Source organism: Benincasa hispida, chromosome 11 (assembly GCF_027475165.1).
Source record: "Benincasa hispida cultivar pf3 chromosome 11, pf3_genome.v1.1, whole genome shotgun sequence".
Classification (NCBI taxonomy): Eukaryota; Viridiplantae; Streptophyta; class Magnoliopsida; order Cucurbitales; family Cucurbitaceae; genus Benincasa; species Benincasa hispida.
In genome coordinates this window covers 44,223,672-44,295,760 of record NC_143488.1, presented here as the reverse complement: position 1 = coordinate 44,295,760, position 72,089 = coordinate 44,223,672, and the positions used below count along the sequence as shown (strand labels likewise).

The 72,089-nt window shown below is 32.7% G+C and overlaps 2 protein-coding genes and 1 non-coding gene across 4 annotated transcripts; 1 reads left to right on the top strand and 2 right to left on the bottom strand.

The window, feature by feature from the left end:
- Positions 1-27,069: 27,069 nt before the first annotated feature.
- LOC120092267 (U2 spliceosomal RNA) lies at positions 27,070-27,265 on the bottom strand. The gene has a single exon (XR_005485976.1). It is a non-coding gene; the product is annotated as a U2 spliceosomal RNA (small nuclear RNA).
- Positions 27,266-29,482: 2,217 nt separating this feature from the next.
- LOC120090972 (P-loop containing nucleoside triphosphate hydrolases superfamily protein) lies at positions 29,483-34,008 on the bottom strand. Its single transcript, XM_039048713.2, has 5 exons — positions 33,123-34,008; positions 31,329-32,557; positions 30,363-30,405; positions 29,834-30,233; positions 29,483-29,739 (listed from the first exon to the last, which is right to left on the bottom strand). The coding sequence occupies exons 1-5, from the start codon at positions 33,730-33,732 to the stop codon at positions 29,688-29,690; spliced, it is 2,334 nt and encodes a 777-aa protein (XP_038904641.1). The 5' UTR covers positions 33,733-34,008; the 3' UTR covers positions 29,483-29,687.
- Positions 34,009-51,500: 17,492 nt separating this feature from the next.
- On the top strand, positions 51,501-57,097 carry LOC120091051 (Protein kinase superfamily protein). Of its 2 annotated transcripts, none has more exons than XM_039048855.2 (8): positions 51,501-52,005; positions 52,940-53,350; positions 53,509-53,883; positions 54,513-54,725; positions 55,171-55,542; positions 55,664-55,907; positions 55,989-56,136; positions 56,297-57,097. In XM_039048855.2, exons 1-8 carry the CDS (start codon positions 51,975-51,977, stop codon positions 56,672-56,674), a joined length of 2,172 nt encoding a protein of 723 aa, XP_038904783.1. In that variant the 5' UTR covers positions 51,501-51,974; the 3' UTR covers positions 56,675-57,097. The 2 variants fall into 2 exon arrangements, with proteins under 2 accessions (XP_038904783.1, XP_038904782.1); XM_039048854.2 differs by having other exon boundaries at positions 51,516-52,005; positions 53,506-53,883.
- The last annotated feature ends 14,992 nt before the right edge of the window (positions 57,098-72,089 follow it).

The following is a 72,089-nucleotide window of genomic DNA, read 5'->3' as shown; positions in this document are numbered from 1 at the left end:
AACTCATAAAAATAAAAAAAATGTAAATTAAATATCTCATTTATATAAAAATAATTACAAAAATCAATGTGTCCCACAAGGCGGACGTCGTCGATTTCGAGCTGGTTGTCGTCATCGACTTCGAACTTGAGGTTGCTTGGGTTCTTCTTGATGTTGCTCTAGTACCTCTGCAGGCGCTTCATAATATAAATATTCTTTATGCTCTCCACGACCCCAACCATGTCCATGCACGTATGAAGACGAAGAACCAGCCTCTGAGTCATAATGTCCTGAACCAAATGCTTGCATCATCATCATCGGACTAACATAATCAGTTTGACTCTGCGTCTGCGTCATAGGGGGCAACTCTTCCACATTATGTGCAACCTCATCAAACTCATCCTCTTTCCGAACAGGTCCTCTACGTCTAGGAGCTGGTGGAGGAACAATAGGTATATCGTACATATAATGAATTTCTTCCATATAGCTTTGGTTGTCACTACATATAGCAAGAACCTGGTTCGGATCATTCGCAACCTCACGGAGTCTACTGTTGTTCGATCTCTGAGAATTATAAAACAATTAGACAATATTTAAAATAAATTTAAATTAAAAAAAATAGATAATATTCATTCATTTACCAGATGACCCACAGTTGCTCCCGGACGAGTGATGTAGCGCCTTGTGATATTATTATACCAATGAATATATTCTGGAGTGACATCTATGTCAAACTGTTCAAGAGAAATCCCCACTGCAATAAACCTTGCACGATAGTGCCATCGCACTACCAAATGCGCAACTTTTTCGGACCAATCTCCAGTCCTTAGGTCAATATCATGCAGTACGGGTTCAGTATTACAAGGCGATGGGATATCCTGCTGAAAACCAAATTGTCTCATCACCCTGTCAGGAAGATGCCACTCACCAATGTGAAAACATATGAGATGACTCATCTTCCGCCATATGTTTTGACCATTCGTACAAAAATTAGGCAAAGTATGCACAATAATTTTGTACGGCCCCCAAATAACCTGAAACAAAAAATATTATATTAGAGAATATTAAAGACAAATAAAATAAAAATGTGAATAAAATAATCAATTAGGTTTAGTGTAATGTACCTGTTCAGGTTGAAGCAGATCAAACATGTATCTATACTAGTTGACTACATGTGTGGTTGTCCTAGTCACACAAATTTTGTCTCTCCACCTAAATTTTTAAATTGATAATTTAGAATTTAAATTAACTAGATCAGTGATATAAAAATTAAATTGAATTAAAACAACATACCGAGAACCGTAGGCTCGTCCAACTAACTGAGCGTCATTAACATGGTGTAGCTATGGAGCCATTGTTGGAAATCGCTCCCAAGCCCATAGTTGCAAAAGTATGAGAGGCCCAGCTATCTCTCGAACCTCAGGTCTTGTTGCTTTGCATAGTTGTCTATACAACCATGCCAAGCATGCTCCACCTCACGAATACCGCCCCACATCATGGAGGTTAGCTAACAATGGCAGGAACATCGAGTGAACAAAATGACTTGATTTATCTGAAAACAGACTTCCACCCATCATTTGTAGTATATATGCTCGTGCATATCTTATGACGGTTTCCTCGTCTGCATCATTTGTGAGCTCACGAAATTGTGTTCCTAACCCTATTAAACTTAACCTCGATCCTTTAATCTTGTCGGCAGGTGGGGTCGCACCGAGGTACAGTTGACAAACTTCTAACTAGTCATCGTACATCACTCCGGTGACCGGCTCACCGTCAACAGGTAACTCCAACAACACTTCTATGTCTTGTAGAGTGATAATGCACTCTCCAACAGACATATGGAATGTATGCGTCTCGGGCCTCCATCTCTCGACCAAGGCTGTGATCAGATGCCAGTCCAACTGAATAAATCCTGCCTCTCGACGTCTGCAAGATATTTCTCCAATAGTACGATCTCGCCATACAACATATGATCGATGAATGGATTGGTCGTACAAAACATCAGGATCAACAGGTCCTAGGTTTATCTTGATGCTCCAATGCATCCCTTATTTCTGCTCTTCTTTTCTCGAAATAGTTCACGCATTTGAAGAATGTTATCGGAGCAAGAGCATTTATAGGCAACATTCGAGCTCCTTTGAGGATTCCATTTATGTACTCTGATAGATTTGTCGTTATCCACCCATATCTGAATCCTCCATCATGTGTAAGTCTATTGCTCTAAACTAATGTTGTCAAAAAAAACTTAGACAACTCCGATTTATTCCTTTGAAATCTTCAATTGCTTTGTTGAACTTTTGAATTTGAAACTGACACCCGAAACGATAAACAAAAACTGACACCCGAAAAGTTCACGTTATCACAACGAGATGAATTGGACAGAACCAGCTACTCGACAACGATGTGGGTTTTGTAACCAGTTAGGACATAATCGAAGGAAGTGTCCTTCGTTATTAAGACGGGCTCCAGATAGTTAGGGATTGAATAATAAATGATTTTTTTATTATATATTCATTTTATTGTATATTCAATTTTTTTATTATAATTTATTGTATATTCAATTTTTTTATAATAATCTACTGTATATTCATTTTTTTTTTTGTAATCGATAAAGTTTTACATTATAATAATCTAATATATTCAATTTATTCAATTTATGATCTAATGATTATTCAATTATAGTATAATAATCTACTATATTCAATTTATTGTCTAATGATTATTCAATTACATAAATCAAAAGAAAATTTAACCTTTAATCATGCTAAAATCAATAACAAAACTTAAGAACTTAATTCATATAAATTATATTCAAACTGAACAAGTCACAAAGCCCCAAATCTTACCAAAATCTTGCCAAAATCATCTTAACTCTGTTTGACAGCACGCTAACGACCTTTTAAACTCCTTCAAACTTTCAAATTCAATCTCCAAAATCACGATTGAAATGATAATTAAACACGTTATTTATTGGGTATTCAAGATCCTCAACAAAACCATGAAAATCATTTAGATCTTATCTCAAAACCACGAACCTCACGACGACGTTCTACAGAGGACAACAACTGGAAGAGAGGAGGACCAACGGCGAGCATATCCGGCGACATAAAGGTCGGAGCGGTGTGGTTGCAACTTGACAGAGGAAAGGATGTGGACGTCGGTGGTGCGACAGCCGAAGTTCCCCTAAACCAGAGAGAAAGTGAGAAAATGGGGGTTTGAAAATTCCAAATTTCTTTTCTTTTTAATTCTCCACCACACACACACATAAATTATATATATAATATTATTTTCTTTCCTTTTCTTAAATTCCAAAACCCATATATATTCTTTTCTTCTTTTCTTAAATTCCAAAACCCTTTCCTTAATAAATATGTCATATCAAACTCAAATCTTTCACCTCTTCTCCAATCCCACAACGATATTCACAACCGTCAAGAGTTGGTTTCTGCAGAGACACAATTGTGGAAAGGAAACTCCTGACGACCGATCATCCATCGGGAGATAGTTCACTGTCCTATTTTATTTTGATTTTATTTGTATTGTACTTTTTTTTAATAGATTTCAATAACTTAAAATTTAGAAAATTATTAATCAAATCAAACATTTTCATATAAAGAACGAAAAAAACAAACAATTGTTATAGAAAAGAGAGAAAAGTTTGCAAGTAGGTCTACAAAACATATATGCCTTAAGAAATACATAGAAGAAAATGTGATCGCATCTCCAACAACTCCAAACGCCATCTCTAAAACACCAATTTACCCTACAATCACATTAGTTAGAGCACATTATTATAACATTCAAACTTTATAAACTTCAATCAAAGACAACATTCTCTATACTCCATCGATAACTTATTTCTAAGTTTGACCAATTCTTTATTCATCTTTAAAAATAAACATTTCCTAACCAATTTGTAATCCAAAACAAATTATAACCTGCATTATTTAGACAATAAATTGTTATTAGTTGTTTAAAATAGTCATTGACACTTGAAGAATTGACCAATTCTTTTTATGATTTGTTTGAGTCTTTTATAAATCATTGCCACTAGGCTTAAGAGTATAAACTTTACTGTTTTACCCCTTTTTATAAATCTGCTTTACCTAAGTAATTAGTCAAATTTTAAATCTTAAAAAAAATATTATCAAATCAAACAAACAAAACTTTCAAGTTAAAACAAGAAACATGCACAAATCCATCATAAATCAAACAAAAACAAGCTCTACATCACATAGATACACACCATAATCGAAATGCTCTAGATGTTTTATAAGTAAAATTTAGTTGTTGTAGTGTCGAGAGTTTTGGTAAACTCACAACGTATCAGCGATCGTTGAGAGTTTACCAGATCTCCCGACGATATTCACAACCGTCAAGAGTTGTTTTTAGAGACTAAATTGTAGAAAGAAAATTCCCAACGACCAACCATCCGTCGGGAGATAGTTCACTGTCCTATTTTATTTTGGTTTTATTTGTATTGTATTTTTTAAAATTTAGATTTCAATAACTTAAAATTCATAATATTATTAATCAAATCAAACGTTTTCATATAAAGAACGAAACAAATAAACAATTGTTACATAAAAAAGAGAAAAGTTTGCAAAATGGTCTAGAAAACAAAAATGCCTTGACAAATACATAGGAGAAAATGTGATGGCATCTCCAACTCCAAACGCTATCTCCAAAACACCAGTTTACCTACAATCACATTAATTAGAACACATTATTATAACATTCAAACTTCATAAACTTCAATCAAACACAACATTCTCTATACTCCACCAATAACTTATTTCTAAGTTTGATCGATTCTTTATTCATCCTTAAAAATACACATTTCTTGAGCAACTTGTAATCTAAAACAAATTATAGCCTGTATTATTTAGACAATGAATTGTGGTTAGTTGTTTAAAAAAGTCATTGACACTTGAAGAACGGACCAATTCTTTTTATGATTTGTTTGAGTCTTTTATAAATCGTTGCCACTAGGCTTAAAAGTATAAACTTTACTGTTTTACACCTTTTTATAAATCTGTTTTACCTAAGTAGTTAGTCAAAATTTAAATCTTATATCAAATCAAACAAACAAAACTTTAAAGTTAAAACAAGAAACACGCACAGAACCCTAATAAATTAAAAAAAAAAAAAAAAAAAAAACAAGCTCTAATAACACAGATACACACCATAATTGAAATACACTAAAACAAAAGGATTAAACAATTAAATAAAAAAATACCCATCAATTTCACATGAAATTGATAAAAGGAAAACGCAAGAGTAAATGAGAAAATAAAGAACAATGTGGGAGAAAAAAATGAAACTTGCCTCGTTGTCAATGGAGAAGCAAGCCGAGAGGGTGGCGACGGACGAACGAGCGAACGGACGACGGACTACAGACGAATGGACAATTCAAACTCTTAGTGACAGTGACTCTGATATCCGCTAGGGTTTGAGAAAAAGAAGAAGAAAGTAGAACTGTAAACTGAATTGTAGATCTGGGTTTTTAAAACACATCTCCTAACGAGTTATTGTGAGTCGTCGGGTGTTTGGTCCAAACTCCCGAAGTGTTCATTAATGCATCGGGAGATTGGACCTGTAAACCCCGAACTCTAGGTTTCCTAGATAAGCAAGTTTAGCCAAAGGATGTCATATTATATATTTATTAAGTAGCAATTCATGTTTGTTTGTAGGAGTTATGATGGAAGGGTAGGAAAAACATACTAAATGAGAGGCGACATGGCAGTTAATCCTTGAACTCTGAAGGCGGTGCGAAGTTTTTGGAAGAGGAACTTCAAAAGCATGGTTTCGGCAATTGACATGAGCAAATTTTAGTAAAATCAGTGCCATTCAAAAATTGAGAGAAGCTAATTTGCGAGGTTGTCTTGCCAGAGGAAGTTTGCACAAGGAGAAGAACAAGAAATGAAGAAAGAACAGAGAAGGCAGAATCTTGGGTTAATCAGGGCTCGAGGTAAAGATTCGAAGTTCCAGGTCAAACTTAAAGGAATTCTTTTAAGGTAACGCAATTTTAAACAAGTTTGTAGAAGGAAATTTCTTGAAAAGAGCTCTGGATTTCGAGTTATGAATTTTTAAAGTTGTAACAAAAAATCAGTGCATAAGTAGATAGCTGCTTGGGTTGAACAAACAACCAGTTCATCGTGGGAGTTATAGCAAGATGTGGGGATGAGGATCTCACTGATTTCCTCTAGAGAATCTCGTCAATCTCGCTATAGAAGGAAATCTCGCTAGGAATTGGGCTGAGTATCGCAGGTAAGGTGAGTATCACTAGGATGAAAATTTTCCAGGAAAAGGTTGATCTCGCTCTAGAGGATCTCGCTGGTATCGCTTTAGAGGATCTCGCTGACCTCGCTCAAGGGGATCTCGCTAGTAAAATTGTTTGTGTTGATGAAAGTTCCTTTAATAAATGAATTAATTGAGGTATTTTACTAAGAATTCTAAGTAGTTTAACCGGGAATTATGTCCTTTCAGGCCAAGAAGAGCTAAGAGAGGCGTATAAACCATTAAGAGCTTGACGAGCGATGAGTGACTAAGTGAATTAATGTCTTCAGTACCTACGCATATAAGATCAAGTAAGTTACAATGACATTAGTGATGAATTTATACTTCCTCAAACAACAAATAGATGGAGAATAACTTAATGCGTGTTCCACGGCTTGTATATGTGTAGCACAGGCCAAGGTATGTCATGTAGTCATTTCAACAGTTAAGTTCTAGTGTTAAATATGCTTTCTAGAGGAAGGCTATGAGAGAATGAGTTCTTGTGTACATGGTAGGCAACAGAACTTAACTTAATGATACAAAATACCCCGGTACCGAAGGACATTTGAGAAGGTACCTACCAACTTGATACCGAAGGACATTTGAGAAGGTATCTTAATAGCTCGATACTGAAGGACAGATTTGAGAAGGTATCTGAGCGGAAGTACCTAAGGTATGACGGTACTTAGTATGGCCACATGCACGTAGGCAGTTCTGAATGAGAGACAGTTGTATGCTAAATTCAGTAAATGTCATTTTTGGTTAGATTGGGTGGTATTTCTTGGGCATGTTGTTTCAGCAGAGGGCATTAGTGTAGATGCCCAGAAGACAGAAACAATAGTTAATTGGGATCGACCCACGACTATTTCAGAGATACACAGTTTCCTGGGTTTGATAGGTTATTATCGGAGATTTGTGGAGGGTTTCTCTAAGATAGCCCTTCCATTAACGAACCTGACCAAGAAATATATGAGGTTTGAATGGTCGTTGAAGTGTGAGCATAGTTTTCAGAAGCTGAAACAGAGATTAGTATCAGCACCGGTGCTTACTTTGCCTGTTCCAGGTAAAGAATTTGAGATTTATTGTGACGCATCCCGACAAGGATTGGGATGTGTACTAATGCAGGATAGGAAGATGGTTGCATTTGCCTCTCGTCAACTTAAGAAATACGAGAGCATCTATCCTACACATAATCTGGAGTTGGCAGCAGTTGTTTTGGCTCTGAAGTTGTGGAGACAATACCTGTTCAGAGAGCGTTGCAGAATATTTACAGATCACAAAAGCTTAAAATATATCTTTGATAAAAAAGAGTTGAATTTAAGACAATGAAGATGGATTGAATTGATTAAAGATTACGACTGTTCCATCGAGTACCACCCTGGTAAAGTTAATGTTGTGGCAGATGCACTAAGTAGGAAATCCTCGAGACCCAAGGCCATTATTGGGCCAATAAGAGGAATGTTATTGCAGGAGTTCAGGAATTCAAGAACCGCCTTATCAGTGGAATCGTCAGGAGGAATGATAGCTACTTTTCAGATAAGGTCGACCTTAGTAGAAAACCTTAAGCATGATCAGTTAGAAGACCCTGATTTTCAGAAGATTGCTGATGATGTAAGTAAGGGCATCAGGGTTGACTTCAACTGGGAACAGACAGTGTACTAGAAAAGGAGGGGAGAATGTGTGTGCCTAACAACCTACAGCTTAAATAAGCCATTCTAGAGGAAGCACATAGTTCCGCTTATGCCATGCATCCAGGTAGCACCAAGATGTATAAAACTTTGAAGAAATCTTACTGGTGGCCTGGGATGAAGAGAGACATAGCAGAATATGTGGACCGATGTATAGTCTGTCAACAAGTAAAACCTGAGAGACAAAGACCAGCAGGATTACTCAATCTACTTCCAGTGCCTGAGTGGAAATGGGAGCATGAGTCAATGGACTTTCTATTTGGATTGCCTAAAACACCCTCTGGATTTGATGGCATTTGGGTAATAGTCAATAGACTAACCAAGACGGCCAAGTTCATACCAGTAAAAGTTACTTTTACACTAGACCGTCTAGCTAAGATTTATGTGGATAGGATAATCAGTCAATATGAAGCCCCAGTGTCGATAGTGTCGGATCGGGACTCGAGGTTTACTTCAAAATTTTGGCCTAGTTTACAAAAGGCTATGGGCACTAAATTGCATTTTAGTAGGGCTTTTCATCAGCAAACAGATGGACAGCCGGAAAGAACTATACAGACACTCGAAGATATGTTAAGAGCTTATGTACTACAATTCAAAAGAAGTTGGGATACACACTTATCGTTGATTGAATTTGCCTACAACAATAGCTACCATTCTAGTATCGAAATGGCTCCCTATGAAGCATTATACGGCCGACCTTGCAGGACCTCAGTATGTGGGAACAAAGTTGGAGAACGACAATTATTGGGTCCAGAATTAGTTCAACAAACAACAGAGAATGTGAAACTTATCAGGGATAATATTAAGGCAGCTCACGATAGACAGAAGAGCTACGCTGATAAGCGAAGAAGAGAACTAGAATTTGAAGTCGAAGAACGGGTATTTCTCCGGCTATCCCCATGGAAAGGAATTCTCCGGTTTGGGAGAAAAGGGAAGTTAAGTCCACGATACACCGGACCATATGAAATTGTGGAACGGGTTGGTCCAGCAGCTTATAGGTTGCAGTTGTCGATGGAGCTAGTTCGAATTCACGACGTATTTCATGTGTCAATGCTAAGGAAATACGTGGCTTATCCTATGCACATACTAGCAACACAACCAGTACAGCTCAAAGAAGATTTATCTTACGAGGAAGAGGCCATCGAGATTTTGGAAAAGAAAGACCAGGTACTTAGAAATAAGACAATTCCTTTGGTGAAGGTGCTTTGGCGTAATCATGGAATCGAGGAAGCTACCTAGGAACCTGAAAAGCAAATAAGGAAGAGATATCCTCAACTTTTCAAATGACATATTAGGTAAATTTCAAGGACAAAATTTCTTTTAAGGGGGGGAATGATTGTAAACCCTGAACTCTAGGTTTCCTAGATAAGCATGTTTAGCCAACAGAATGTCATATTATATATTTATTAAGTAGCAATTCATATTTGTCTGTAGGAGTTATGATGGAAGGAAAGGAAAAACATAGTAAATGAGGGGTGACGTGGCAGTTAATCCTTGAACTCTGGAGGCGGTGGGAAGTTTTTGGAAGAGGAACTTCAAAAGCATGGTTTCAGCAATTGATATGAGCAAATTTTAGTAAAATCAGTGCCATTCGAAAACTGAGAGAAGCTAGTTTGCGAGGTTGTCTTACCGGAGGAAGTTTGCACAAGAGAAGAATAAGAAGTGAAGAAAAAACAGAGGAGGCAGAATCTTGGGCTAAGCAGGGCTCGAGGTAAAGACTGGAAGTTCCAGGCCAAACTAGAAGGAATTCTTGGTTGAAATTTTAAGGTAAGTTAACTCAATTCTAAACAAGTTTGTAGAAGGAAGTTTCTTGAAAAGAGCTTTGGATTTCGAGTTATGAATTTTTAAAGTTGTAACAAGGAATCGGTGCATAAGCAGATAGCTGCTTGGGTTGAACAAACAACCAGTTCACCGTGGGAGTTATAGCGAGATATGGGAATGAGGATCTCGCTTATAGAGAAATCTCGTTGATTTCGCTTTAGAGAATCTCGTCAATCTCGCTCTAGAAAGAAATCTCGCTAGAAATTAGGCTGAGTATCGCTAGAATGAAAATTTTCCAGGAAAAGGTTGATCTCGCTCTAGAGGATCTCGCTGGTATCGCTCTAGAGGATCTCGCCGACCTCGTTCAGGGGGATCTCGCCAGTAAAACTATCTGTGTTGATGAAAGTTCCTTTAATAAATGAATTAATTGAGGTATTTTACTAAGAATTCTAAGTAGTTTAACCGGGAATTATGTCCTTTCAGGCCAAGAAGAGCTAAGAGAGGTGTATAAACCATTAAGAGCTTGACGAGCGGTGAGTGACTAAGTGAATTAATGTCTTCAGTACCTACGCATATAAGATCAAGTAAGTTACAATGACATTAGTGATGAATTTATACTTCCTCAAACAACAAATAGATGAAGAATAACTTAATGCGTGTTCCACGGCTTGTATATGTGTAGCACAGGCCAAGGTATGTCATGTAGTCATTTCAACAGTTAAGTTCTAGTGTTAAATATGCTTTCTAGAGGAAGGCTATGAGAGAATGAGTTCTTGTGTAGATGGTAGGCAACAGAACTTAACTTAATGATACAAAATACCCCGGTACCGAAGGACATTTGAGAAGGTACCTACCAACTTGATACTGAAGGACATTTGAGAAGGTATCTTAGTAGCTCGATACTGAAGGACAGATTTAACACGTGCACGTTCTCAACTAGGGAGTTCAAAATATAGGTCTCGTGCACGTAGGGAGCTTAGTATGGCTACGTGCACGTAGGCAGTTCTGAATGAGAGGCCAAAATATAGGTCGCTTGGTCGGTAATAAACGTTGGGAGCTAGGTCATTTAGGCTCGTTCTCAACTAGGGAATAATGATGTTTGATGATATCTAAGAATGGTGTAAAGCTACATTTAGAGACAATTGCTTGAAACACTCACTAATATATTTACATGTTTATAGTAATGTAATGCATAATGTTATACGATGTTATAGTCACTCACTGGACTTTAAGCTCACGGAAACTCAGCTTATTAGGTAGCGATCAGTTTCCTCAAGGTTGATTCCTGTTACTGCTTTCCACTGAAAGACTCGGCTTATTAAGAAGACTTAGGTTGATGATCTGTTTGTGTACACATGTTTTGAGAGGGACTAGGACTTCTTTAGGAATGTTTGGGCCATCTGTGAATATTTTTCTGTAAATGTAATATCGTGGCTGTATGCATGTATTTATGTAAACTTTGTAGAACCTTAAGGGAGGTTTGTTGTATGCGTATATTACTAATGTTTTAAGCAGGTTGGTATTTAGATTAGAAGGCTTAGGTGGTGGGTGATTGTAGTAAGGCTAGTAACTACCACAGTCTTATCCTCTTCCAGAATAAAAGGGTAATCTGGGAATGGGTTTGACAAGTTGGTATTATAGCATAAGATTTTGGGAATGAGAGGGGAAGTTCATGCATTAGTCTAAGTCTCTAAGTGTGAGTCCCTAACATATGTACATTGATTTAGGTGAAATGCCAAGGCAACGTGGCAGACCAAGTAAGCAGACAGGTGGCAGGAATACTTACCCTACCAATAGGGGCCTGGAAATTGGAGAGAATCCACCGAGTGGCAAAAAGAAGGTGAATAATCCAGTAGGTCAGGAAATGATGTCTGAGGGAGAGTCTAGTACCCCCAGGCAAGGCAGATTCTCATCTGTTTTTGACAGGATAGTGCAGAGATTAGCAGCTAGTGTGGGCTCTATAGTGCAGAGAATAAACTATTTAATGTTTTATATCTACTAAATTATGTTCAAATTATCTTAACCTAACATTGTATAATGCATTTTGGTTTCTATTTACTCTACAAGTCTATACAATGTGTTAATAACTTCTCCTAGGAACCTATTTATAATTTGAAAAATATTTTAAGAGAGTAAATAGACTAAATGACATAATCAACATTTAACAAAGATAAGAGGCAATTGGATAGAAAAGGGACAACAATCAGATCAAAAAGAGCACCCCAGGACAAAAAATAAGCCTAGGGGAGATCAAAAGCATAAATCATGCTCAACCTTGGCCAAGGCCCTGTTAAGACTAGCTTATTATAGAATTTAGTCCTAATATTCAGTTGAATTCCATGACTTTGTAAGATATATTTTGCATCCCTTTTGTAATTTCTTGTGGAATATTGGCCAAAACTTTTAGAACTCATGTATCATAGTTGTATACAACTACTTTTTCTTTAATTTATCTCTTCAATTATTATAAGATTGTGAATTTGAAACATCAAGTGAGCTTTCCAACGAAACTAGTGAAACATCAATAAGAGTTGTTGATGTCGGTTCATTTAGTCAAGCACATCCACCTCAACTGTTGAGGGAGTCTTGACGTAGTGAGAGGGTTCCAAACCCACCTATCCATTATATGGGTTTAATAGAAGCTCTGACCATCATAACGATGGTGATGTTGAGGAACCATTATCTGATAAATAGGAAATGGATGATGTAGACAAAGATGAATGGGTCAAAGCTATGGATCTCGAAATGGATTTTATGTACTTCAATTCAGTCTGGATCTTGTAGAGCAACCTAATAGGGTAAAATCTATAAGTTACAAGTGGATCTACAAGAGAAAAATGAGTGTTGATGGTAAGGTACAAATCTTTAAGGCTAGATTGGTGGCAAAGGATTATATTTAGGTTAAGGGAATGGACTATGAAGAAACTTTCTCACTTGTTTCCATGTTAGAATCTATCTACATTATCCTATCCATTATCTCATATTATGACTATAAGATTTGGCAAATGGACGTCAAGACTACTTTTCTAAATGGTAATCTTGAGGAGACCATTTAGATGCAACAACTAGAAGGATTGATTTTCCAAGGTCAAGAGCAAATGGTTTGCAAGCTTAATTGGTCCATTTATGGATTGAAACATACTTCTTGGTCTTGAAATATAAGGTTTGATACTATGATCAAATCTTATGGCTTTGACCAGAATGTTAATGAGCCTTGTGTCTATAAGAAAATCATCAACAATTTAGTAACTTTCTTAGTGTTGTGTGTAGACGGCATTCTACTCATTGGGAATGATGTAGGCTTACTAATAGATGTTAACAGTGGTTAGTGGCCAAATTTCAAATGAAAGTTTTGGGAGAGGCGCAATTTGTTCTATGGATCTAGATCTTCAGGGATCGTAAGAACAAAATGCTAGCTTTTTCTCAGGCATCGTACATTGATGAGATGTTTGTCAAATACTCAATGCAGAATTCCAAGAGAGGTATATCACCTTTCAGGCATGGAATTGTCTTGTCTAAAAAACAATGTCCTAAGACACCTCAAGAGGTTGAGAAAAGAGTTTATATAAGACCGTACTACCAAATGATTAGTTTCTCAGTCTAACACTGTTACTTGAAGAAACTAATTTTTCACTAGGATGACCATAGGTAACTTGACCTTAATCATGAGTGAGTTGTGAACTCCAGTCTGTGAGGGCAAACCTTTGATTTGTATGGTGAGAGTGACCTGCTTCGCCGACTAAATATGCCTACCATTTTTCTCCAAGTATGGAGCTGAGAACACAATTGCACAAGATGAAATTTACTCATTCTCATAGAAAGGTAAAGTAGATAAACTGCTCCTATAATAGCTGATTTTAGGTTTTGAACAATAAGGTCTCACACTATCATTGGCTTGAAAGAGGTTAGTTTATAGTTGGACTATAAATTGTTTGTTCATTAATAGAATTAATAGCATTTAAGGAGTTTGATGTAACTATAGGAGTAAAACAAGAATTTTCACCCAGCTAAAGTTACGAGTAATTTGTGAAAGGTCAACTTACTGTTTATCGGTTATATCAAATGAACATAGAAATATATCTACTCTACGAATAGTGCAGCTTTCAGACTTTAGTGAAGTGATTGACAATTAATTGAATGTTGATTAATCCAATTACAATAAGAGTTTAATTGGTTAATCTCATATCATTAGAGCTTCTAATCTGTAGGTCCAATAGGTCCCCTTGTTAGCCCACTAAGGATAAAAACAAGGAATAATCATTTTTGGAATAATTTGAATTATTCACGTTATTTATAGAAATTTAAGTAATTAATTATATTAATATGATTAATATAATGTATAATATATATTGATACATTATAATATATAGTTAATTATAATTATGAGTTATAACTAAAACTATGTAAGCAAAGAATACTTGAATAATATTCAAATATTTTAAATAGGTTTTAGACTACATACTAAAATTTAATATGAATTTAACTTAAATTAAAACTATAGATTAAAAGAGGAGATTGCATTATAATATGATTATAAATGCATGTAATATGGTTATCATGGTTAGTTAACCATATTATAAACATTATATTAATATTATTTAATATTATTTTTTATATATAATATAAATAAATAAATAACTCCCCATTAGATGAGTTATTTCAACAAACACTGGGGAGGGGGAGTTAATGTAACTCCCTCCTCTTCCTCCTCTGCATAAAACACAAAATGACAGAGATCTCTCTAGAAAAAAAAAAAATTGCTCTTACTTTCTCACAAGAATACTAGAGAAAATTACCTCTGCCAAAATTTTCTTGAATCACACACTTCTTTTCCTTGTATCCTGAGAATAACGAGGACTCCGATTGATGGTGTTCACACAAGTGGAACAATTCTTGGATTTTTACAGTAGCATTGATTGTGACCTTGGAGAGAATTGCATCAAGATTTATTGGTTCTTCAAAGGTAACATTCTTCATCTTTTATTTTTCTGGACTGAAAAATCAATATGCTTGGCCTATTTTTGTTTCTATAAAATTTATTTTGATTTTTCCAATCCCAATTCAAAGACAATTCATTTAATCGTTTCTGCTTTTTTATTCAATCCCTTCATGATCTGCATGGATGAGAGTGACCAGATTCGCCGACTCAATATGTCTATCATTTTGGGGATTCGTCTAATTGGGGATCTGGGAACACAGCTACATAAGAAGAAATTTACTCCTTACCATTATTAGGTTAAGTAGATAAATTTTTCTCTTAAGGGCTAATTTTGGGTCTTGAATAATGTGGCGTTACACCCTCTCTTGACCCGAGAGAGATTCGGTTATAGTTAGACTATGATTAATTGTTCATTAGATGGATCAGTGGTACTTAAGGAGTTAAATGTAAGTACAGAAGTAAAACGATAATTTTGATCTAACTATACTTATGAGCAATTTGTGAAGGGTCAATGCACTATTGATTGGTTTTATTCAGTGGAAACAGAAATATATCTACGGTGTGAAAAGTGTAATTATCGGTCTTTAGTAAAGTGACCGGCACTTAATGAAGGTTGATTAATTTAATTAAAGAGTTTAATTAATTAATCTCATATCATTGGAGCTTTAATCTGTAGGTTCTTAAGGTTCCCTTGTTAGCTCAATAAAGATTAATGAGAATTAAATTAATTTTGGATTAATTTGAATTATTCAAATTAATTAAAGGAAATTAATTGTATGAGATACAATTAATATAATGTATGTGATTATAAGTTTAATGAGAGAAATAAATGTTTGAATATGATTCATATATTAGTTATATGAATGTGGTTCATATATAATCTATATGTTAAAATTAATATGAATATGATTCATATTAATACTATAGGTTATATGAGAGGATATAAACTACAGGTAACATATAATATATGGTTTAATTTTAATATACATCAAATTAGTTAATATATATTAATCCATGTCTTTCCAATATTTCCTAAGGAAGTTAATTTCAAGTAAGTTTTAATTGGATAGAGAGTTTTAATTTAATTAGAACGTAAAAAATTTCACAGAGAATCTCATCTTCATCTAATTCCTTTGCAATAATTCTCTCAAGTTCTCTACTCTTCTTTTTCACCAAAATTAAACCAGAAGCTCACAACTCTCTATGATTCTATCTTGAGAATAACACGATTTCCATTGTGGTGGTGTCCAAGAGGAGGTTGTTGTGTTTGTGATTATTCCGTTCATGAGGAGATCTTGGGTTACTGTGAACGGGAGAGGTTCGTGATTTTGTTGTAGGTTGGAAACATGAAGAATTGGTTCTTCGAGGATTTAGTTTTCATTTCCTTATCTTCTCTGTAAATTCAGTAGAAAAGCATGCTCTATAATCATTAGCTTTTGTTTCCATCTTTCTCTGTTTTATTGAGTTTGTAAAATGAAATTCGAGACACCGCTTCCACTGTGGGAATTCTAACGCCTTCGCATTGAACTTCTATTCATGTTATACAATAAGGTCATAGCAATAATATGATACACTTATTTGTAAAAAAAGCAAGAGACTGCCCAAAAATAGGTGTAAAAGGAGAATTCTTGCTTAAACTATTAGTCTTATAGATTCTTATTAATTATTTTATATTCGGAAGAAAGTGATAATAATACTTGAAACCAATTCTGACTTTCACATAAAGTAAATAATGTAGCCCAAAAAAATTGGAGAAGAGAGTAAGTTAAAAGGAGAGGAAAAACTTTTAAATCTATCCTACCTAAACTGTCTAAAAGGCAATTGAATTATCGATGTCTTCAAATTAGATGTAAAAAGATAGATTTATAGACAAAAATCATTACAACGTTGAGATGTTAAGGACACACAATGTTTGATGCTACTCTATATTTTTCTAAAATTCACATATTTAGACACACACAAAAATTTTGCTTTTACTTAAGAGGTCGAAATATTGTCGCTTTGGTTCTTCTGGTTCTTTGGCACCCTGCAATGATATTGAGATCCCTAATGTAATGTTGAGACATTGCCTTTTCAAGTCTTATATATGGTTGGAACTTTCAATTTTCTTGACTTGGTTACTCGATTTAGGTTCAATTAACTTCATTTTGATCTGAATTTTTCTAAAGTTCTCCAAATTATGGTATCAACTCACTTGTTCTCTCTACATAACAAACAATATTATGCATAAAAATAAAAGTGCTAGCTTGAATAAAGGACATAAAAAACACATATAGAATGTTATTAGATTTGGTGTATCCAAGCACAACATCTAGATTGTATAAGAGAGAGTTCTCACACAACGTCGAGAAGGATAATCACTATGCAATATATATAATTTTATCGTAAAATTTTGACAAAGTATGCATTATAATCAATAGTTAATACTGAATCATCAATATGGTTGTGGCTTCAATTCGAGTTGAAATATGAAATGAAAAAGTTTAAAAAAGACTCCAGGATAGTACTAAGTTAGGTTGGTCACTATTAGAAAGTTGATCCTCATTCTTGCACCATGTTGTAGTATAGTGGTAAGTATTTAAGTCTTCATGCGATTGACCCAGGTTCAATCCCTGGTAATGGCACTCTTTTAAACATGGATCTTTTTCTGGCTAGCATATTGAATAAAACAAACATACCTAATAAAAAAAATTAATCACAAATGTCTAATTAACTTCTGTTTTTAATTTGCGGGAAAAACGAGGCACAACAGGAACACGAATATTAATAAATATATAAATAAATAAAATAAAATAATGATAAATAAATAAAATAATAGGAAATAGGAAATTTCTTCAAAAATCTCCACTTTCTCCAAAATTGGTGGAGTTTCAACCAATGATATATCTCTACAAAATCCACAAATATCCACTTGTTTATAAGGAATTTTGGCAAATAGAAAGTGGCACACTTGGACACCATGCATAGGTGATTAAATGACACATAGCCAACATATGTGATAATGAGAAAATGACACTTGGCATTGGACACTAAGCATGGCACTAATGGGCATCTATTATTATTATATAATATTTATAATACTCCCCCTCATATGCCCATTATATATATGAAATATGCCTCATTAAAACCTTATTGGGAATAAACCACATGGGAAAAAAATCCTAGTGAAATAAAAAGAGTACATATTTATATAATTTATACTTTTAAAAGCATATATTTGTTCTCCCTCATGAAAACATCACTTAAGATCTTTGAGTCGTCGCATTCCAACGTTGTGTACCAATTTTTCAAAGGTTATGGTAGATAATGCTTTTGTAAATAAGTTTGTCCGTTTATCTTTCAAACAAATTTATTGTACAATGATGTCGTCATTTTCTTCAAGATCATGAGTGTAGAAAAGCTTCGGTGAAATATGTTTTGTTCTATCTCCTTTAATATATCTTCCTTTGATTTGTGATATGCATGTTGTGTTATCTTCGTATAATATCGTCGGAAGAGTTTTACTAAAAGATAAACCACATGTTTCACGAATGTGTTGAGTCATTGATCTTAGCCATTCACATTCTTTACTAGCTTCGTCAATTGCAAGAATCTCGGCATGATTTAAGGAAGTGGTTATTATGGTCTATTTCACTGGCCGCCACGATACAACAGTTCCTCCATATGTGAATAGATAACCTATTTGAAATCTAACTTTGTGTGGATCAGATAAATATCCAGAATATGCAAAACCAACTAGATCAAAATTTGACTTATTTAAATAAAACAAACTCATATTGATCGTTCCTCAAAGATAACAGAGTATATGTTTAACTCCGCTCCAATAACTTTTTGTTGGAGAAGAACTATATCTTGCTAATAAATTTACTGAAAATGCAAAATCTGGTCTTGTATTATTAGCAAGATACATAAGTGCATAAATTGCACTAAGATATGCTACTTCAGGACAAAGAAGTTCTTCATTATTATCTCGAGGTCAAAATATATCTTTCTTCACATCTAGTTAACGAACTTCCATTGGAATATTCAATGGATGTGTTTTGTTCATATAAAATCTTTTCAAAATTGTTCCTATATAAGATGACTGATCAACAAATATCTCATCTGCTAAATGCTCAATTTGCAAACCAGACAAAATTTTGTCTTTCCGAGATCTTTCATCTCTAATTTTTTTCTTAAGATATTCTATTGTCTTTGCAAGCTCTTCAAGAGTTCCAATTATATGTAAAGCATCAATATATACAGTTATAATAGCAAATCCTTACTGTGATTTATTTATAAAAACACAAGGACATATTGGATTGTTTTGATATCCTTCTTTCAATAAATATCCACTCAGGCGATTGTACCACATTCGTCCTGATTGTTTCAATCCATATAGCGATTTTTGTAACTTTATATAATACAATTCCGAAGAATTTGATTTATCTGTTTCAGGTACCTTAAATCCTTCTAGGATTCTCATATAAATATTATTATCAAGAGATCCATATAAATATATTGTGACTACATCCATAAGATGCATATTCAGACTTTTATACAAAGTCAGGCCAATTAAATATCTTAATGTAATTGCATCCACCACTGGAGAATACATCTCCTCAAAATTAATACCAGGTCTTTGTGAAAAACCATGTGCACTTAATCTTGATTTATATCTTATGACCTCATTATTTTTATCTTTTCCTCACAAATACCCATTTGTATCCCATAGGTTTAACACCTTCTGGTGTTTGGACCATAGGTCCAAAAACCCGACATTTTGAAAGTGAGTTTAATTCTGCCTCAATTGCTTCTTTCCACTAAAGTCAATCTTTTCTATATCGACATTCTTCAACAGATTTTGGTTTAGGATCCTCATTTTCAGATATAATATCAAGAGCAACATTATACGCAAAAATGTTGTCAATAATTACATTAGTTCGATTTCATCTTTTTCCTGTCATGACATAGTTTATTGAAATCTCATTATTATCTTTAGGTATTTCATCTTCCTCACAAGTCATGTTGAGGATTTTTTTTTATGGGTATTTACATTCTCAACCAAGTCTTTTTCACTATTAATTATTTTTCATTTTCGAGAATTTTTATCTTTGGAACTCACTGGTCAACCACGCTTCTGACGTGTTCCATACTCATTAGTGACAATTTTTGTGTTGGAATATCAATTTTTTATGGAACATTTGCAGCTGGTATATGTGACTTAGTTACTTTCTTTGCATCTATAAATGCATCTAGTAATTGATTTGCTATATTTTACAAATGAATTATTTTCTGAACTTCAAGTTCACATTGATCTGTACAGGGATCTAAATGAGACAATAACGATGCATTCCATGTAATTTCTTTTTCCAACTTCTTAATTCCTCCCCTTAATGTTGAAAAATTTGTCTCATTAAAATGACAATCTGCAAATCGTGCAGTAAATACATCATCCGTCAGGGGTTCAAGATATTTGATAATTGATGTGGAATCATATCCAACATATATTCCTAACCTCATTTGAGGACCCATCTTAGTGCATTGTGGTGAAGCAATTGAAACATATACTGCACATCCAAAAATTCCAATATGGGAAATATTTGGCTCATGACCATAAGCTAATTGTAATGGCGAGTACTTATGATATGCTACTAGCCTAATGCGTACAAGTGATGTTGCATGCAAGATAGCATGTCTCCATACAGATGAAGAAAGTTTAGCTCTCATAAGTAATGGTCTTGCAATTAATTGCAAACATTTTATAAATGATTCTGCTAAACCATTTTTTGTATGAACTGTTGGGATTGATGCCTTAAAATCTCGTGTCCTGTAGTTTGTAAACAGTTTGTACGAATGTTTGTGTTGTATAATTTATGATATTTTACTTCACATCTTGATTTTGCTCAGTTGTATGTTTTATTTGCTTTACCACAAACCAATAAACATAAAATCCATGGTTATCTGTATGTAATTCAAGCATGTATGTGGTGACATACAAGTGGATCATGTCTTGAGTGATAACCAAAATGGTCTGTAGTACATGGATATAGAAGGAAAACCTTATCCTGGTAACGCTATAGATGCAGCCCTCTTTGTGGAATGGTAACAAGTGTTGTGACTTGTCACAAATGGTCTGATCCTGATCATTCGTGTAGGGGAATACGAGCATGGGCGTCCTATACAAAGAGTTTATATAAGACCTGACCACACATCTCGTTATATAACACCATTCATGATAGAGACTTCAATTCACTAGGATGGCCATAGGTAACATGACCTCAATCCTTAGTGAGTTGGGAACTCCTACCATTAAAGGCGGTCCTTTGATTTGTATTGGTGTTAGTGGCCAGGTCGCCAATTCAAATCTACCATTTTGGAGATTCGTCAGATTTAGGAGCTGGAAACTCAGCTACACAAAATGGAAGTCACTCCTTCCCCGAGGTAGAGGCAAGTAGATAGATAGCTTCCTTAAGGGCTAATTCTAGGGCTTGAACGATGTGGCACCATACACCTTTTTTTTTCCGAGAGGTGTTCACACATAGTTGGACTATGTTGTATTATTCATTAGAGGAATTAGTGGTACTTAAGAAGTGGGAGGTAACTATAGGGACAAAATGATAAATTGGCTCAGTTGTACTTACGACCATCTATGAAGGGTCATTGTACTCATGATTGGTTATATCTGATGGACATAGAAATATATCTGTGGTAAGAGTTCAACTATTGTTCTTTAGTGAAATGTCTGGCAGTTAACGGATGGTGGATCTCGTGGCTAAAGAGTTTAGTCAGTTATTCACGTACCATTGGAGCTTCTAGCCAAAGGTCCATAAGGTCCCCTAGGTAGCTTGGATGAAGTCGAGAATCAGTTTTTGGGTCAGTTTGAAATGTTCAAATTGACAAGAGGGGGTTCGATTATATATCATATAATTGAACTAGTTAATTATATATTATATAATTGGCTAAATGTATGAGATACATTATTTTGGAGGAAATTAGATATAGAATGATTTATATCAAGTGGAGAAGAAATTACTATAGTAGATATATGATATCAAACTATAGGGTAAGAATATAGTATGATTATATTCATTTATTAATTAAATTAGTTAATTATGTGATAATTGGCCGAAATATTCTCCTCGGTCGTGCATTAGTGGGGAATTCAGTATTCGGTTATTGTAACCGAAGAATAAAATGAAAATTCGTTTCATTTGGCAAAGAGTTCGTAAAAATCGCAAAAGGTGTGAAAACATTTTGATCACTTAGCTGAGAGCCTTTACGATGGAGCTTCATCGCTTAAACGATCACTTAGGTTTTTTAAATGATCACCTAGTGTGTCGTGTTTTCTAAACGATCGTTTATCTATTACTAGAAGATCGCTTAGTAAAACCTACACGATCGTATAGCTTTCTCAAAACGATAAGCATATGTTATATGATAGTCTTCTCCCACTTGCTTATCGTCTACACGATCAGCCCATTCCTCCTACCTCTACCAAATTCAACAAAGATCACGCTTTGGATTCTCACCCCGAGAATAACAAGGGTTCTAAGTGGTGGTGTCGTCTCCACTCCTACTTGCTCATGTCGTTCGTGTAGACGATCATACTGCCATAGCCGACTATTTTGCTGGGCGATAAAGAAAGTAGAGGTTGTTTCCGCTGCGTTGAGTTCGAAATTGAAGAGGGTCTTCAATTGGTATGTGAACTCAATCCCTTGTATTTTATTTATCAAAGCATGCCATTAATTAGTGTTCAATTTCATAACTATCTGTTAGAATGTGTGTGCGGTATTTTGGTCACAATGAAATCAGAAAGATCCGAATGCGCTCATGGATTCTCTTCGTTAAGAGTTCCTTCAATTGGTATCAGAGTCAGGTTCTGATATTCTAACTTCATTGATGCAACAAATTGCATATACATTCTTGGTGGGTGCATATCTGCTCTGTTTAATTGTTAATTGTTGTGGATGTGCAGATTAATGGAGTTTTCTGGAATGTTAGCCTCGGTTTGATTTAATTCTTTTATATTTTCGGTTGATTGTAAAGGCCCTATGTGTTTTTTAGCATTATTAGTCGTTATCGAGTCTGTAATTCAAAGTCAGTTTGAGTATTGAGTCATTCGTGAAAAAGATCGAAGCAAGGGTTGCTGTTCTTCGAGGAAGAAGACGGTCAAGGGTTGATCGGGTCATATAAACGATGGGGCAAGCGATCAATGAGTATCGGGTCGTGTAGACGATGGGATGCTCGCGTATTGTTTAACGCGCATGCGCACTAGTCCCCATACAGATAAAGGAAGCTTAGCTCTCATAAGTAATGGTCTTGCACTTAATTGCAAACGTTTTATAAATGATTCTACTAAACCATTTTGTGTATGAACATGAACTACAGGATGTTCAACACTTATCTCAATTGACAAACAATAATTATCAAAAGTTTGGGATGTAAATTCACTAGCATTATCAAGACGAATGGTCATGATTGTATAATCAGTAAATTTTTCTCTTAACCTAAATATTTGAGTAAGTGATCTTACAAATGCAAGATTTCGACTTGATAATAAGCACATGTGTGACCATCTGCTGGATGCATCTATTAATACCATGAAATATCTAAATTGTTCACTTGGTGGGTTAATAAGTCTACATTATCACCATGAATTTGTTCTAAAAATGCAGGTGATTCAATCCTTACTTTAGCTGGTGATGGTCTAATTATCAATTTTTCTTGAGAGCAAGCATCACACGATAATTCATTAGATACAAGAATCTTCTAGCTCTTCAATAGGTGTCCATTTGAATTATCAATAATTCTCCTCAATAGATCCTGGATGACCCAATTGGTCATGCCAAATTGTAAATATGTTTGGATTCATGAACTTCAGATTCATTGTTGCATATGTTTTAATTACTCGTATATGAGTATAATACAATCCAGAAGATAAAGCAGACAACTCTTCCAATATACGTTTTTTATTTGAGATAGTGGATATGATATATAGATATTCCACATTATTCTTACTATCAGTCTCAATAGGATAACCATTGCAACGTATATCTTTAAAACCAAGTAGATTTCTCTTTGATTGACTAGAGAACAATACATTGTCAATTGTAAATTTTGTTCCTCTAGGCAAAATAATATTTGTTTTTCCAAATCTTTCAATCAGGTTTGCAGAACCTGATATTATATTAACTTTGCTTCCAGCATTGTCAATTTGGAAAAATATTTTCTACTTGTAAGTATTGCATGTGTAGTTGCACTGTTCGCCAAACATAGTTCTTCTTTACTCATTTTTTAGTCACCCAATATATAAAAATGATCTAGGTTTCATCATTAAAAAGAAAATAATTACAATAAGACAAACAACATTTGGAATATACAAAGATTATAAAAGAAGAAAAAAACATGGAGATGAAAAAGAAAAAAAAAACAACATTAAATCTAGATATTTTTAAAGTCAAAGGAACCACTTGATGTTCCATCAATTCTGCTGATTTTCTCTTCAGGAGATTCAAAGAAGTCCACCATATTCAAATTTTTCATATGGGATGGGTCAAATATGTCATTATCTTGGTATGCAAAATTTGCTTCCACATTTTTCTCTTTTTCTTTCAAGGAGACTTAATAGAAATCAATTAAGTGTTTTGACGTACGACAAGTACGTGACCAATGCCCAATCATTCCGCATCAGAATCATTTATTTTCAACATTTTTTGAATTCTTATCTTATGGAGCTTTTCCTTTATAATCATAATTTTCTACGGTTCTTTTGAAATTTGAATGATTAGAACGATCACCACTAAAATAATAATTATGTCTTCTTCTGTCACGGTCACGACCTCGACCATGACCACGATCTCAGCCACGATTATTAAAATTCATAGTATTCACTTCAGGGAATGTTGTTGTTCCAGCTAGTCGAGATTCATGACTTTTCATCTACAATTCTTTTCATCCACAATTTAAAATTTACAACATTCACTTCAGGGAATGTTGTTGCTCTGGTTGGCTGAGATTCATATATTTTTTTTAGTCCATAATTCGTTATTTTATTTAGCCACAAGAAGACATCAGATGAATGCAAAATATTTCTCTCGATATTACTATTGCAGAAGCATATCCGAAATGTAAAAAAATGTCTTCTCTAATATATTGATTTAAAATTTTGGAGCCTCTAGCCCATCCATTTACGACGAGTTTTTGGAAAAAATATATATATATTTTCTGATAATCATATTTTTATGGTATCCAAGTGTATTTTGGGTTTAAGCACTAATGACAAATAATTATTACCCTTAATATCAAATGCTATAAATTCTAATTTTGTAATATTTTCTATAGTAACAATATTACAAAATATTATATTTATATTATAAATTTAATATATATCAAATATATAAAGCAATATTTAATTTATTAATTATCACAAAGAGGGAAAAACTGATAACGTGTTGTAAATTTGCAAGAAAAAACGATGCACAACGGAAACACGAATATTAATAAATATAATAGTAAAAAAATATAAACAAATAAAATAAAATTATAATTAATAAATAAAATAATAAAAAATAGAAAATTACGTCAAAAATGTCCACTTTCTCCAAAATTGGTGGAGTTTCAACCAATGTATATATCTCTATAAAATCCACAAATGACCATTTATTTATAGGGAATTTTGGCAAATAGGAAATGACACACTATGCATAGGTGGTTAAATGACACATAGCCAACACATGTGATAATGAAAAATGACACTTGGCATTAGACACTAAGCAGGCACCAATGAACATCTATTATTATTATATAATATTTATAGTAACTTCTAATTTTTAGAACTTTCAAACGCTTTTTTATGATGAAAAAATGAGTCGCACCAAATTTAAAAGAAAATATAATACAATTAATTGAAAATGGTTTGTTTTAACTTTTTGAAGCTATGTATGTGACTCAATTAGTTCTTTCCAACTTTTTATTAAATAAATATTAACATTAAAGCTTGCCAATTTTTTTATCCTCAATTTTATTTTATTTTAGTTAAAGAATGAAAAAGTTAAACAAAATACTTTTATTTTTTTTTTAAGTGATCGTTTGTTTCCTAGGAATTTAGGATTCCTTTGGAGTGAACATTGAATTACCTAGTTTGTTTTATGGTAATATAAGATAACCGAGCATTTTAGGAAGCCAGGCATCTCAAAAATCTTGGGTACCCTCCTAAAGCATGGGTTTTTTAGATTCTAATGTTGAGGACATCTACTTTTTATTTTTTTAACTATTTATATATATACCACCATCGGAGGTGATTGTCGAAGTCCGGACTTCACCAGAATTGTCATCGGAGGTGGCTGTCAAAGTCCAGAGTTGCCGGAGTTATAATCGGAGGTAGTTTTTGGAGTCCAGATTTCATCACCAGAATTGTCATCGAATGTGGCTGTCGAAGTTCGAAGTTGGTTGCTGGAGTTATTGGAGTTGGTGGTTGAAATCCAAAGTTGGTTGTCGGAGTTGTCATTGGAGGTGGTTGTCGAAACTTAGAGTTAATTCTCAGAGTATGATAGTGTCCGATAGATGGAGACATTGTAAACATAGGAAGAAGGGTGAGTTAGAAAAATCTACCCAATCATTATTTGGTCCACCAATTTTTAACTCAGCTCATACCCTCATATACCCTCATTGAGAAGTATGGGGAGAGATGGAGCAAGTGTATAAAAAGAAAAGAGAGGAGAGAAAATTAGTTAGTCCCTTTTTTGGTGTCGTAATGTCTTATTAACTTCCTATTTATATTTCTTTGATCAGGAAAAATTAAATCGAAAATTTAAAAGAAAAAATAATAAAATTAAATCTAAAATGATTTGTTTAACTTCTTATAAAAATATTTGTGATTTTCCATATAATTAAAGCTTGTAAATTTCGTTTCATTTAGAAAGAAAATGTTCAAAAGGACTTCTTTTATTTAAAGTTAAAAATTTTAAAATTATGGAAAAAGATTAAAAGAAATTACAACAAAAACAAAAAAGCTTATATGAAAGATACAAACATAAATTGCCTTATCTGAACATCAATATGCATCTACGAAAGTTCACAACGAATCACAATACCAAGAATGAGCAAATTACAGAAAACTTCGAAAATCACAAACTAACATCCATTGAAAGTAGAACGAGAGAGAAAATCCGAGGACCTTCAATCAAAACTTCGTTTTCCAGTTGTTCCCTCTGGTTCTCCCCTAACTTCATTAAAAATAGATAATTTGTGAATAACGAAGTGGAAACGAGAAAATCAAGTAGTAAATTAGTAGAAAACCCAGTTACAGCATGAATCAAAATAATTTCCTAAGGTTACAATAAATTTATTGGTTCAATTTATCAGGTGAAGTTCATTAAAATATGAAAGGTTTGTTAAGCACAATTAAAGCCAAAGAAAGAAACTTTTTGAACTGATAGTTTGGAGGGGTGCGCCAGGCCCAAGCTGTAGTGCAACGCATGGACGACGCTCGAGGGCCCTGGCAGCAAGCTACCATGATGGACTCTCCCCCTTTAAAAATTAATTTAATATCATGTGGACCGATGGCCCACGTATCAGATATTAAACTGATAAGAACAGATACTACACTTGATCTTAGCCAAAAGGCCGAGAAAGGTATGATTTTTCTTGTCAATGAAACGCCGTTTTATAATCAGCGTCTTGCTTCAAACTATCATAACTGGCCGATGTGGGACAAACTTATTTCAAGTGCGGAATTCAAAATTCATTTATCTTTCTGAAAATGATTATGTTGCACTTGAATGTATAAAATATAAAATTATTTTCATTTATCATCTATATCGCTGATTTTTATTTTTAGTTCCAAATATTTCAATCTGAGTGTGAAAAAATCGGATGTTGTAATTTATAATGTTATTAGAATTTGACTTAAAAGGAAGAACAACTTTCGATTTTGTTCGCTTCTTACTTTCAGTTCACTTTTAGTTCCGTATATATATTGGGTTCAATATTCTGTAGTTTTGTGCTTTTAGTTTGAGTACTCTTGTATTTTAACTTCTTTTCATTCTCTAATTTTAACAGATGAAATGTGGCCATTTTATTTTCGTTCTCCTAAATAGATCAAATTAAGTATAGAAATCAAAATAAATAGTCTAAAAATACACGAATCAAATCAAAACTTTAAGAAGTATATGAATCGAAGTTAGAAAGTACAAGGACCACAGGATATTTAAACTTTTTAATTTTTTTTATACTTATCAATGGCTACATTGATGTTCATTGAGAAAATGAAGACAATAAGGTTTATATTGAGATTTAAACTACCATTACAAAAGAAATAAGGACAATTATCAGTTTATACTCCTAAACTTTGAGGTTGTATCAATTAAAATCTTAAATTAATAATTAATTCTAATAAATCTTGAATTGTGTATTAATTTACACCTTCTTCCAAATTTCATTAAACTAATATCATGTAAAGCTTATTATTTGAGTCAATTAAACTCCTAAATTTTCTTAAGGAAATCTATTTAAACAATTTATTTCTATTACCTTTGAAAATCATCCATAATTCTCAAACACATGTGAACTTCTTCAAATGTCAGTTTTACAAATTAAACAATTATAATAAATATATGAACGACTCTCGAAGAAAATTTGATTAAGAGTCTAAATTGATTCATTTATGAAAATTTAGGAGTTTAAGTGACACAATTATAAAATTCTCACGAAGTTTCTTCAAGTAGAACATAATGAATGGTGTAACATACACATATAAAAGTTAAATGGATACAACTATTACTTATTAATTTAAATTGATGGAATCTCTAAAATTTATGAGTATTAATTGATATCTTCGCATAAAATAAATACGGCAATATTTTATCGAGATACACACTAATGGAGATGGTTACATGAAAATATATACATGTTGAATTTTATTGATATTCAGACTTGCAATACTTTGGTTTAGCTCCTGATTGTAAACGTGAATTCTTAATTGATTTAAAAAAAGAAAAGAATATTAATTTTGAAGAAAATCGGAAGATTATTCTAATTGTTGTTGGTGTTTTGGAATACATTTTCATGTGTTTAATTTAAAAATAAGTTATTTAGAATAATCTTAACTGTATGGCAACCACTTATGAAACATATTTAAGGTGTATTTTAAACATTTGTTTTAATCAAAAGTGTTTAAATAAAAATGAGTTTTTGATATTATTATTATTATTTTTTTTTTTTTTGTTCTCTAATCAATCCAAACAAACTACAAAGATAAATAAGGTAGTTGAAGGGCTCGGGAGTAGAATGGAAGAAAAAAAGCAGAGAGACAGAGATGGCAGAACTGTGTGGAATTTAGGTCAAGTTTTATTCAAGAAAAACAATACTATTTCATTATAGTTTATCATTTTATTGTTTTTCCCCACTTTAATGATGACCATAATTTTGGTGACATAAAGATGTTTACCACTACTAGATTAAGTTACATATTTAATCTACAAACTTTAAGATTTATCACTTGATCCCTAAACTTTTAAAATTACAAATTCAACCTCTGAGGTCCCATTTGGTAACCATTTTGTTTTTTTGTTTTTATTTTTAAAAATTAAGCCTATAACATCTACATTTCCCATTGTGATCTACGTCTTTCTTAAGTACAATGGTTTAATTCTTAACCAAATTCCAAAAAGAAAAACAACTTTTTTTACTTTTAAATTTAGGCTAGTTTTTTAAATTATTGACGAAAATAGATGACAAATGAGGAAATTTAAAGTTGACAAAATAATAATAATAAAACTGATAATGAGTCTACTGACGCATGAAGTTCGTAAATTGTCAGCTAGCTAAGGCATATACTTCGATCGGGAGAGAAAAATAGAGGCAAAAGATTTATATTAAGAGCGAGTGAGACAGTGAGACAGGTGACGATTTATACCAGACAATTTCTACAACCTCATTAGCTAAAAATCATACATTGGTAAAACAAATTTAAACAAAATAAAGGGGTTTACACTATTGAGTTTAATCATACCACATTTCTCAATACTACTGAGTTTTTATCTTTCCTTCAATTCTAGGCGTCATCTGTCCCAACCAGAGGGTCTCTTCCTTTCTCGGGGCCTATCGCTAGAACTGCAATCAGATCATATAAAGCCACCAAATGAGGATATTGATAAAAGAATACATAGTAGTAAAAGTTCCAACACACAGAAACCGATTTACCAACCTTCTTTCTGAGTTCTTTTGGCTTGAATATTCTACAGTATTTGGCATGTACGAGTTCACTCTTGACACTGGAGGCACTGGGCTGTTCGCACCACCACCGATTGAACCACCAGATACAAAGCCTGATAATGTTGGCCTTTTGTTTGTTGGCACACTATAGCTGTTACTTGAACCCTGACTTGGGGGGCCTGTTGAAGCGGCAACGAAATTGCTCTTAAACTGCGCCATCATTCCTGTCCTCAAAGAATTTACAGCTGCAGATCGACTTTGAACATTAGTTGTTGAAGGACTACTACCACTGCTTTCTGGGTTATAACCAATTCCAAGACCAAAATCCACTCCACGCACGCCTCGACCATTGCTGCCTCGACTTTTACCCTTTTTTCCACCACCAACACCACCTACAAAGACAACAATTGCATAAATATATAATTGGGATTGGGAAATTTAATCAATACATTGATTTTTCGTTTTCTCATGAAATACCAAACTTTCCTTGAAAAAGATTAGGATTAAGTGTCGAATAATACCTCCTTTTTTCCTTGCATCACGCTTTGACCTGAATCGCCCATCCTATAATATTTCAAAGTGAAACGGTTCAGCAAAAGATTATAATAGCAACTTTCTCAAACAACTAGCCCTCACAATCAGGAAAAAGAACTGGGAGAAAGCTTAATGAAAGAACAAGAATAAGCAAGGCTATTAAGAAAACACACATGGAGACCTAAAAACCATAGAAAGCACCCAAAATCTTCCAAAAGGGAGCCCGAATTGTTAATAATACAAAACAATATAAGAAAAGAATCAGCCACAAAAGCCCACAAGGCATTGCCAGACAGAGAAATAATACAAGACCGAGAAGGCATATTCTGTTTTATATATATGTATATATATATTATATTGGAAAAACCACTCTTTGGTCCCTAAGTTTTTAGAAATATTGTATAGTTAACCTTGCCTTTCTAGTTTAGTTCTTATTTGGTCCATTAATCTCAAAATGTTACACTTTTACACGGGAATTTTTAGTTTACTTTTCATGATTTTAAACTTCTGTCCCTAAGTTTTTCCTAATGCTTAGATTCGGACCTTAGTGTTGGCTTAAGTTAGTTAAATTAAATAATTATGATGTAGACTTTTTAAATTAATTTTAATAGTGATGAAACTTTAGTAAAAACTAATTTAATTCTTCTTTTAAATTAATTAATATAAAATTAATACATAAGACTAAAAGTGAGCATTGGTGAAAACAAAATGGTAAAAGTGTAAGATCTTGAAACCTAACACCGAATGGAAACTTAACTCAAGACTCCGAGATAAAAATATAACATTTAGGGTAAAAGTGTAACATTTTGAAACTGTGTAAACAGAATAGAAACCATACTCAAAACTCAGAGATGACTGAAAGGAAATCTTTCCCAGGGGAAAAATTTTTAGAAAATAATGACTGAAAATAATACAGTGAACCTAATAATATGCAGCAGATAAAGAAAAATTACCTTCATTGCCAGATCCATCAGTTCAACTGAAACATTCTGGCCAGCAGCAATCAAACTATGTACTAGCTCGCCAGCAAAGCGAGCCTCTTTCTGGGTTATAAGCGTGTGTGCTCTTCCATCCTTGTCACCAGCACGACCTGTTCTACCAATACGATGAACATGCATGTCCATGTCTTTAGCAATGTCAAAGTTTACAACGGACTTGATTGACTTAATGTCAAGCCCACGGGCAGCAACATCAGTTGCAATAAGAACATGATAAACACCAGATTTAAACTTTTGCAGAGTTTCCATTCGAGATGCCTGGTCCTTGTCACCATGAAGAGCTGCAACCTTAAAACCTTTCTGCAAAAGTTGAGATTCAACCTCATCCACTGTGGCTTTTTTAGAAGCAAACACCAATACATCACCATCATCAATCATTTCAGGTAACTTCTCAAGAAGCCAAGGCAACTTCTCCAAATCAGAAGGAAGAACATGAACAACCTGCGTGATATCTTCATTAGCCATCCCAACCTCTCCTACTGTAACTCTTACAGGATCGGTGAGAATTTCTCGGGCTAATTTCTCAACCTTACAAGGCATAGTAGCAGAGAAGAGTAAGGTCTGACGGTCTGGCCGAATCTGACCAACAATGGAACGAATTTGGGGTTCAAACCCAAGGTCAAACATTCTATCAGCTTCATCAAGTACCAAGTACGTGGCTTTAGACATTGTCACAGCTTTCAATTTGATCATATCTATCAGTCTGCCAGGGGTGGCAACAACTATCTCACACCCAGCTTTCAGTTCTTTAAGCTGATCAAATTTAGACATCCCACCATATACTGCAGAAACACGTAGCCCATGTGCTTTTGAAAACTTTTTACACTCTAGGTATATTTGGTGTGCAAGTTCTCTGGTGGGTGCACAGATCACTCCGATAGGACCCTCTTCTTTTTCAAGTTCAGGTTGATCCATAATATGAACAATCATGGGAAGAACAAAAGCAGCAGTCTTACCCGAACCAGTTTTTGCTATTCCAATTATATCTCCCCCGGAAAGCACAATTGGCATAGCTTGGCACTGTATAGATGTAGGCTTCTCGTACCCTTGCTTTTTTATAGCATTCATAAGTTGTGGGGAAAATCCACAGTCTTCAAAGGTTTTAATTGGCCTGGGAACGTCAAAACCCGACACACGAATAGCCAAACTCTTCCGGTACTCAGAAACTTCCTCTTCACTCATCCCTAAAGACGCAATATAGAAAAGGAAAGACTCACCAAATTTAGAACCAGAATTAATAATTTAAATTCTCCAAATGCTCAGTAAGTGAATCCTACGAAACTCTAAACAAGGGAGGCAAGGAAAAAAAGGGAGTTGTCGTCAGAAGTATAAAACAACAACAGTAAAAACGGTAAATAACAATATACGCACACAAATCCACACATTTCATTAGAAACATGAACTCTTTCAATTGGGAATTATATGTTACCCAATTTCTTGTTGTGAGTAAGTTGAAAAGGCCAAAAACTGAAGTATTGAAAATAATCAAATGGAAAGACGTTTGCATATCCAAATATTTAACTCTTTCTCCCGAGGAAAAGAAATCGTAATCTCCATATATCATACAGTTCTTCCTTCCCCAAAAAGAGAAAGAAATACAATTTCGGTCCAACACTATGAGAAGATAAATTAATGGCCGTGATGCACAAACTTAACAGAGGCAGTCACGTAAGCCAGAGAGAAAAAAATAAGAAGTGCAAAAGCAATACTGAAATATAACTGAACCATAACTTCCAAGTAATAAGTGACCTGATATTGAAGCTTTCTCCTCGTAGAAATCTTTATTGAACGGCTCGTAATCAATGGAGCTATGATCTAGGGCAGGAATTGGTTCAATTTTTTTCTTCTCAACAATCAGCATATTGTCATCAGAGTCGTATTCAACCATCCCTGCATCCACAGCCTTAGCTGCCGCATAAACCTCCTCATCCGAATCATAACCAGCATGAAGCGCATCAGCTGCCAGCGTCAGTCCCACGTCCTTCTTAGCCCTCAGAAAGCTCTCCATTGGATCCTCCTCCTCGTCGTCCCTATACTTATCCACCTTCTCCTTCGGTTTCGGCGGCGGCGGCGCTTTCATTTCTTCGTGAATTCCCTCCATGAATGCATCTAAAGGATCAATTTCTTCTTCTTCAGCACCGGCACCGCCACCTCCACCACCGTCGTTACCACTCGCCTCCTCCGCATCATTATCATCATATTCTATGTTATCAACATCAGTATCTTCGTAGTTGTCGTGGCCATGGCCTCGCGACGAAGGAGGGACATAAAGCCGCTGAGGAGCTTGAGAGCGCTCGAAATTGTAAGTGGTTTGCCGGTTGATTCCAAACCCTTCAAAGCCGAACTTCCTCTTCGACATTCTGATTGGTTGGTGGACGATTCGAGAACAGAACCCTAAATCGACATGAGAAATCGAAGCGTAGTAGAAACCCTCAATCTGAGATTTGGGAACAATTTAGCTGGAGTTAGGGTTTTGGGAATCTGAACGGCGACTCGACGGAGAGGAAGAGGATTTTAATCCTTCCGCTGGTTCAGTGATTAGTTCGAATAAAGAACCGACGGCGAACGAAGTCAAATTTTGGGTAATCACAGAATTTATGGATCGGGCGATTTGACCCGGAAAACCCGACAGAATGGCCCGAATAGTTTGAAGTGATTGTTTGTGGTTGGGCCGTGGGCCGACATGGCCCATCAATATTAAATGATGTTTTTTCTTCTTTCTTTCTTTTCTTTTCTTTTCTTTCTACCTGGTGAGTAGATTTAGAAGTTTGTGTTTGAAGTGTCAAATTAAGTTATTAAGTATTTTTAATTTAAAGAAAGCTAGCTTTCTCCGGATTATTTTTGTTTCAACCATTCAATTTCATACATAATTTTTAAAATTTTCAACATCTAGTTATATTTTTTAGAACGTTGAACACTTAGTTGAGATATCAATTTAAAAACTTCACATATATCTTATAATTTTTTACCTATGATTATTATATTTGTAGTAGATGAAATATTCTATTTTATGCAAATTATAAAATTGTAAGATTCATATACATTAGTAGAATGTATGAGTGAAATATATACATAAAAAAAAAAAAAGTAAATCATCAAGGAGTTTTACGGCTATGTATCGCATCTTGTGTCAAATTGTAAGTTGGAGTTTATTATACATATATGTTGATTGGTTTAGAGTATCATTGTTTATGAACATGAGATAGGAAATTTTATTAGCATTATGTCCAAAATTGAGAATACGTGTTTAAAAAATATATCTATTTATCTTATCAAGAAACATATCTCGACCTTTTTTAAGTACGAATGTATATGTATTATATAGGTTTTTCTTCTAAAATAAGGAACGTTTTTTTTCAAAGTTATACAAAAATGAATTGGTGTGTACTTACAACAAATTCGAAAAAGGAAAAAAGGAACAGAAACATGTAAAAACTAATAAAAATTATTATAGACCCCTAAACTCATTAGTATGCTTTTACAAAAATTTAAAATGTGAAAAAAACTATAAAGACATAAAAACAATTACTTTCTGTCACTTTGATAACCACCTCAAAAACAAGGTATTTTCTCCACCTTCTACAATGTTTGAGGATCTACGTGTATAGAAAAAGAAAACTACAAAAGCATATAAAAAAGTTACATTAAATAACTTTATATATTTATAAAAATTTGAAAAGTGAAAAAAAAATTGAAAAAGAGGATATATGTTAAACAAAAGAGAGATGTGATATCTTCTTATAGATGATGGAAGAGATACTTAAAACGGGAAAATTAAACTTCTTAAAGAAGAAGAGAAACATCGGAGAAAAAGTTGTTATTAACTAAATTAAAAAATACCTACAACAAAATTTCTAAAAAAAGAGAGAAAGAGAAAATGAGATATCTGATAGAAAATGAGAGGTTGAAATTAGCTATCTGTAGATAAAATTTAGATCTCAAATCATAACTTGATTTTATTTTTTTAATCATTTATTTAATATGAAGTAGAGATTATTAGAGATAATATGTGATTTAAAAAAATCAAGAATATGAAGATTAGAGGATAAAATGTGAATTGTTTTTAATATTTTTCTCTAATTTATTTAAGTGAAGTAGATATTATATATCAAATGTGAGTTTAAAAAAATCGTGAATAAGATGTTAGGAGATAAAATATATTTTTAAAAAAATCTATAGAGATTATTAGGATAAAATTATGTGATTTTTTTTATAATTTAAATAAGAGATTACTTAAGATAAGCATATGATCATCAACTAAAAGGGCAAAAGGAGAAATAATATATTTCTTCTCCATAACTCCATTTAAGTAATATTAATTTACTAGAGTTAACAAAGTTTGAATATTTACTAATCATAATTTTAAAAATTAGAGATTAAACTTTTACTAACTTGAATGTAATTTTAAAATAATGGTAAAGTAAATAACAAAACAAAAATTTTGTATGTGAAAAATGTGTTTAATGTGTTTAATATTTATATGCATTAATATTCAGAAAAATAATAATCAATAATCAAATAGTTACATTTTACTTAGTTTCAGGTTTCAAAAATATTTGTATATATAATGTGCGTGAGAAAAATAAAAATAGAAATTAAGATATATGAGAAAAAATAAAAATGAAATTTTTTTACAAGTATATTAAAATATGTGTGTTTTATAGGCTTAATTTAAAAAAAATAAAAATCAATAATTAAATAGTTACCGAATAAGCTTAAGATTTCAAAATGTTTGTAAATAAACATGTATACATATATGACAATAAAATAATAAAAATGGAATTAATATATTTGAGAAAAAATAAAAATGGAATTAAGTTTCTTTTACCGGTATATTAAAAATGAGTGAATAAAAAGGAAAATACAAATGCTTGTCCATCAGATAAAGTCCAGCACCCGACCACTAAACCAGGCTCCAATTTTAGACTTCGTACGTTCGTGCGTATGTGTCACCCTCAAATTTGTTGCACTAAAAAACATATTAATCATGATTCCTAAAAAGAAACATATTAAGTAATAATTTAATAAACCAATTAGAAATTATTAGAAACCAATGTAAATATCTAGATAAGTAATTTTTCAAATAACCAACATCATTTCGGTAATTTGGTAATTTTAAAATCACGTCTGAAATCTAATATAATAATTTAAAATTATTTTTAAATATATTTAAATCGAGTCTATAATAAAATGAAAATCAACTTTTACAAAATTAACTTCACCCTAAATATTCTTTTTCCAAAAATCACAACATCAACCAACAAAAATGCACTAAGTCTGGTCAACATCTCTTTTTTCAAAAAGATTTTCAACGTTTTTTTTCCCTATTTTATTTTAGCATAATAGTAATGAAATTTTATAAGATTTTAATCAACTGCAAATTCTATTGATCTTTTTTAATTCAACCAGGGTAGATAATAGATCAAATTTTATTTTATTTTTTTTAAAGAATCGATCCAAATTTTATTGTATCTTGAAAATATACACGTGTTAGTATTTTTTTTTTTTTTAAAAAAAGAAGAGTAATTAGTGGATTATTGTTATTATTATTATTTTTTCATTTTTTTATGAAAGTAATTAGTGGACCTTAACAGTTGACATAGCACTTTCAAACCTACAAAAAGGCACTTTTAGCATAACTAGAAAATATTACGTGTGAAGATAAAATTGTAGTTTTTTATTTTAATAATTTAATGTTACTAAATAAAATAAAATATAAACGAATTGATATAATTTTAATTGTAGACCATGCATTAATAAATTCGCACGTGTGAAGATAAAATTATAATTTTTTATTTTAATACTTTAATGTTACTACTTAAAATAAAATATAAACGAATTGATATAATTTTAATTGTAGACCATGCATTAATAAATTCACACATGTAAAGATAAAATTGTAATTTTTTTTATTTTGATACTTTAATGTTACTAAATAAAATAAAATATAAACGAATTGATATAATTTTAATTATAGACCATGTATTAATAAATATGGAGAGAGATAATTACTTTTATCTAAAACAATGGGTCTCAAAATACCTACTTAATAATCCGATTTCTTGATACTTTCCAGTAATTTTCTTTTAATATCAATAGTTTTGAAACTCTAACTATTCTTAAAATATCTTAGATAACATATTAACCTATTCTTAATTATACCTCCAATTTTATAGTAATGTATGTCTTGCTAAAAGAAATTTAGACTTAAATTTATAGACAAATTAGGGGAAAAAAAACCCTCTAGAAAACAAAATAATTACTAAATTAATAAAGATACTAAAAAAGTCTAAAGAATTAGGAAAAAAGTCGAACAAAACAAAATCTTCCAAATTCTAGTATAGTACTTTTAAACTATTTAAATTTTGAAAACACGTTATTTACTAACTTTAAAGTTCCTTAAATAATACAAATATAAGTATTGAACAAGTCAAATATAAATATTAAATCAGTAATAATTAATTGAATGATAGATTTAAAATTAGAGAATTGTTATTTCTGGACAAAATATCCAAAAAAAAAAATGATTATCCAAGTTAACTACTTCTTAAGATAGTAAGATATAAGATAAAAAGTAAGGTAAGATAAAATAAGGTTCTGCCTACAAATTTTAAATTAATATATCAAGAATAATTTAATATTATATTTAAATTGTGGGCTGAACATATATATAAAAAAGAAAAAGTTATAGAATTATTTCTTCATCTAACCTAACAACAAGTCTCAATACCTAGGCATTCCTTCCTTCCTCTTTTTTTATTTTTTATTTTTTTTTTTACTTTCCAATAGTTATTTCTTGAATAATTCTAAAAATGTTAGATCACATATTATTATATTCTTTATTTTGTCTAAAATTTTACATTAATATATATCACTAAACAAACTATGTAGTTCTAACTGTGATTTGTAAAAGGAATTTAAAAAATTGACTTTACAAATGAAATGCAATGATAATTTAAATGTTAAAAAAACAAAATGAAAGGGGTAAAAAGAAGAATAAAGAAAGAAAGAAAAAAAAGATTGAGAAATACCTTGAATTTCAATCAATCAAATTGACATTGGAAAAAAAAAAAAAAAAAAAAGGTATATTGTTCTTTATTTAGCATTAAAGGGGTCAAAGAAGAATAAAGAATGAAAAAAGATTGAGAAATACCTTGAATTTCAATCAATCAAATTGACATCGAAAAAAAAAAAGAAAAAAAATATTGTTCTTTATTTAGCATTGAGCTTATTACATGTAAATGCATGAAAATATTTATAAGAAAGCGAAGAATTTTGTTATAAAATAGATAATTTATTATTTGGTTATGTAATTTAGAAAGCTTGATTAAAGAAGAAAAAAAACCTTCTAACTTCTTTTAAATACAACAAAAAAGTTTACTAAATTTATTAAAATGTATAAAAGAAATTAGAAAAAGCAAAACCTCCCATATTCTTTCCAAAAAAAAAAATGTTTACAAAACCAATGAACTTAAAGAAATTAAAAAATTAAAAATCAAAACCTTCCAAATTATAGAGATAAAAAAAGAAGAACAAAACGTTTATGATTTTTTAAATGTTCTAAATTTAAATGAGACAAATATATAAATATTAAAGAATCAATGATTGATTAAGGAACACATTTAAAATTAGAGAATTATCTTTTAGACAAAATGATGAAAAAATGATTCTCCAATTTAGTCACTTTGTAAGATAATAAGATAAGATCAGATATTTATATCTATTTATGTTATAAATTATAGTCTAAAAGTCACTACAAATAGTTAGTTCCAAACGGGTGAACTTAATTTTTTTCTGAATCAATGGGAGAGGCATAATTGAAATGTCTTATTAAAAAGGCAATATATATTAACAAACTATAATGTAATACATAATTTAGAAATTTAAAAAAGAAAAAGAAATAAAAAAAGAGAAGAAAAGAAAAAAGAAAAGGAAGAACGAGGAAAAAAGGCAATGCACTCAACCTTTTCAATTTGTATGCATGTAGTGGTTTTTTTTTCTTTCAAATAGTAATTTTTGTATCTAACCTTCCAATTTTATGTCTAATTGAAAATTAACTACATAATAAATGGCCACTAACAGTAATTATAGTAATTCGCCACATTAATAATTTTTGTCCATGTAGTTGAAGTTTATATATATATAATTGTTAATTGAATTTGAAGCGTAATGGGAGTTTTTTTTTAGGTTTAGATAATTACTCACATTAATAATTTTTGCCCATGTAGTTGTAGTTTTTCATAATTGTTAATTAAATTTAAACAAGAAATAGTTTTTTTCCCCTTCTTATGAGCCTAATTAGAGAAGGGACACAAGGGGAATAATAGAGTTATCATTTGGACAAAATAGTCCAAGAATGATTCTCTTCTTTAGCCCCTTTTTAAAATAGTATGATAGTCATCAAATATGAATTGGTGCAGTTATAAATGTTTAGGTAAAATTGAAGCAAGTTTTTTAGAGGTATGTTTGGTAGAGAATTTGAAACAAATGATTTTATGAAAGCAAAGTGTTTTCTAATATGTGTTTGATAGCAAATTCAGATATTAAATTATAATCTAAACAATTGTTTGAAATGTTTTTGATACTATATATTCATAAATCTTAAAACTAGTTATAGTTGTCGACTAATATATAGTTGACAATAAACTATCATGAATTTATTTATGAATATGGTTTATGTTATAAAAGTTTATATAATTTATCATATATTACATAATATATACATATTATATTTTTTAAGCAAACGAATTGAGTTTATAACATGATATATTTATTTAAGGGGTAATTGCACAAGTAGCAAAATATATTTGCAAAATTAAGTCTGTCATCACTTTTTTGTTTTGCAAAAATGGCAAAATAAGTCCAACCCAATCCAATTAAAAATAGAAAATATTAAAAACGTCCTTCAATGATGTGCACAACATAAGGAAAAGCCTATGCACGCTTTTCGAGGTTGACTCTAATATATACTTCAGCAATGAATTGGATATATCAATTAACTTATGTACCTAAAATGATGTCTATGAGTAGTGCACTGATACACTTCATTTTAGATATATTGTATAGTTATTAAAATAGTAGTATATTAGGTACTATATTAAGCAATACACCATCTAAAAAGGAAGGAAAAAAAGAATAAAATAGTGGAGCAAGTATCCGTTCGTGACAAAAACTAAAATATGTGATTATCAAATTTATTGATTGAATGTTCATTGTTGTTAGATATACTGCTAATACACTTTAGAATATCAATTGATGTTAGATATACTATTAATGCACTTGTGTCTTACCTAAAGATATTTTTACTACTTATACACTCATATCTTATACTCGATATATTGCTGATATACTTGAATATCATGTTTAAAAAATGAAACATATGGTTTACCTCAAAATAAAAATGTATTAGTTGAATGTTTGTTGTTAGATATACTTTCGATACACATTTATAATGTTGATTGCTATTAGATATACTACTAATATACTCATGTTTGACTTTAAATATTTACTGATTGATGTTTAATACATATATGTCTTATATCTGATATGTTGTTGATACATTTCAAATATCATGCTTGTAAAATGAAACATACATATTTTATTTCAGCATATGTTACTAATTGAATGTCGATTGCTGTTAGATTTATTGTTGATACACTTGACATGTTAATTATTGTTAAATATATTACTAATGTACCAAATTTAAAGTAAATAGGAAAATTGAAACTTGATTTAAAACCAGGAAAGAAATAAACTCATCAAAACCTAAATCGAAAAAAATATTAATCGAAAAAAATAACATTAAAATGAAAAACAAAGATCTCCTCTAATAATAAAAAGAAATCAAACAAAATAAATTGAAAAAATTAACATAGAAATAAAATTGAAAAAAGTATATATGTGATGAGTGTATTAAGATCATGTTGAAAGAGCGAAAAAAAATAACCGTTATTGAATTAGAAGAAATAAGATTCAAAATTTGAAAATACTTACATGAAAAAGGACTAAAAAATTAATATTTAGGTATATCAACTGATACACCTAAAATGATGTGTATCAGCATGTTGACTCCCAAAAGCTAAAAGTTGTAGAAAAAACAAGAGTAAAAACGCTAGTAATGGAAGAGGGAAAAAATGACATATATAAACGAAAATTAAAAGTTGATTTTATTGCCATATTTCCAAGTTTAAAAAGTGTGTGACACGCTTTCTTTTTATCATTTTTGTTTTGCCACCTATCATAATTTCCCTTTATTTAATATAATTTTGTTTTAAAAATTTAAATTTAAAATTTGATACAATGAAAATATAAAAATGTTGTTTTCACAATTTACATTGTTTAGATTATGAAATCCAAAAAATAGTTTTCGAAAACCGAACTTGAATTGTGTGCTAAATACATATATCCTAAACTCAATGAATTTAAAAGCATATAACAAAATATCTTTATCAAAATCGACCCTAAAAGTCTAAATCTTGACAATCTCGACCATTTTGATATGAAAATATTTTTGGAAAAATAAGATTTGAAATCTATTATGATTTGAAATTATTTGATTTTATCTGGTAAACAAATACGTGAATTCATAATGGATTTGAAATCTTTTAGAATTCTGAAGTTCCATATGGAGGTAATAAAAATAAAAAAGAGTACTTATGTCGAATTATTATATTAGCTTTCAGTCAACTTAAATTTGATATATTTTGTAAGCTTTTATCTTAACTCTCAAATTTAATTAAGTATTGCAATTGTTACCTTCAAATAGACTTTCATTCGAAAAGTATCAACCATGATATTTCCTCTTACATTTAATGAATACAAAGCATATGTGACATAGTGTGGAGTTAATGAAGTATCAATGAAAAAGTGACACTAAAGAATGTAGCAAAATATGAACCTATAATAAAACAAATTTAAGTTTATGCTTCACTCTAATTAAATTAAAAGTTAGTAAAAATGATAAATGCTCGCAATATTTGTTGGATGCAAAGTTAAAGGTCATTTTATGATCTTGCAAACACTCACAAATAAAGTTGACTTAGACCAAACTTAGAATCTATAATGGCCACTCTTAGATCTTTAAACAACCTATTCCAGAATTAATTCAATCAATACTAACCCAATGAAATGATTTAAACATCAAATCTATACTAAAATTTGAAAGAAAGACAATACCAAAGGGATTGAATACACACAAACTTTTTGATATTGATAATATGAATTTTCAAGAGCATCACAAGTCATTTTAAAGGCCAAATGATCGTGGATATGACAAAAAATTCAAAAGTCGTTCAAACACGATTAATTGCAAATTGTAGAAAATAAGACCTAGAACTTAAAATTTAATTGTATACTAATTAATAAGTCAAAATACAAAACTAAAGATATAGAGTCTCCAAATTGTCTTCAATATCCCCTCTAGGAGGCGACAAGCTTCATCACAATTTTCAATACAGTACATACTTGACAACATTTTCTTCACAAAATATATACACTTTTTTTAACCTCCATGTCATCTTCCGTACTATAAGACTTTTATCGTGCCAACTATTTTTAACCTTCATGTCATCTTCCAAACCATAAGACTCTTTCCGTGTCATCTTCATTGTCATTCTTTTCTTGATTCAATGAACTAACATTACATAAAAATTTGGGTTCAAAATTATTTATTGTTTTTTGTAAATTTGCTAGCTTTAAAGATATGATGTGAAAGCCTCTTGAATCTTCTTTGATTTGCTTCTTATAATTATTTCTTCAGGTATATGCAATAGTTTAATGGTTGAATCCACTGGATAGTTTCACTAAATTTAGGGATAAAAATTAAGTTTTTCTCTCTTTCTAGTTTAGTTTAGGGGTAGGAGATTTCAAACCTTAGATTTGGGACTTTGATAAATAAAGCTAGATCAACCTCCACATCAGCTTTTTTGCCTCTCAAATTAGAAAATGTGACTCAAAGGAAAGTTGATATAACTTGAACAAAAGAAAAACAATAATTAATTGAAGTGAACATTTATGAAATAAAAGAAACAATAAGGATGTTATGTCAATTTATTTATTTTCAAAAAGAAAAAGAAATTATAAGGAAGTAGAACATAGTTAATTTTTTTTTTTTATTATTATTATTAATTTTTAGGGAGAAATGTCATGTCAATTATCATCGAGCTAAGCCCATTAAAATTAAAGTGATTCGTTATACAAAACACAAATGTTCCACTGATAGTTTTGACAATCACACAAACAACAAGTAAAGTACCAACAATTGATTGAGCAAATAACACACATGGATTAGTAATCCAATTCGGTGATATTTCACCTAATGTTGATGAATAGTGTGCTCGGGAAAGATAAATTCACTAATATAAAAAAAGTCAAACGTTTACAAAGTTGTACTTATATGTAAAGTAATGACATTTACAATGACACGTGTAGAGCTTAACTTATGTTGGTCACCTAGGTTTCTCCTAGATGTGAGACTCCTTCTCGATGAAACTTATGCTCCTCCTAAGTATGTGAATATTAGAAAATAATTCCTTACGCTCCTCCTAAGTGTGAGACACATTCTCCCCAGTGCTTTATATCTTTTTACCTTCATTTCACTTGATAAACTTAAGCTCCCCCTAAGTTTGAGAACACCTTATCGATCTAAATTATCTTAGGATCCCCTAAGGATGAGAATCCCTTTTCAATCAAAGATGTTAGGCCCCCTCAAGGACAAGAGACTCTTATTAAGATTTGTTCAAATAATTCAAGAATAATAATAAAAAAAACATGTCACTAAATACTATTCAAACTTCTTGCTTCACTATCACTAATATTACAAAGAACTTTGGTGATCGGCTACAAAACTTAATCGTACTTGGCTCACAACCCACAAACGTAAACCCTAGCAAGACAATATCTCGCCATTGAGTAGGCATGGTGGAAGAAAGGAAAATATTCCTATTCAAATTCGATAGACCATAAAAAAAGAAAACATCTCAAAATAATAACAATGCAAAATATTCCAAATAAGGGAAAAGTTTGTCTATAGAATCAACATCCTGGAAGACATTTCGAGAGACATCCCATGAAAAAATTATCAATATAGTTCTTTCACCATGAACCAAGCAACCTTAAACAAATAATAGCCGTTTTTTTTTAAAAAAAAAAAACTATGAATTTTGTAAGTTTATCAATATTTACTCTTCATTTGCTTTATGTTTGGATAAACATCATGTGAGACCTACAATTTTATCGATTAAATTTTCAAACTTTCATGAACGAATCAATTTAGACTCTCATTAAAAAATTCATTTGGAAATTATATATGCATCAATTCTAGTCCTCCATTTTGTTAGTTCAATTTTTGAAGTAGTCTACCCACGTATAAAAGTCGATATATGAATGCTTTTTTAAAGACAATCTTAATAAAAATGTTTAAATTGATTTCAATACAATTATAAATGGTCTCATATGATAGTTTTTCAAGTTAAAATTAAGACAGTTTTTCAAGTTAAAATTAAAGGATAATGTAAATTAATATACTTATAAAAATTTATAATTTAAATCAATACTATTATAACTAAGTATAAAATGATAGTTTTTCGAGCAAAGTCTAAAAATTAGGGTAATTTCTTTTTTATCAAAATTTTTGAGTAAATTCATACACTTGTAAAAGTTATAATTTAAATTGATAAAATAATTGATTCAAGATTTTAATTTACACATCGACATTAAATTGGGTATAAAATATTTATAAATTGGTTTTTGAAAAATGTGAAAGGGAAAAGGACGGGCAATGTCAATGTGGTGGACAAATTCCAAAACCTAACAAACCAACCGCTATTAAAGGCGGCTTCCATTCTTTCTTTGACCAATCAATTCCTTCGCCGACGCCCGTTCTACCCTCGTGCGGCCTCATACCCCCGTTAAAAGGAAACAAATATATTTATAAATATTATAATAATAGATGTTCTCATCGGTAGTGCCAATTGATTATGTGTCATACTCTCATCTATCCGTTTATCCACGTGTCTCAACATTATACATTATTAGTGATTATGTAATTCATTGTCTATAAATGGTGACAATTGGTGAAAAAGACACACATTTGACATATTCCATGAAAATTTGAGAAAATGAAAAATTTAGAGAAATTTCTTATTTTATATTTTGTCAATTTATTTTATTTTATTTATTTATATATTACGTTTAATTTCTTTTAAGATTTATTTATTGTATTATTATATTATATTATATTTATTTTAATATTATATTTTATTGGTATCTGTATTCCCATTGTACTCATCAAGTTCACAACATCTTATCAGCACGAGCTTCTTATGTCAGTTTTTTTCTATTCGTTATAATTAATAAATTAAATATTGTTATATATATTAATTTCTAACATAAATATAATATTTTGTAATAATGTTACTATGAAAACATTATAAAATTGAAATTTTTAGCATTTGATATTAAGGTAATAATTATTTATCATTAGTATTTGATGCCAAAATACACCTAGATGCCATAAAAATGTGATCATCAGAAAATAAATTTTCTTCCTAAAGCTCGTCGTAAATAAATGCACTTGAGGCTTCAAAATTTTAAATCAATATGTTAGAGAAAACATTTTTCTACATTTCGGATATGCTTATACAATAGGAATATCTAGAGAAAAGTTTTAAACAATATTTTAAACTAATTTCACGTCTTCTCGCGACCGAACAATATTTAGTTTTAATCAATATCTAGACTTAATGCTGTTTTTTTCATCTCCACTTTTTTTTTTTCCTCGTGTTAGTATATATTAACCTTTGTATATTCCAAGAGTTATTTTTCTCATTGCAATTATTTTCTTTTAATGAATAAACTTCGATAATTTTCATATATTGGGTGACTAAAAAATGAATAAAGAAGATCTGCGTCTAGCAGACAGTGTAACTGCACATACAATACTTGTAAGTATAAAATATTTTTCCAAATTGACAATACTAGAAGTAAAAGTTAATACAATATCAGGTTTTGCAAACCTAATTGAAGGATTTGGAAAAATAAAGATTATTTTGCCTAGAGGAACGGAAATTCCAATTGACAATGCATTGTTATCTAATCAATAGAAAAGAATCTACTTAGTTTTAAAGAGATACGTTGCATTGGTTATCATATTGAGACTGATAAAAAGAATAATATGAAGTATCTTTATATCATATATATTGTCTCATATGAAAAATGTATATTAGAAGAGTCGTCTGCTTTAACTTCTATATTATATTATACTCATATATGAGTAATTAAAACATATGCAACAATGAACCAGAAGTTCACGAATTCAGAAATATTTACAATTTGGCATAAAAGATTAAGTCATCCAGGGTCTATAATGATGAGAAAAATTATTGATAATTCAAATGAACACCAATTGAAAAGTTAGAAGATTTTTCAATCTAATGAATTATCATGTGATGCTAGCTCTCCAGGAAAATTGATCATTAGACCGTCACCGACTAAAGTGAGGACTGAATCACCTACATTTTTAGAACGAATTCATGGTGATATATGTGGGTCTATTAACCCATCAAGTGGACATTTAGATATTTTATAGTATTAATAAACGCATCCCGCAGATGGTCACACGCGTGCTTATTATCAAGTTGAAATATTACATTTGCAAAATTACTTACTCAAATATTTAAATTAAGAGCACAATTTATTGATTATATAATTAAAATCATTCATCTTTATAATTATGAGAAATTTACATCCCAAGTTTTTTATAATTATTGTATGTCAATTGGGATAAGTGTTGAACATCCTGTAGCTCATGTTTATACACATTGATTTGACAGAATCATTCATAAAACGTGTGCAGTTAATTGCTAAACCATTGCTTATGAGAGCTAAGTTTCCTACATCTATATGGGGACATGCTATTTTGCATGCAGTGTCACTTGTACGCATTAGGTCAGTAGCTTATCATAAATATTTGTCATTACAATTAGTTTATTGTCATGAGCCAAATATTTCCCATCTGAAAATTTTGCATATACAGTATATGTTCCAATTGCTCCACCTCAATGCACTAAGATGGGTCATCAAAAAATGTTAGAAATATATATTGGATATGATTCTCCATCAATTATTAAATATCTTAACCCTTGATGGGTGATGTATTTATTGTACGATTTGTTGATTGTCATTTTAATTAGACAAAATTTCCAACATTAGGGGGATGAATTAAAAAGTTGGAAAAATAATTACATAGAATGCATCGTTATTGTCTCATTTAAATCCCCGTACAAATCAAGGTAAACTCGTAAGATAATTCATTTGCAAAATATAGCAAATCAGTTACCAGATGCATTCATAGATGCAAAGAAAGTAACTAAGTCACATATATCAATTGCAAATGTTTCATAAAAATTAATATTCCAACATAGCAAGTTGTCACTAATGAGTATGTAAGACGCCAGAAGCATGGTAGACCAGTGGATTCCAAAGATAAAAATTCTTGAAAAAGAAAATAATAAATAGTCAATAAGACTTGGTTGAGGATATAAACACCTATGAAGAAATTCTTGATAGGACTAATGAGGAATGTAAAATACCTAAAGATAATAATGAAATTTCATTAAACTATGTCATGACAGGAAAAATATGGAACTAAACTAATGTAGTTATTGACAACATTTTTATGCATAATGTTACTATTGATATTATATATGAAAATGAGGATTTTGAACCAAAATCTGTTGAAAAATGTCGACATGGAAAAGATTGGCTTCAGTGGAAATAAGCAATCGAGGTAGGATTAAACTCACTCAAAATGTCGGATTTTTGGACTAGTAATCTGAACATCAGAAGATGTCAAATCTGTAGGATACAAATGGGTATCTGTGAGAAAAGAAATGAAAATAAAGTGGTCACAAGATATAAAATAAGACTAGTTGCATAAGGTTTTTCACAAAGACCTGGTATTAATTATGAGAAGACGCATTATCTAATGGTGGATGCGATTTCATTAAGATATTTAATTGGTCTAACCATGTATGAAAAATTGGACATGCATCTTATGGATGTAGTCACAACATATTTATACGAGAATCTCACAAGGATTTAAGGTACCCGAAACATGTAAATCAAATTCCCGAGAATTGTATTCAATAAAGTTACAGAGATCGTTATATGAATCAAAACAATCAGGACGGATGTGGTAAAATTGCCTAAGTGGATATTTGTTGAAAGAAGGATATCAAAACAATCCAATATGTCCATGTGTTTTTATAAAGAGATCACAGTTAGGATTTGCTATTATAATTGTATATGTCGATGATTTAAATACAACTGGAACTCTTGAAGAGTTTTCAAAGGCAATAGAATATTTTAAGAAAGAATTTGAGATGAAATATCTCGAAAAAACAAGATTTTGTCTTGGTTTACAAATTAAATATTTAACAGATGAGTATCCGTGTTTCCATTGTACTCTTCAAGTTCACAACAAAAAAATATTTTCTTTATGTTGTTTTTTTTTCCAAATATAATAAATTGAATAAAAATATTTATAAATATAGTAAAATGTCATAGTCTATCAATGTTTATCACTAATAGATTGTGACACGTTGCTATATTTAAAATATATATATATATATATATATATATATATATATATTAACAAATTTGAATTTAAAATAATTTCCTCTTTCTTCCATTATTTCGATTTCTATTTTTTTTCCTTCTTTCCCGACGAGTTCAACAAATGTGGTGCTAGGAGTTAAATACTTTATTTTTAGAGAAGATCAAATGAAATGTGAATAACTCGTTCTCTTCTCTATTAAAATAGAAGGAATTTTGGTATGTATAGATAGGACATTATCGCGCAAGAAGTACCTATAGAAACAAATCAACCTACTATTTCATCATCGATATCAATTTTGTGAACTTTTATAAATAATTATTTTGATTGTTCAACCTATTTATTTTGTAGCTAATTGAAGGTTATTGAAAATACGTATATATAAGTAATACTTAAGTGCAATTCATGACACATTAATCTTTATTCATCTTCTTTAGTCACAAAAAAATTTCTTTATATATAATATATTTTCTTTAAATATATTTAAATTTGCCACTGATAACTTAAATTGGACATTCAGATGGGTCGCACAAAGATGGATGATCAAGATGCACTTAAGTATTTTTATACAAGTTAAAATATCACTTTGGTTCATATACTTTGAAATTTGTTCAATTTTAATCTATGAACTTTTAATTTTCTAATTTTAATATCAGTACTTTTATTCAATCTTAAACTTAGTTGCCGTTGATTTTTTTTTATAATTTTTTTGTCATTTATTATAATTTTTGTAAGCATATTTACATATTGTATTTATTTGCATGTAAATTATTATTTTTATTTAATCAATTTCGATAAAAATTAATTTTGAAAAACTAAAATTAAAATTTATTAAATGTAAATTAAAAAATTGAAAATATAGGGACTAAAATTAAATAAACTTTAAAGTATAAAGATCAAAATGATATCTATACATACACACGTACATATATACATGCATACATATATATATATACACATCATACATATATACATACATATGTATATACGTATATAGAAGAAAATTATTTTAAATGACAAAACTATTAAAAATATTTACAAATAATAACAAAATATTATCGTCTATCACAATGTATCACAGTTTATAACAGATAGACAATAAAATTTTACTCTCTCAAACTTTAAAGTAGAGCAAATACCTCATCAATAAAAACGATGCAATTAAGTCCTGATGTTATAACTTCTTTTGTGGGAGTTAAAAATGCAGTGATTACAATGAACGAAAAAAAAAAAACATTGGCACAGTTTAAGATTTACAATGAAATCCAATATTGTTGGAACTATAACACTTAACAAATGGTTTTATTTTATTTTATTTTATTTTTTTGGAAGAAATTACAAAAATTGTTTTGATTATACCTAACCATCAACGAAGTCCTATAATTTTGTAAACACGAAGAAACAATCTCTTTTTTGAAGTATACTTACATAATTGCTCAGTTTTAAAATTTTGAGATGTGATAATATAATAAAAACGAGTCTGTTGTAAATATGAGCTTAATTCAACTAGTTAACATGTATATGCTATTGACTTAGATGTCAAAAGATTTAGTCTACCGACCTCCATATGTTGTATTGAACTAAAATGAAATCCATATACATTCAACATTTGGTTATTACGTCTATCCTATGCATAACTTTGTTGATTAGTCATAAAATTTAAATTTATATCTATTGGATCAATTAACTCTAAAAAGTTTTGAATTTATCATGGATGTACTAGATTCAAAATTGAAACTTGACATATTAGATGCAATATTTGAAGCTTAAATTTAGGGAAAATTATCTTCTCGATCTTTAAGTTTTGAAGAATTGTGTTTGGTCTATGAGTTTTAAAAATGTACTTTTTTAGTCCAGGCTTATAAGGATACCCATTTGGTTTATGAGTTTTGAAAAGGTACATTTTTAGTTACTGAGTTTTTAAAAACACGTTTAAAAAGTATTTCATATAATTTTAAACTATTATTCTGAATAATTATATTACTTTTTAAATTAAAAGGATAATTTTAAAAATCACATCCTCTCTAGAACTATTTCTTCCCTAATTTTAAATATCATATAATTATTTTTAAACAATCAAACAAAAAATAATTCAATGATTTTTAAACCTATTTTTATAAACTTAAAAATTAAAAAAAATATATTTTGAAAACTCAATAATTAAATAAATCTATTTTTATAAATTTGGAGATTAAGAATGTATATTTTTAAAATTCAAGAATCAAACACATATTCTTCCAAACTTCAAAATTAAAAAGTTAAATCTCTTTAAATTTACAAGTGGAGAACTAAACTTGTAATTTTTTTCTTTTAAAAATATTTTCCCCCAAAATAAAATGGAAAATGGAGGAGTAATAAAATAGGATATTTAATGTTAAAGAAATGAACAAGCACAGTAGAGTAGTAGAGATGACGCAGACATTCATTTTTACCGTTAATTTGTTCTTTTCCGTTAACTGCGCACGTTAGAAAATTAGATGCAAATGGCAGTCCATCAAAATCCCTCTTCTGTCTCTCTCTACTTCTCTGCTTTGTCACGCATCCTTCCGAAAATGAAAAAAAAAACTCCAAATCATCAAACCCATCAATTTTGTTCTCTGTAAAAAACCCCCAAAAAATCCAAATTTCAAGAGAAAAAAGCTTCCCCCGAGTACTCTTCAGTCTCAGTCACTTTGTCAGGGTAGAAGAGCAAGAAGAAGAAGAACTTCCCACAACACCCTTTTCGTCTTTTTCGATTTCATTCTCTGATTCATTCATTATTTCATTCACTCATAGCTTCAGCTTTTCTGGGTTTCGTTTCGTTTCGTTTCGTTTCCTTTCCCTTTTCGGTGATGTTACTACTCCGCTTTGGTCATTGTTCTTTGTTGGAACCAACAATTTGCACTTCGCTTTTGCATCGTCTCTGCTTCTGCTTCTTACCTACGCTCATTTCGGGAATGGTTTCTTCGGCGTTTTGATCCAAATCTAACAGATCTGACGCGTCGGTGATGTCGGTACCTGCGGCTTCCGTTACCGCAGGTATGTTTATTTTAGCTTTCTCTCTGCGTTTTCTATCTGGGTTTGATGGGGTTTGAGTGGTTTTTCGTTGTGACATTTGATTGCTGTTAATGTGAAGATTGGGATTTGGTAGAGGTGAAAAGGAGATTGAGGATTTTGAATCTTATGTGATTTGTTAAGCTATGGAAAAAAACGTCGGTGGGATTTTGATGAAATGAAATGCTTTAGTTGGAAATCAGGAAATTAGTGATGCGGAATTCATTCACCTTTATTGAGTTGCTGTGCTTGATTGAGGATCAGGCTGGCTTTCGCATTTTCTTGAGTTATTGTTGTGATATCAAGCTTGCCGACACCTTCTTTACTTGACCTTTGTTCGACTTTGGTCCATTTCTGTAATTTTCAAGTGAGCCATTGTGGTATGAGGATGGCAAATTGTTGTGTTGTTTATCTTATCCTATTCAAGTGGCAAAGACTCTATGAACATTAATTGCCGAGTGTTCTCTAGAAATAATGGATGTGTGGATTCTGGTACTGAAACCTTTCCTGGAATTTAGGGGTGCAGCAAACAAGAATTCATGGGAAAGGGCAAACGATTTTAAATATTTGTATTATTTCCATAATGTTGATAATTTCGTAAAAATATTAGAGATAGAAATTTGAAACCTATCCCTTTTATATAAGTTTTGAAATTTAATTTAAGACGATCCAAAAGGAGGACTCCTTTTGCTCTGCCCCTACTGGTAATGAATCTGTGAGCTATATGAAACATGCCTTTGTGGGATCAAAGGGAATTTTAGAATGCATGGTCAGATAGCTGCTATACATAACTTCCTTTAGTAACTTTCCCAAGCCCCTTTAGAAGACTAAGGTGGCATACTTAGAAGGACATACTGTATTATTTATGCCAATACATTTTTTCAGTGTACGAAACCTTGATTTGGAGGTTACAATGCAGGTATATTGGAACAGGTCTCTTACCGGTTTCCTAAACAGTTGATTTTATTGTGGTTTGTGATTTCCGTAACCAATGCCGATGTCCCCGGCGTACCACCGGCACCTTTGGTTGCACCTGCTAGTCGCGATATGCCTCTACCTGCGAAATTGCCTCTTCACCAACACCATAACCGAAAATATATGTCACCACAGAGTGCGCCAGAAGCTGGACTAGCACCCTCATCTCCTCCTTACTATGGGCACCTTATCACTTCTGGTCACCCACCCACAAGTTCAAATTTTTCCAAACCACTGATGAAGAGTGGATCAGCTCCTCCTGATGGTAGGCTTGAAAACATCGCTCCCATACAGTCCAGTGCTGGTGCTATTCCCTCTGGCTTACCTCAACCACCGCTTTCCCCTATTGCAGCAGGTAAGTCGTATACTGATTTTATTTCTTCCTTTTTCTCCGGATATTTCTTTCTTGCAGTCGTCTTTGAATTAAAAGTGTGCTACTTTGGTTAATTTTATTTGTTGACAAGTACACTTATTTGAGGGCTGCTCCTGGTTTTGTTGTTAATCAATTAGCAGACTGTTGCAAACCTGACATGGTGCTAAAACGAGGAAGTGATGATGACTGCCATTGTGTCTATCCCATAAAAATTGATCTCCTCCTCTTGAACGTATCACAGAATCCTAACTGGAAACTTTTTCTTGAAGAGTTAGCTTCTGAACTTGGTTTACGAGTCTCTCAGATTGAGCTGATAAACTTTTATGTACTTAGTTTATCGAGGTTAAATATCTCAATGGACATTACTCCCCATGCTGGGATCAGCTTTTCTGCAGTTGATGCATCTGCAATAAACTCTTCACTTACATTGCATAAAGTTCGTCTGGACCCTACACTAGTTGGTGATTACAATCTTCTCAATATTACCTGGTTTAAGCCTCCACCTCCTTCTCAAGGTACATCCAATATTTCAAACAATTATTCAACTGTGCACGCTGCTAATGACATTAGTATTGTAGCTATAGGTTGTATAGAACACGTTTTTCGATAACTTATGTCTTGTTTAGAATTTGATTTGCAGTGAACTATATTGTAGATTTGAGAATTAGTACTATGCACTTTGTTTTTGGGAGACTACCTAGATGTGTATTTGTTGTGTTCCATAGTATGTATCTTTGAATGCACGCCAGTGGAAGTTGATATTTTTACTCAATCTTTTGGTCCTGACAGCTTATTCTGTACAAAGTTAAATTCCGTCAACAGTTCTTAATTCAAATTCAAGCTTTAAAAAAAAAAAAAAACAGCTCTGAATGCTATTGTAGTACACTAAGACTATAACTTAGTAATGTATGAATATTTATAAATTTTGTACACAGACTATAAATTAGTAAACAGTAACGTATGAATACTTATAAAAAAAAGAATAATGCATGGATAATTGAGGAATTATGGTACCCTCTGCTTGCAGTTGTGTTGCTTTTGAGGATATGAATGTTGTTGTGTATTCTTTTAAGCCTGTAGCTGACTTGAGTATTTACAGTAGGTTTCAAGTTATTGTGTTACTATATTTTCATTTGTTCTACAGCTCCTATAGCTTCTGCATCACCTGCAGCAGCTCCTGAATATCATTTTCCAGCTTCAACATCACTGAGTTCTCCTAGTAAAGCACACCGTTCTAATATGACACTTATTCTTGGTGTTGGCGCTGGTTTTTTGTTCATTGCCATTCTATTTGTGTTGATAATTTGCTTATGCACATCTCATCGTGGGAAGACTGAAGCACCTCCATTAATAACTGGTACGTGTGTAAAATTATGAATGATCGTGCCCTTAATTTCTTTCCTTTCTGTAAAGTTTATACCTAGCTTTTGAAAAATATCTCCGCCACCAACTTGAACCTACGGACAATTAAAGCTACTCTTTTTTGTGATGGAGTATGGAACATATTATCCATTAGATTTTTTGTCTATAAGGTCAATAGGAATTGCCAAATACAAGAGAAAATTTAAGTGCCTATGAAGCACTGGTCACACAACGTAAGCTTAAATGAGTTAAGCTGTGGTTTTGACAACATCAGATAAGATTTTTACTCCTCTATCCTCAAAAAACTAATACATGGTTTTGAAATCTATACAGTGTGAGTAGATACTGCCGATATCATTGTTTCTACAATCTCCACATAATTTTATATCATTTCTTCTTCTATGTCAACCCTATGTTTACCCATTCTTCTAACATCTCAGAAAAACCAAGGGTTGAGGACAAAGTGCCTGTGGCAGGATCTTTCCCTCATCCATCAAGTATGAGATTTCTAACTTATGAAGAGCTTAAAGAAGCAACTAATAACTTCGAAGCAGCCAGCATTCTTGGGGAGGGCGGGTTTGGCAAGGTTTTTAAGGGTGTCTTAAGTGACGGCACAGCTGTTGCAATCAAGAGGCTTACAAGTGGAGGGCAACAAGGCGACAAGGAGTTTTTGGTTGAGGTGGAGATGCTTAGCCGGTTGCATCATCGAAATCTCGTTAAACTTGTTGGCTACTACAGCAATCGTGACTCTTCACAAAACCTGTTATGCTATGAACTTGTTCCAAATGGAAGCTTGGAGGCCTGGCTCCATGGTATCCATTTACCTCCTTTTACTGAGTGGACTAGTATTTTGAGAACCTTTAAATGAAGGCAATTTACATTGAGCTTAAAGATTTTTAGAACAATATATTGACAAGCTAATTCTTTTCCCAGGTCCTTTGGGTGTTAATTGTCCTTTGGATTGGGACACCAGGATGAAAATTGCACTGGATGCTGCCCGAGGGCTTGCTTACCTTCACGAAGATTCACAACCTTGTGTCATACACAGAGACTTTAAGGCCTCAAATATATTGCTAGAGAACAATTTCCATGCCAAAGTTGCCGACTTTGGTCTTGCTAAACAAGCTCCGGAAGGCAGAGCCAATTACCTTTCTACTCGTGTGATGGGCACATTTGGGTTCGTCTCATTCCCCTTCTCAAAGTAGTCTATTCTTATATATTGAATTTTGGGATTTGATGGAATACAATTCCCTTGCAGATATGTCGCCCCTGAGTATGCAATGACTGGCCATCTACTTGTTAAAAGTGATGTTTATAGCTATGGAGTTGTACTTCTCGAGTTGCTCACCGGAAGGAAACCTGTAGATATGTCACAACCATCGGGACAGGAGAACCTGGTCACATGGGTGCGTTTTCATCGAGCAATTCCCATTCTTCTCATCGTTTGATATTGATAAATGTGCTACCTGCTGTGTCTTTCTGGTTTAATCTTTGCAAGGTTGGTGTATATTTATAAATATATGTATTCTGGTGTAAGCTTAGATGCGTGGGTTTTATTCGTTTCAGGCGAGGCCAATTTTGAGAGACAAGGATCGGTTAGAAGAACTTGCTGATCCACGACTTGGAGGAAAGTATCCGAAGGAAGATTTTGTGCGGGTATGTACCATTGCTGCAGCCTGTGTTGCTCCGGAGGCTGGCCAACGTCCAACTATGGGTGAAGTTGTACAGTCTCTTAAAATGGTGCAGCGTGTAACAGAATACCAAGACTCCATGGTACCATCCTCCAATAACCGAACCAATCTTAGACAGTCGTCCACAACTTTTGAGTCCGATGGATCCTCTTCAATGTTCTCTTCTGGTCCTTACTCTGGTTTAAGTGCTTTTGACAATGACAATGTATCTCGAACAGCAATTTTCTCTGAAGATCTACATGAGGGACGATGAGAGTCTTTCAAAGCAAGGTAACTAGGAATCTCCCGGCGAGTTGGTAGAATCCCCCGCCATCTCTACCCCACCTTTTTTTTTTGGTTTGGCATCCTATTTAGAGAGAGGGTGAAGCTGGAGGATTTTAGGTAACGTTGAAAGTATGTGGTGGTGTGATCTTTTTGGGGACTTTGTAATGGTGATTGGTGGGAGAAGGAAGGGGTGTTAATTTCTTCAGACTTCCTGCTCATTGTGGAGAACTGCTGTTTCAATTTTTCCATGGCAGTGTTGTTTATTCTCAATGTGGTGCATAGATTTTGTAAATATATGTTCTTGTAGCCTGTTCAATGGGGAATGGCCCTGAAAGGATTTTTGTTAATGATTCCTCCTCTTGGCTTTAAATTTACTCTTTGAATGAAAATTTATGCCACAATTTGCGCTAAATGGCTTCGACTAAAATGCCAAATCCAAATATAGTTCAGCTGTTTAATACATTATAATATTAATTTTGGTCAATTGGTTAGAGGTTTGAACATTTGTTCTCACATCATTGCACTTTGTGAAGAAAAGAAAAAGAAAAATCATAATTTGACTCTAGAATTTTCATGTTACATCGATTCACTATGCTCTCTTGATTTCATCAAATTGGATCTTAGATTTAGTTAAATATTGCACTACAATTGATTCAATTTCAGCTAATTTACCTGCAAATTCTTTTACAAATTACATCTATATCGATAGGGATTTATGTATATATGTATTTCTCTCTCCTCCATGCTTACTTCTCTCTCCCATGCATATGTTCTCTCTCCCCCAATAATATATTTCATATATTCTCTCCTCATAATTCACACTCATTTCTTCCTCTTCCCTCTATTTTCTCCTTCCCTCCTCTCTTTTCTCCTTTTGACGCAGTAGATGATAGCGTGGGACAAAATGATGGCTCGACATGAGGTGACACGAACGATTTGGGACAAATCGATGGATAAAGATGGAGGGTTACGTATTATAAACCCCATATGAAGATGGACTTTATTTTTTCCTATTTTTTATATATACTGTGATATATATACTTTTTAAATTTTTTTTTTTTTTGTAGGAAATTTAATATATATTGTGGTATATGCATTCGTTTATTTGATATAAATGAGTGTTTTTTTTTAACTTAGACTTATAGTATTATGATATATATATACTGTAGTATAAATGAAATTTATGTACTGTAGTATAATTCATTTATTGGTTTATACTGTGATTTATGTCAAGTATTGAGTCAATCTCTAATTATAAACGGTATATATTTCATATATTGTTTAGAATATTTTCAAATACCTAACAAAATGCTCTAAGGTATATTTAAAATAATTATGAATCCGTCAAAATGTTCTAAGGTATATTTAAAATAACCATTAATTCCTAAAAAAAAATCCAATAAATTAATATGTACAAATAAACAACAGAATATATTACATGTACAAGTGAACAAACAATAAAATATTTCACATAATAACAAAAATCAACATGAAAAACGAAATGGAAAATAAAATCATATTAAATGTCATTTTCTCTCTCCAAATGAAAACGGAAAAAAATATTTCAAATGCATTTTATCTCTACAATCGAAAAAGAGAAAAAAATCTTAATAAATACATTTTATCTCTCCATAATAAATGCATTATATGGTGATTTATGTCAATGATTGAATTTATATATTGTGGTATATTTTATATATTGGTTAGAATATTTTCAAATTCCTAACAAAATGTTCTGAGGTATATTTTAAATAACCATGAATCTGCAGAAAAAACTGGTAAAACCAATAAAAATAGAAAAAAGATTCAATAAATGTATTTCCTCTCTCCAATTAAATTAAATAAAGAAAAAAATCACAATAAATAAATGCATTTTCTCTCCCCATTTGAAAATATAAAAAAAATCATATTAAATAAACATTCTCTCTTCATAATAAATGCAGTTTCTCTCTCCATCATTAAGAAAGTCTTGAAAATAGGAAAATATATATAAAAATCGGGAATAAAAATAATAAAAGGATAAATTTGTCCAAAAATAATATTAAAAGTCTTTCTAGAAAAAATTCAAATTTAAAGACATTTTTAAAATATAGGACCTAAAGATATTTTTTATGTAAAAATCCCATATCGATATCTAATATTAGTATTCACGGTTGGGGGTCTAACAACTTCCTCGGGCCTCGCAATTTCCAAGTTAAAATCTAGAAATTATAATTTCATGGGCTCAAAATAATACACAATTGGCCTCAAATTTTGGCGTATTCTTTTATAAAATAAAACATTTTCGATAAATAAATATGTTAAATTAGGTATAATATACATATCTATTATTAGTGTCTATTGGCCATGTGTCACTTATCCATTACTCCATGTGTTGTCCACGTGTCTCAATATTACACACTATTAGTACCCATGTAATCCACCTCATACTTATCAAATTATCTATAAATAGTGACATTTGGTGAGTTTTGAAAGATACATAAGATGAGAGAAAGTGAAGAAATATATCCATTCTTTGTTGTTTTATTTACTTTTTGTTATTTATTTATGTTATATATTTATACATTATATTATATTTATGTTATTAGATATTAATATTATATTATATTTGTCTATAACCCTGTTCTCGTTGTATGTCGTTGTGTTCCTCAAATTTACAACACGTTATCAGCACGAGCTCCTATTGTTTTTTCTGCTAAAGGTAGGTTCTAAAAGTATGTCGGTTTTTCCTCTTCGTTATAATTAATAAATTTAATGTTATTTTGCTTATTTAATATCTATTAAATTTCTAATATAAATACAATATTTTATGATAGTGCTGCCATGACAAATCTCACAAAATTAAAATTTTTCGCTTTTGATATTAACGACAATAATTATTTGTCATGGTACTCGATGTCGAAATCCACCTGGATGCAATGAATCTTGGAGAGACTATTAAAGAAGAAAATACAACATCCAGTTAGGACAAAGCAAAATCTATGATTTTTCTTCGTCATCATCTTCATGAAGGATTGAAAATGGAGTATCTTACAATAAAAGATCTCTGTATCTTGTGGAAAAATTTGAAAGAGAGGTACGATCATAGAAAAATAGTTATTCTTTCTAAAGCTATGAGTGGATGTACTTGATACTACAAGATTTCAAATCAGTAAGTAATTACAACTTCACATTATTTAAAATCAATTCAAATATGTTGTTATATGGAGAGGAAATTATTGATGCTGATATGTTAGAGAAGACATTTTCTACATCTCATGTCTCGAATATACACATATAGCAGCAATATTGAGAGAAAGATTTTAAACGATATTCTAAACTAATTTCATGTCTTATCGTGGCCGAACAAAATAACGAGTTATTAATGAAAAATCATGAATCTCGACCAACTGGGACGACACCATTCCTTGAAGTGCATAATGCTATGAATTTTAATAATAATCGTGGTTGAGTCGTGATAGTGCTAGAAAAAGAAACAAATTTTCCTAGTGGTCATTCTAATAATTCAAATTTCAAAATAACCACACAAAATGATGATCACAAAGAAAAAGCTCCACAAGATAAGAGTTCAAAAAGTGTTAAAAATAAATGCTTCCGATATGGAATGACTGAGCATTGGTCACGTAGCTGTCGTATGTCAAAACACTTAGTTGATCTTTATCAAGCATCCCTAAAGGAAAAAGATGAAAATATGGAAGCAAATTTTGCAAACTAGGATAATGATATATTTGACCCAATCCCAAATGATTAATTTGGATGTGGCGAAAATGATTGATTTGGATGTGGCGAATTTCTTTGAATCTCTTGAAGAAAAAATCAACAAAATTGATGGAACATCAAGTGTTTTTTTTTTACTTTATAAATATCCAGACTTAATGTTGTTTTTTTTAAAAAATATATCTTCATGTTTTTTTTTAAAAAATAAATATTAACTTTTGTATATTCATAGTATTATTTTTCTTATTGTAATTATTTTCTTTTAATGAAGAAATTTGAATCATTTTCATTTTTTGGGTGACTAAAAAAGGAGTAAAGAAGATTTATGTCTGACAGATAGTGCAACTACACATACACTACTTACAAGTAGAAAATATTTTTTCAAATTGATAATGCTGGAAGAAAAAGTCAATAAACCTAATTGAAGGGTTTTGAAAAGAAAATATTATTTTGCCTAGAGGAACAAAATTTACAATTGACAATACAATGTTCTCTAGTCAATTAAAGAGAAATCTACTTAGTTTCAAAGATATTTGTTGCAATGGTTATCATATTGAAACTGATAGAAAGAATAATATGAAGTATCTTTATATCATATCTACTGTCTCATATGAAAAACGTATACTGGAAGAGCTATCTACTTTATCTTCTAGATTATATTATACTCATATATGAGTAATTAAAACATATGTAACAATAAACTTGAAGTTCATGAATCCAAACATATTTACAATTTGACATCATAGATTAGGTCATCCAGGGTCTATAATGATGAGAAAAATGATTGAGAATTCAAATACATATCAATTGAAGAGTGTAATGGAGAATTATGAATATGTTGAAATGTTTGATTCGTTGATCGTTCGTGTATGGTCAAACAACTGGTGATGTTGCTGACATCGTATGCGCTTTGTAATAATAGTAATATACGATACTACGTCTAAATGATGCATGCGGTGATGCTTAGATGCTTTCGTAATATGCGTTCGTATAGTGTGCGCTTGTCATAAGTTTTCTTACGCTTGAACCAAGTATATTTCCAACGCAAATTTTTCAGAGTGATTGAGGTCGAACACGGGGATTGCGGTGATTAATACGATACTAATGTGGTATATGCGACCGGAAAACAAAATAATAATGAATTGGTTTGAGAAAAGTAAAGTGCGGTAAAAGTAAAATGCGATAAAGAATAGAATGCGATGAAAAGTAAAGTGCGATAATAGATTGTGGTGATAAATAAAGTGCAGTAATAAAGTAGAATGTGGTAAAAAATAAATGAATAAACAATTAAATATACAAAGTGAGGACTGGCTGTGAAGATGTGCAATATCTGATGAATGCGGTGGCAAGTCTTGTGAAATGAGTCAGAAAGAGAATGAGTTGAGGGAAAGGACATCGCAAGTTCGTCAATCTTGTTGAGAACGCAACTAAGGTTTCGCTTTCCCTTGGCTTACACCTTTCAGTGATCGACCGGTTCCCATATGTCTATGACGAAACAGGGATGAACGTGGTGAACACAAGGTTGTTTCCATCTCTAGAAATAATTCTCGCTTTAGTTAACACATTCTTCCAACCTTCTTTCGAAAGGCGGAATAACATCTTCATTTCTGCTCTCACAGGTGAAGATACCGTTGAGCACACGTTAGCTAAACTCAACCGATTTCTTCAACAAAGATTAACTTATTCGCTTAATCCTTTCCCTTTATCTTGGGGGATTAGTTACACATGGTAAAAGAAATAGATGATGAATGTATGATGAAGAACAGAGATATGATGATGAATACGATAATGACATTGAAATCTAAAGATAAGCATTTGTTACAGATAGTGAATGAAAGATTAGAGATGAACACAGTAGACGAATAGAAAATGAGAACAAATATGGAAAGAGTGTCAATGTCTTGACACGGATCCCGATCAGAGACGATTTGTTTGTCGGTTTGTGGTAGGAATGGAATGGAGAACTTCCCTCTCAGGCTTATTTTCCAGGTAGAAGTGATATTTTGCACAGAGCTTCTTCTTCGGGAATAGGAATGAATTGCTTACTCCAGAGACTTACCTTTCGGTCTTGTCTCGTCTTTCTCACCGGATTTTCTCTAAGTTGTCTCTTCAGACCAGCTTCATTTCTTTGAATTTGATGTAGCTATTTATAGACCTTGGCATCTTCTGCATCAGTGGTCCCGCTCTGAAAAGCTGATTTTTCCTGCCATGGATTGGTGGAAACGTCTGCTCTGCTCCATATTTAATTTGTCAAAATCGTACAATAGAAAAGCTATACAATGTCAGAAGTCCTTGCGAATGCGTCGCTCTTTACATCTACGATCGATCGTCGCATGCGGTGTAATTGTTTTGATCGTTTTATTGATTTTTGCATGCGGTACAAATGCGTTGATCATTTTCGTTCTCGATTGACCGCCGCATGCAATGCGAATGCATTGTTCTTTTTGTCCTCGAGCGATTGTCGTATGTGGTGACCTGTTTCATTTTGCCATCGCAATGGGGTTAGTGGGCGTGCTTACGACATTTTACAATTTTTGCGTTTCTAAGCCAATTTCTATACGGTTGATGCAGCTTTTACCTTCTTTTTGCCGCATAATCTAAATAAAACGGTATAAATAACTTGTATTTCTACAACTTAGCACATCCCAAAATTTAGATATATGCTTGTCCTCAAGCATATCCTCGATTAAGGCAATTCAGCTTAATTTCTATCCTAACTTTGCGTCGATCGGCTACTCCGAATGCTCCACCTCTACATAATTTCTCAAACCTACAAGTTCCTTCTATCCTCTGATCATTTCTTCAATATGCTCTACTTTATTCTTATCTAAGACAAACCTCTGCCCAAAGTTCTCTTCTTGTTTTAAAAAGAATGTTTTACCTATTCTTGTAAAAAAAACGAAGTGCGCCTTTTATGCGGTGGCCTGGTTTGCATCATCCTATAGAGAACGTTGATCATGGTTACACCCTTCATTTTGGCTTGCTGCCACGATTGTCATGCGAGCATCCAACTTCAGTTGTGTACTAAGCTCAACTTCAATTCTTGATCCTTAGCCAAGTTTTACTTTTGCTGGTTAGTGGAGTTGTCTCTTTTATTCTTATTTTTTCTCTCTCTCTCTCTTTTTTTCTTGCGTCGATCATGGTAACCTATCTTCGTTTTGGCTTGCTCCCACGGGTGTCATGCGAATATCCAACTACGAGTAGATTTCTTTCACGACTTAACTCTTATCAGGTTGGGATTTTCCTTTGTGCTGCAGCGAAGGTTTTTTTTTGATGAACGCATTTGTCTGATATGACCGCATCTACTCAGACCTTCCCCACCCCCAAATTTAGAGATGCGCAAGGTCCTCGTTGCATTGTTTTGGACAGAAAAGACAAAACACTTAGTTAAAATTTTGAAAAGAAGGTTTGAGCAGAGTCTTGTAATAGAGAAGGTAAAGTAGAGCTATTGCGATGAATTGTCTAAGTGTTAGGTAGAAATTGCAATGTATAAAGAAATTTCGTTGAGGTTACGCATAATACTCATCATGGCAGCGCAAATAAATATCGCAAAATAAAATAAAAGAATTACTGCAATAAATTGACAAATGATGATAAAAATAAAGAGGCCAACGCATATGGAAAGAATAATTACTTAGTTGTATAAAAATTGACTAAGTACACAAAAAATTATAATTATCACAAACACAAAATTATAAGCTTGTACAGAAGAATACAAAGTATAGCTATCTATAAAAAAATATGAATAACCACAAAAAGAATGCAAAATTGTGGAGAATGTGGTACATCCCCAAATTTAGATTTGTGGCGGGGGATCTTGGTGAGGAGGGTGTTATGGAGGAGCTCTTTGCGGTGCTTCTTTAAATTGCAGAGGCTGCTGCAGATGTTAAGGCACCATGAGACCATGTAAATAGGCAGTTAAGAAATTGAAGTACTCATGGTTGCGTTCAACCTTCTGTCTTTGATTTAGGTGAATGGTGAAAATGTTGCATTGAATATTGACCATCGCCTGTCACAGCTCTGCGTTGCTCTTTCGCAACTCCGTTAATGAATGGTGGAAGAAGGATAGTTCTTGAAATAAGAAGGCTCGCATATCTTCTAAGGCAGCAGCAAGGGATGCAGTGGAGGGTTGCGTTGTCGATATTTCACCAACGTCGATTTGGGGTTGAGCGGAAGGGCTTGCTCCCAAACCGTGTGGGTCATCAACATACGACGATGTTAGCGGTGAAAAGTGGGGTGGAGATGGATGGCGGGTGGACGCTGCTGGAGATGCGGGGTTGGAGTCGGGGGCAAGGATGAGCTTGGTGAATTGTTCGGGAAGAGGGGAAAAGGGTTCCTTTGTTGGGCTTGGTGGACGAATGACTAAGGGTAAAGGGTCCAAGGGTAGATTAGTTTGCTTCTGTGGTGAACTTCCTTGGATGATTTCCTTCCTTTTGTCATTACGACACTACTTCTTTGGTCTTGGTGGTTGCGGCGCATTTAAATCAACGAGGGCCCATTTTGTTGGAAGCTCGGGGCAATGCGGTGAATCCTTGAGAAGCATTCTCAGGATTTTGGTGTTGATGACGCCGTGCACTTCTGGCATCGGCTCTTCGTCAATGCCCTCGCCCACAGATAGGCATAGGCTCGAAATTGTCCATGGGAGGAAGTACTGAGCTCTCACACGGCCAACACAACCTCGAATTTGCTTCGCAATGAGCTGACCCACATTAATCGGAATGCTGCGTGCTATGTAATATGTGGCCATAACTCGATCCCTTGAAATGGTTTTGTCATGCGATGTTGGGATGAGTCGCCTTTTTACCAAATAGACCCAAAGGCGCACTTCTGATAGCAGCCGGTTGGAGGCGAGGGTTTTTATGCATGTTAAGGACACCGTCCACTTGGTGCCCGGTTACGTTAATACTCTCAGCGCCTCCTCCATATGATCTTTTGTAGAATCATTAATCAGTTTGTTACTCGGTGCTTCAGAGAAATTCTTCAACTGATAGAGCTGATTGATGTCCTCTATGCTGAACGACACTACCCTCCCTTCGACAATCACCGCATCTTCGGTATCGTGGAGCTGGCCATGGTAGAAGGCCCTCACTGCCGATGGAATCACGATGGATAGACACTGGCAAAAAGCTTCCCACCTGTGTTCCACCACAACACTGATGATGAGATTCGATAGTGGCATGGACGTAGGAAAGGAGCCCATTTCCATCCATAGATCATCATTTTCCTTTTTGGTTGTTGAGGGCCTTCTCGTCGACGCAAGCTTGCTGCTTTCCACTTTTGCTTTACCCTTTTCCTGAGCAGATGCAAGGCGGGATTTTTGTCTTTGGGTGCGTTCTCGTGCCTTGCGTTGCTCTTCTTTTTCCTTTTCCCACTCTTCCACTTCTTTTCTTTTCCGCTCTCTAACGCGCTAAATACTTGCTTTGCTGCGTCTCTCTTTTTCCTTCTTTTCTTTATTCTCCGCCTCTTCTTCTTCTCTCATTTCTTTTTCAAATTGCTCTGAGGCGAGCGCAATCCACTGCTCATCCTCGAGCCTTCTTCCCTCCTCTTCTTTCGTCATTGCATTGTCACGGCGAACCTTCTCATTGTGAAGCTTTCTGGCTAAATCGCCCGATGCGATGATGTGGCGCACCCGTGACATCTTCTCTTCCTTCTCCTCTAATTTTATTTTTCTTTCCTCCTCTTTTTCTATGCGTTAAAAAGATGTTGGGTCAATTGTGGACCCTGGTGACGCATTCTCCTTGCGACGCCGTATTAGAGGGGAGATGTCAGGATCTTCTTTGTCGTCCGACACAACTAATCTAGAATGCGGCGATAAAGCTAGTAGTTGCGCTGACACCCCCTCTTCCATCCTTGCGGTGGTTGATTCTCCGTCGATATCTAAACTTTCTGCCCGTTTCCTCCTTTCTTCCTCTTTCTTCAAGTGCTTCTCTTCTTACCTGCACCGTTTTTCTTTCACTTCTCTTCTTTTCTTTGTTCTCCTTCTCCAGCCAAACAACTTCATCTTCTTCCACCCGTTTTTCTTTACTCATTCTCTTCAGAATTCTCCATCTGCTTCTTCACCTCCACAACCTCCAAAACAGCCCTTATGGGTCTCTCATTGGATTCTGTTGGGGTAGTCTCCTTAGGATCCGAAATGGTCAGGGCCATTCTCCGCGAAGCCACCGCTAACTTCTCCTTTGACGGCTGGAGCTGGTTCACTACTCCGACCTCCGACAACCCCTCGTCTCTTTCTAAATGGCTTAGAATACTCCTGAATACCTCCTTGTCGTCTTTTCGTTTCAGTTCACTCTCGGTTGAAGGTACTCGGAGCGCCACTTCAGGTCTGGTGGCAGGGGCACTCTCCATGCTCGGCCCCTCACGATGGGTAGGTGGTATTACAGCTGTAGAGGTTTTTCACTAGGGTTTTTCGACGATTCTAGGGGATAGCTTGGGCTGGGCGGCGGCTGGCAGCGAGAAAGGCCGCCTCCCGCGTGGTAACAGGGGCATGGGAAGAGGACGATGGCTGGGAAGAGGAATGGGATGATTGTCCGGCCAATGGATTGGTTAAGTGAAAAAGGTTGGAAATATTTTTGTTCTTTGGAAGAAAGTTCGGAAGAGGATGATGGTATATAGAGAGAATTTTTGCTTAGGGTTTTTCGCGAAGAGGTGAATGTGAGCTCTTCGGGCTTAAGAAGGTGCGATTTATAGGTTAGGCCTTGATGAGCCCAATGCAATCGATGCGTGGCAGGCTTTGGCTACAACTACGATGGCATCTAAGCATCACCGCATACATCATTTAGAACGTAGTATCGCATATTATCATTGTTGCAAAGCGCATACGTCGTCAAAGACCTAAGAAGTTTTTGACTACACGATTAAGAATAATTTTCTACATTACAAGTCGTTGTAGTATAGTGGTGAGTATTCCTGCCTATCACGCGGGTGACCCGGGTTCGATCACTGGTAACGGCGCGGGTGACCTGGGTTCGATCCTTGATAACGGAGCCAAAAACTTGTAATGGAGAATTATGAATATTTTAAAATGATTGATTCGTTGATCATTTGTGTATGGTCAAATAGCTGGTGATGTCGCTGACGCCGTATGCGTTGTAATAATAATAATATGTGATACTACGTTTAAATGGTTCATGTGGTAATGCTTAGATGCTTTCGTAGTATGCGTTCATGTAGTGTGCGCGTGTCACAAGTTTTCTTACGCTGGAACCAAGTATAATTCCAACGCAAGTTTCTCAGAGTGATGATATATGCGACCGGGAAACAAAATAATAATGAATTGGTTTGAGAAAAGTAAAGTGCGGTAAAAGTAAAATGCAATGAAAAGTAAAGTGCGATAATAAAGTGCGGTAATAAAGTAGAATGCGGTAACAAATAAATGAATAAACAATTAAATATACAAAGTGAGAACTGGCTGTGAAGATGTGCAAACGTATCTGATCGCGTTCCTATATGTCTATGGTGAAACGGGGATGAACGTGGTGAACACAAGGTTGTTTCCATCTCTGGAAATACTTGTCGTTTTAGTTAACGCATTCTTCCAACCTTCTTTCGAGAGGCGAAATAACATCTTCACTTCTGCTCTCACAGGTGAAGATGTCGTTGAGCACGCATTAGCTAAACTTAGCCGATTTCTTCAACAAAGATTAACTTACTTGCTTAATCCTTCCTCTTTATCCTGGGGGATTAGTTACACATGGTGAAAGAAATGGATGATGAATGTATGATGAAGAATAGAGATATGATGATGAATACGATAATGACATTGAAATCTAAAGATAAGCATTTGTTACAGATAGTGAATGAAAGATTAGAGATGAACACAGTAGACGAATAGAAAATGAGAACAAATGTGGAAAGAGTGTCAATGTCTTGACACGGATCCCGATCGGAGACGATTTGTTTGTTGGCTTGTGGTAGGAATGGAGTGGAGAACTTCCCTCTCAGGCTTATTTTCCAGGTAGAAGTGATATTTTGCACAAAGCTTCTTCTTCAGGAATGAGAATGAATTGCTTGCTCCAGAGACTTACCTTTCGGTCTTGTCTCGTCTTTCTCACCTTTCTCACTGGATTTTCTCTAAGTTGTCTCTTCAGACCAGCCTCATTTCTTTGAATTTGATGTAGCTATTTATAGACCTTGGCATCTTCTGCATCAGTGGTCCCGCTTTGAAAAGCTGATTTTTCCTGCCATGGATTGGTGGAAACGTCCGCTCTGCTCCACATTTAATTTGTCAGAATCCTACAACAGAAAAGCTGTACAATGTTAGAAGTCCTTGCGAATGTTTCGCTCTTTACATCTACGATCGACCGTCGCATGCGGTGTAATTGCTTTGATCGTTTTATCGATTGCTGCATGCGGTACAAATGCGTTGATCATTTTCGTTCTCGATTGACCGCCGCATGCAATGCGAATGCATTGTTCTTTTTGTCCTCGAGCGATTGTCGTATGCGGTGACCTATTTCATTCAAAACAAAGACTTGGACATTCCATTTTGCCATCGCAATGGGGTTAATGGGCGTGCTTACGACACTTTACAATTTTCGCGTTTCTAAGCCAATTTCTATACGGTCGATGCAACTTTTATCTTCTTTTTGCCGCATAATCTAAATAAAACGGTATAAATAACTTGTATATCTACAAGTTATCAAATACAAGTCATCAAATACAAGTTATCAAAGAGCCAGATGATTCTTCAATCTAATGAATTATCACGTGGTGCTTACTCTCAAGGCAAATTAATCATTAAACCATCACAAGTTAAAGTGAGAATTGAATCACCTACATTTTTAGAAAATTTTCATATTGAGATATGTGGACATATTAAACCACAAAGTGGACCATTTAGATATTTTATGATATTAATAGAGTCAAAATATTACGTTTGCAAGATTACTTGCTCAAATAATTAAGTTCAGAGCACAATTTCCTGATTATACAATTAAGACCATTGGTCTTGATAATGTTGGTGAATTTATATCCCAAACTTTTGATAATTATTGTATGTCAATTAGGATAAGTGTCAAATACCTTGTATCTCATGTTTATACACAAAATGGTTTAGCAGAATCATTCATAAAACATTTGCAGTTAATTGTTAGACCATTACTTATGAGAACTAAGCTTTCTACATCTATATGGGGATATGCTATTTTGCATGCAGCGTCACTTGGACGCATTTGACCAATATCTCATCATAAGTACTCGCCATTACAATTAGCTTATGGCCATGACCCAAATATTTTCCATCTGAGAATTTTTGGATATGCAATATATGTTCCAATTTCTCCACCACAACGTACTAAGATGGGTCCTCAAAGAAGATTAGGTATTAGATATGATTATCCATCAATTATCAAATATCTTGAACCCCTGATGGGTGATGTATTTACTGCATGATTTGCTGATTGTCATTTTAATGAGACAAATTTTTTAACATTAGGGGGAGGAATTAAGAAGTTGGAAAAAGAAATTACATGGAATGTATCGTTATTGTCTAATTTACATTTCTGTACAGATCAATGTGAACTTGAAGTTTAGATGATAATTTATTTGCAAAATATAGCAAATCAGTTACGAGATGCATTTATAGATTCAAAAAAAGTAACTAAGTCACATATACCGATTGCAAATCTTCCATCGAAAATTGATATCTCAACATAGCAAGTTGTCACTAATGAGTCTGGAACACGCCAGAAGCGTGGTAGATCAGTGGGTTCCAAAGATAAAAATCATTGAAAAAGGAAAATAATTAATTGTCAAGAAGACTTGGTTGAGGATGTAAATATCAATGAAGAAATTCATGACATGACTAATAAGGAAGGTGGAATATATAAAGATAATAATGTGATTCAATAAATTATGTCATGACAAGAAAAGGTTGGAACCAAATTCATGTAGTTATTGACAACATTTTTGCATATATTATTGCTTTTAATATTATATCTTAAAATGAGAATTTTGAAGTTGAAGAATGTCGACATAGAAAAGATTGGCTTCAGTGGAAAGAAGCAATTGAGGCAGAATTAAACTCACTTTCAAAATGTCAGGTTTTTGGACTAGTAGTCCGAACACGAGAAGTTGTCAAACCTGTGGGATACAAATGGGTATTTGTGAGGAAAAAAAATGAAAATAATGAGATCACTATTGAGGTTGATGCCCTAAATCTCGTGATCATGTAGTTTGTAATTGTAATGTACAAACGATTTATTTATTTAATAAAATCTGAGGTATTTTATTTGACATTTAGTAGCATTAACCCATAAAACCAATAAACTAACATCCAAGGTTATCTAATGTAGCTTAAACATGTACGTAGAGACCTACAGGTGGATCATGTTTATGTGATAACCTAAATGGTCTGTAGTAGATGGATAAGATTAGGTACCTTATCCTTGTGACACTACGAATACAACCTACTTTGTAGATGTTAGAATTGTTATAAAGTGCTATAAATGATTTGATCCTGATTATTCATGTATAGACATGTGAGCTGAGTTGTTCTATACAAAGGGGTTTATGTAAGACCAGACCACAAAATTAATAGTTTTGTTATATAATATCGTTAATAATAAAGACTTACATTTCACCAGGATGACCGTAGATGACATGACCTGAATCCTGAGTGAGTTGTGGACTCCTGCCTATGAAGGCGGTCCTTTGATTTGTATGGGTGAGAGTGCCCATATCGTCGACTTAATAAGCCTACCATTTTGGAGATTTGTCTGATTTGGGAGTTGGGAACACAACTACACAAGATGAATTTCTTTCCTTCCCTAATGTTGGGGTAAGTAGATAGATTGGTTCTTTAAGAGCTGATTTCGGGGCTTGAACAATCTGACACCATACTCTCTCTTGGCCCGAGAGAGGTTTGGTCATAGTTGGACTATGACTTATTATTCATTAGGGGGATCAGTAGTACTTAGATGTAACTACAGGGGAAAATGATAATTTTGGCTCAGTTGTACTTACGAGCAATTTGTGAAGGGTCATCGCACTGTTGACTGGTTATATCCAATGGGCACAGAAATATATATGTAGTGCAAAGAGTGCAGCTGTAGGTCTTTAGTGGAGTGACTGAAAGTTAATGGACGTTGGATAATTTAATTAAAAGAGTTTAATTAATTATTCAAGTACTATTGGAGTTTCAATTTACAGGTCCATAAGGTCTCATCTGTAGCTCAAAAGGGATTATTAAGAATTAATTTTGGATTAATTTGAATTGTTCAAATTAATTGAGATTAATTATATACGTTGGATAATTTAATTAAAAGAGTTTAATTAATTATTCAAGTACTATTGGAGTTTCAATTTACAGGTCCATAAGGTCTCATCTGTAGCTCAAAAGGGATTATTAAGAATTAATTTTGGATTAATTTGAATTGTTCAAATTAATTGAGAGATTAATTATATATGATATAATTAATTTAAATTAGTTATATGTGATACAATTAATGTAATGTATGTGATACATTATAATAATTGTATTACATATAATTAATTTAAATTAATTATATCATATATAATTAATTTAATATTAATTTTATGAATTAGATTCATATAACTAAATTTAGTATAAATGTGATTTATATTGAATACCATAAATGATTGAGAGAATTCAAACTATAGATTGTATTGTATTTGATACAATATAAAAACTATAGGTTATGTGTTATATATTCAATATAACATATGGT

Bases quoted from the DNA above. Each gene is read 5' to 3' on its own strand.
- LOC120090972 (XM_039048713.2), bottom strand. From the start codon at position 33,732: ATGTCGAAGAGGAAGTTCGGCTTTGAAGGGTTTGGAATCAACCGGCAA. The intron at 30,406-31,328 runs GTAATTTTTCTT...GAAATATTATAG, and splicing joins TGATGGATCTGGCAATGAAG to GATGGGCGATTCAGGTCAAA. The intron at 29,740-29,833 runs GTTGGTAAATCG...ATCTGATTGCAG, and splicing joins CAAAAGAACTCAGAAAGAAG to TTCTAGCGATAGGCCCCGAG.
- LOC120091051 (XM_039048854.2), top strand. From the start codon at position 51,975: ATGTCGGTACCTGCGGCTTCCGTTACCGCAG. The intron at 55,543-55,663 runs GTATCCATTTAC...TTCTTTTCCCAG, and splicing joins CTTGGAGGCCTGGCTCCATG to GTCCTTTGGGTGTTAATTGT. The intron at 55,908-55,988 runs GTTCGTCTCATT...ATTCCCTTGCAG, and splicing joins CGTGTGATGGGCACATTTGG to ATATGTCGCCCCTGAGTATG.